This window comes from Manis pentadactyla, chromosome 2 (genome assembly GCF_030020395.1).
Source record: "Manis pentadactyla isolate mManPen7 chromosome 2, mManPen7.hap1, whole genome shotgun sequence".
Classification (NCBI taxonomy): Eukaryota; Metazoa; Chordata; class Mammalia; order Pholidota; family Manidae; genus Manis; species Manis pentadactyla.
In genome coordinates this window covers 151,523,653-151,595,471 of record NC_080020.1, presented here as the reverse complement: position 1 = coordinate 151,595,471, position 71,819 = coordinate 151,523,653, and the positions used below count along the sequence as shown (strand labels likewise).

The 71,819-nt window shown below is 42.6% G+C and overlaps 2 protein-coding genes across 8 annotated transcripts; one reads left to right on the top strand and one right to left on the bottom strand.

Annotated features, from left to right (window-relative positions):
- Positions 1–25,066: 25,066 nt before the first annotated feature.
- Positions 25,067–63,589, bottom strand: CHST10 (carbohydrate sulfotransferase 10). Of its 7 annotated transcripts, none has more exons than XM_057496939.1 (9): positions 63,364–63,589; positions 63,010–63,064; positions 61,448–61,530; positions 50,810–51,005; positions 50,146–50,273; positions 35,656–35,747; positions 31,172–31,406; positions 28,981–29,086; positions 25,067–26,884 (listed from the first exon to the last, which is right to left on the bottom strand). In XM_057496939.1, the coding sequence occupies exons 4-9, from the start codon at positions 50,854–50,856 to the stop codon at positions 26,347–26,349; spliced, it is 1,146 nt and encodes a 381-aa protein (XP_057352922.1). In that variant the 5' UTR covers positions 50,857–51,005; positions 61,448–61,530; positions 63,010–63,064; positions 63,364–63,589; the 3' UTR covers positions 25,067–26,346. The 7 variants fall into 7 exon arrangements, with proteins under 7 accessions (XP_057352922.1, XP_057352925.1, XP_057352920.1 ...); XM_057496942.1 differs by lacking the exon at positions 63,010–63,064 and having other exon boundaries at positions 25,067–25,456; positions 26,624–26,884; positions 63,364–63,583; XM_057496937.1 differs by lacking the exon at positions 63,010–63,064 and having other exon boundaries at positions 50,810–50,927; positions 61,444–61,530.
- On the top strand, positions 63,206–67,395 carry LOC130682665 (uncharacterized). The gene is made up of 4 exons (XM_057497523.1): positions 63,206–63,322; positions 63,433–63,931; positions 65,673–65,814; positions 67,124–67,395. The coding sequence occupies exons 1-4, from the start codon at positions 63,206–63,208 to the stop codon at positions 67,146–67,148; spliced, it is 783 nt and encodes a 260-aa protein (XP_057353506.1). The 3' UTR covers positions 67,149–67,395.
- The last annotated feature ends 4,424 nt before the right edge of the window (positions 67,396–71,819 follow it).

Genomic DNA, 71,819 nt, shown 5'->3' with positions numbered 1-71,819 from the left:
GGCAACTCCCCACTCTCTGTTAGGGGTATGGGTTAATCTAGAGCAAAACTCTTCAAACGCAAGTCACTTGCAGCTCTGTTTAAAATGCATGTTTTGATTCAATAGTTTGGAGGTGGGCCTGAGGTATTCCATTTCCATCCAGTTCCAGGTAATGGTTATGCTGTTGGTTGACAGACCACTCTCTGAGCAGCAAGGTCTGGGGAGCTGTGCCCTGCCCCACCGAGCAGCCCTTCTAATTAACTGCAACAAAATTATCAATCTAATTAAGAGCATGTGCTAGGGGAGATCAGACCCCCTGATCCAGGTTCCTGCTGTACCTGTCTTGCCAATGGGTTTCAGCCCCACGCAAGTTCACTATGGATTCAGTCAGACCAAAGAATGACAGTGGAATGTTCTTGGGGTGAAAGAGTTATTCCCAACTTTATTCCCACAATAACAGGTCTATCATTAGAATCCTGTCCACTCAGAGCAAGTCTGCATGCAGCAAGCCAGTCTCTGCCTCTGGGCCTCTCTACCTACCCCAGCAGCCATCTCAGTCTCTGTCATCGGCACTGCCATCACTCCAGTCAGTCTCATCTCTGCTCTCCCGCAGCCTTGCAGCCATGCCACCATGTCGCTCCGACCACTGGGCAGGGCTCTTTATGTAGAGTCAATAACAATGCATTGCCCACACATGTGTAGCGAGCTAGCTGACCAGGACCAGGTGAGAATCCTGGCCATAGGAACTTTCACTTTCTCCACAGTGTCACAGTTAATTTGTTCTTGGATAATCTTGGGCTGACTATAGGTCTTGTTTTCACCATGTTATTTGATTATCTATAAACTGGCTTCCACTTGGTAACCTGGATAATTGTTAAACCTGTGTTGGCTTAAAGGAGACTACATGAGCTATGATCGCATTAAAGGAATGAAGTGGATGATAGTTGCCACCTGCGTGGAGTGGAGGGGGAACTCTGACTTCCCGCTGGGCAAGTCCCTCTTATCACAGTGGGGTGGTGGCAGTTTTAAGGGCAGCCCACCTAACCCAAGTAAACTCTGAAGACATATTCAATAGGCATAACCTTGGCCTCTGAAAAATTCTAACTTCAAAACAACATTTCATCTGAACACACCTAAACAAAATCCAAGTGTACAAGAATGTACACTGGAATAATTTTGAATTAATCTCACTGAGTGAATATCCTGAGGGAAACTTAAATACCAGTTTCTTTTCTTTCCTTTTCTTGTGGAATACCTGGGGAAGGAAGTTTGTTGCCTTAGTAGCATTTTTCCAAGTGTTTCCTTCTCTTATTAACCATATTAAGCTTCAACTGATCTTAAGATAGAGGGATTTTTCATTTCTGTAGTAAACATTGTATATAGGGATAGTTTATTCTGTATTATTCCCTGCATGTAAAAATTGTATCTCTTTAAATATCCCATGATATTTGTCTTACCTGAGGGTTTCAGCCCCAGGCAGGTTCACTATAGATTCTGTAAGACTGAGAAATGACAACTGAATGTTCTTTGGGTAAAAGGGCTTTTTTCTCATGGCAGTAGGTTGAGCATGACTCACATCTTCATCCAGTAGTCTGCAGGTCCATAATCCATTTCAGTCCCCGCCTCTGCCCAGAGTACTGGGTGGAACTGTTTATATAGTGACTCAGTTAATAACAGCTCATTGCCTACAGGTGTGGAAGCACTAGCCTATCAGTAGACCAATTACATCATCAAGTAGTTTAGAGTCAGGTGAGGATCCCGGCCATAGGAACTTCCACTTTCCCCATAATAGTCCAACCATTCACTTCTACTCTCTGTCTGGAAGCATTTTGGACTATGGAGCAAGGAGGGGATCCCAGAGAACAGAATTCTCACTAAGTTTAGAAGACAGAGATTGGAGTACCAGCAACTGGAAGTTATGGGACAGAGTACAAAAGGAGAAAGATACAGAATGAAAGAGAGAGAGAGCTACAGAAATTTGCATGGGTATCTCTCTTGAGTGTTTCCCAAATATAAGATGGGCATGTATGGAGTGAAACTCCATGAGCAGGTGTCTTGCCAATGAGTTTCAGCCCCAGGCAAGTTTGCTATGGATTCAATGTGACCGAAGAAATTGACAGCAAAGCGTTCTTTGGGGTGAAAGGGTTTATTACCTGGCTTGTTCTCCCGGTGGTAGGTCGAGCAGTAGTGTCTCTGCCTCCACCCAGAGCACTGGGCCGAGCTCTTTATACAGTGCAATAATAGCTTATTGCCTAAAGGTGTGGAAGCAGTAGTCTAGCAACAGGCCAGTTACATCATCAGGTTGTTTAAGTTCAGTGAGGATCCTGGCCATAGGAACCACAACTTCCCCACAGCAGGAAAGAGAGATTAGAGGGCAATGAACTGAATAGTTCCCAAAGCTCATACAGACCTAGAAATTATGCAAGTTATGCAAGCTCATCCTTAGCCAGAGTAAAGAATCCTCCTTAACTATTCAGAACATTCAGTAGAAACCCCCAAGAAGTGCCACACCTTAGCACCAAGTCTACCCTATCTCTAAAATAAAGGCAACTCTAGTGTCTTGCCAATGGGTTTCAGCCCCAGGCAAGTTCACTATGGATTCAGTGAGGCCAAGGAATGATAATAGAAAGTTCTTAGGGTAAAAGTGTTTATTACCTGGCTTGTTCTCCTGATGATAGGTCATGCATTAGAATTACATCTTCATCTAACAGTCTGCAGGTCTGTAATTCTCCTTCATCTCTGCCTTAGTCCAGAGCACTAGGAAGAGGTCTTTATACAGTGACTCAGTCAACAATAGCTTATTGCCTATGAGTGTGGAAGCAGTAGCCTAGCAGTAGGCCAATTACATCTTCAGGTAGTTTAGGTTCAGGTGAGGATCCTGGCCATAGGAACTTCAATTTTCCCCACATCTAGATCCACCATAAAAAATCTTAAAAGAAACATAAAAAGGAACTGAAAATAACTTAATTTGCTGCCATAAAAAAGCCCTGCACTTTTAAAAAAATGAACAAAATCCAGATACTCATCAAAATAAAATCAACAATTTCTAGCATCCATTTAAACATTACTAGACATGCCAAGAAATAGAAACATGTGATCCATAACAAAGAGAAAAATGAAGTAATAGAAACATATCCAGAGATGCTATAAATTATGGAATTAATGGAAAATGACTTCATAGCAGTTATTATAATTATGTTTAAGTTGTTTAAGGGAAATATCAATATGGTGAGGAGAGAATCAGAAGATATTATGAAAGAACCAAATGGAATTTCTAGAGATTAAAACCAATCTCTGAAAATAAAAATTCATTGGATAGGAAAAATTATACAGATTAGATCCTACAGAAGAAAGGATTATGGAACTCAAAGACACAGCAATAGATAGTAAAAAAAACTGATCCAAAATGAAGTATATAAAGACAAAAGACTGACAATAAATGAAGAAGGCCTCAGTGACGTGGGACAATATCAAGTACTCCAGTGTGTATATAACTGAAGTACCAAAGGGAGAATGTACAGGATGAAGCAAGGATTTATACAAAAAAAAAAAAAAAACAGCCAAAATCTGGGGACAAGAACAAATGGAAATAAATGACACTTCATACTGTACAGTTAAGTGTTTTCCCTCTTGGTAGCATGGAGAACAGATAAGAAGATGTCATCATGGAGGAATCATGGTGTGGATAAAGTGAAGGTTCCTATGGCCAGGATTCTCACCTGGCCCTAGTTGGCTAGCTCACTATACACATGTGGGCAATATGTCATTATTGACTCTATATAAAGAGCTCCGCCCAGTGCTCTGGGTAACGTGGTGGCAGGGCTGCAAGGCAGCAGGAGAGCAGAGCTGAAACTGGAGTGGTGGCAGCACTGAAGACAGAGACTGAGATGGTTGCAGGGGCAGAGAGGCCCAGAGGCAGAGACCAGCTTGCTGCATGCTGCAAGCTCACTCTGAGTGGACAGGATTCTAGTGATTGACCTGCCATGGTGGGAATTAAGTTGGATAATAAACCCTTTCACCCCAAGAACATTCCATTGTTATTCCTCAGTCTCACTGAATCCATAGTGAACCTGTGGGGCTGAAACCCATTGGCAAGACAATTGGCAATAGTTGGCAGGATTCATTGTTGACTAAGGAAAAGAATAGGCTGCCCTCAAGGGAGGAGTGTTTCAGTGGGCTGTGCCTATGGATGGGGAAACATTCGAGTGTCCCCCAGTGGAAATATGGTACTGGGAAGTGGTGGAGGGCTGGGCTCCACCCCAAAAGAAAGAAAATTTGTTGGTGACTGAAATGGTGTCACTACGAGGTGCTGTGGAAATGGTAAAGGATGCCATGGTAGCCCAAGAGAAAGCAGCATGGGAGTGCAGGTTGCCAGGTGCCATGGGGCAGGTGAAGAATGTCATGGACCCGTCAGTCCCAGAAATGGAGGAGCAGAGGATTGACGAACAGATGAGGGTGTGGTCCCTGCTGGTGCCAGAGGCATCAGCCCCTCCTCAGTTGAAACCCCACCTGGTTCAAAGCCGGTGGAAGGATTCGGCAACTGCGGGTTCTTCCAGGAGAAGTGCAGCTCCCTCCTCAGGTTGTGGAGTGCTCCATGCTCTGCTTCTGCCCTCAGGCTAGAGCACAAAAGGAAATATGGTCTGCTTTTCAAAGGAAAACTTTAAAGGTCCCCGTGAAGGTTACAAGGACCCAGATGTAGGTTGGTTTGAAAAGGCAGGAGCAGACAGAAAGAAACTGAGTGCCTGGAGCTGTGGCAACAACTGAGACCAGAGCAGTGGTTCCAGCCACTGAGGACAAAGCAGAAGCCAGAGATAAAGCAACAAGATCGACTTGTGTATCTGCAAGACTTTCTGCTGGAGAGGCTAAAGAAGGTAGGTATTGTAAGGCCCACCCATGGTTCTTTTGGGTAACTCATTTGAGTAGAACTGATTTGATTATAGCCAGGATGACCACTTGGTGGCAATGGATTTCCTCAGGCTTGAGGGTTATTATAATTTGTTGTAATTTGTTATTTTTATATTGTATTGTGTTATTATGGAATTTTGTTACAGTGCACAGGGACCACAGCAGAGAATAGAGGGCACATAGATTGAGAGGTGAGAATCCTGGAGGGGTGGAATGCAGATAAAGTGAAAGTTCCTGTGGCCAGGATTCTCACCTGTCCATGGTTGGCTAGCTCCCTATACATGTGTGAGCAATACATCAATACTGGCTCTATATAAAGAGCTCTGCCCAGTGCTCTGGGAGACATGGTGGCAGGCCTGCAAGGCTGCAGGAGAGCAGAGATGAGACTGGAGTGGTGGCAGCACCAAGGACAGAGACTGAGATGGCTGCCAGGGCAGAGAGGCCCAGAGGCAAAGACCAGCTTGCACATGCAGACTTGTTCTGAGTGGATGGGATTCTAGTGATTGACCTGCCACCGTGGGAATAAAGTTCAGTAATAAACCCTTTCACCCCAAGAACGTTCCATCGTCATTCCTCAGTCTTACTGAATCCATAGTGAACTTGCCTGGCGCTGAAACCCATTGGCAAGACACATGGAAATAGGTTGAAATAAGGAATTGAAGACCTGCATTTGAATCCTAGTTACACCTTAAAATTTAAGTTTCAAACCTTTACCTTTGTTGACAGTCTCTGATAAAATGAAGCCAATTGTATGTGTCGTGGAATCAGCTGGGATGACTGGATATCACCTACCTTGCCTGGCGCTTGAGTCAGTGCACAGTGTATTCATCCCTTCATTCCTCAACCAAAGATGGCGATGGTCTTAGCAGGGCCTGGGGTTGGCTATACCTGGGAATAAGGGCCTGAACTCCGGGCATGAGAAGGCAGCATGACAAACTCCCACTAGTGGCATTAAACATTCTCTTTCAGAGAGGAGTCATTTCAGGTGTTTGGATGGAGTTCTGGTTCATGGGCCCAAGAGTCGGAACCCATCCTAACTCTTGTTCTAGCCATAAAGATTCAAGACAAAAATGAGAAACACCTCCTAGCCCATTTTGAAAAACATGAAACTTCCTCATTCTTCTCTAGGTGTTTATATATTTTCTGCAGTTTTGCTTAATATGCAGCCCTGGCCTTGTTTTAGCCCAAAGAAGCTTCGATTCCCTCCTCTCAATCATATTTTACAGCTAACCTGATCATGTAAAAGGAACTCAGAGTATCCTGGTATGTATATAGCAAGTCCCAGCAGAAAAGCAGAAAAGAAAAATTTTAAATCAAGAGTATGAAGTAGATAGGGAATTTATATTTATTATTTTTAATCTTGAGTGGAAAGGAAATGGGTAAACTGTAAAAAGGTGAAGAAAACAACTGAGATACAAATTTTGATTACAAGATGACACTTTCAGGTAGATTTTATAAGTCTACAGGCTGAGCCAAATGAACATTCAGTCCTGAGACATGTAATGAACAGCAGAGAAGTAAATGAGATTCAGGCACTATCACAGTGACACCGGGCAGCCGCCGGGAAAGGCATAATGGGGTTGGAACTCCTTCAAAGCCTTATTACTGAAAAATTATCTTTATTTGACAGGGCTGGTGGTTCTCTTAAGATCCCAGTTGAAAGGCTGTGTGTAATTCATTGCATGTAATTACATTGCATGTAATTCATTGCATGCCCAGGGCTGTGCAAATACTAGGTGTCTCAGTCTGTTCAGGCTGCTATAACAAAATGCCACTGACTGGGTAGGTTAAATAACAGAAATGTATTGGTCAACCAAGATCAAGGTACCAACATGGTTGCCTTCTGGTTAGGGCCCTCTTCCTGGCTTGTGATTGGCACCTTCTAGCTCTATTCCCATCTGGTGGAAGGGCAAGGGATCTCTCTGGAGCCTCTTTTATAAGGCACTGGTCACATCCATGGTAATTCCATTTTTATGACTTAAGCATCTCCCAAAGACCCTGCCTACTAATATAATCATATTGGACATTAGGATTTCAACATATGAATTTTTGGGAGACAAAAACATTCAGACCTACTCCAGAAATACCTGAGAAAGTCCTAAGCTCTCACTGCTGGCTGACCTTGAGAGTCTGTGAAAACAAGAAGGGAATGTTAAGGCAGAGTTGTCAATTGCCTATCTGAGGGTTGAAGGCACGTCCCAACACACACACACAGCACCATGGAAAAGACTGGAAGACTCACTGGTTCCAGGCATTTAAGGAAATCTCTGTCTAATTGATCACTAAGCAAACCAAGCAGAGACTTCAGTCAGCACATGACAAAGTCTTCATAAAATTAGTTCAGAAAAGTCACTAAATGAACAACAATTACAAGAAAAACCATGGGAAAGGAGGAAAATCTGATCTCCATAATTGCGATGTTATATCGCAATTTATATTATGTTGACAATGTCCAGTTGTCAACAAAAAGTTATAAGACATTTAAAGAAAGAAATAAGAAAGTAAGGCCCATACACAGGGAAAAAAGAAGTCAATAGAAAATGTTCTTGAAGAATCCCAGACATTGGATTTACTAGACAAATATTAACTAAAATATGCTCAAAGATCTAAAAGAAACTATGTCTAAAGAACTAAAGGAAAGTATAATGTTTCGCTAACTAGAGAATATCCATCAAAAGACAGAAAGTGTTAAAAAAAGAACCAAATAGAAACTCTAATAAAAATCAAAAGCAGATTATTTGAGATCAATGTAATAAATATTTAAAAGTATAATCAAGAGAAACAGAAAGAAAAAAGTAATAAAAAACTGAAGGAAATTAAGGAAGCTTAATTACTACAAGATGTATAAAATATTTTTAATTAGAAACTCATATTTTACTTAATTAAAAAGTTTACAACTTTGATGAAATAGGCAACTCATAGGATTATAAAAATTATTCAAATTGGCCCAAAGTGAAGTGGAAAATTTGGACAGACCAATAATCATAGAAAAAAATTGAAAAAAATTCAAAGTACTATTTTCTCTGCCAGAAGTTTAAGGCCCATTTAGTGGGTTTAGACATATTTTCTGAAATCTCTGGGGAACAAGTAATTCATATCTTACATAAACTGTTCTAGGGCATGGAAAAAAACGGGAGCTAACCAACTCATTTTATGAGCCCAGCACTCGTCCCAACCATGAGGACAAAGTCAGACAAAAGAAAATTACCTTACTTGCTTTCAAACATTGGTGAAAAAATATCAGCAGTCATACTTCTTGTTATTGTCATATTCTGTTTGCTGTCTTCACTCTTTCCTCTTTTATAGGTTCTTCCCTTTTGGGGGCTTGGTGCTTCTGCTTCATTGTGCTGTTTTTCTCCCCAAGTGTCTGAGGCTTCTTGCTTTTGTGCTCACTCATGGCTAAATTTGAGCTTCCATGATCCTGTGTCATTAGCTGCTGCCCTTGTTTATGGTACCCTGCCTCCAGTGTTTGAGGGAAGGGGAAGGGCTTTCTTCCTTGAGGGGAGGTGGACAGTAGCTTATCTCCTGGGTGTGAGGCTCTCTGTTTCTCTTGGGTGTCTCCCAAGAGTTGTGTAGAATCTCCAACCCAAGGGCATACCAACTCAAGGCTCCAAGCTGAGTGCCAACACCTGTGCTGTGTCTACCATGTGCAAGCTGGGCAAAAGGCCAGCCTTCCCAGGCTGCTGTGAACCAACCAGTCACTTTTCAGGCTGTCTGGGTCTCCTGATGTCCCTCAATTCTGATGGCCCTAAACCTCAAGCTTCTCCAGGATAGTCACCGCCCTTCTGCCACAGCCCTCTCTTGGTGTGCGTTGGAGCTATCATTTTCTTCATGAACCTTATTGTATCTCTTTTCTGTTTTTCAGAGATTACCCAAAGTTTATGTTCACTCTTTCTTTTTCTGGTATTGCTATTGATTTGTTCTGTAAATATATTTTTTTCTGCTACTGTTAGGGAATTTTGTTTCTGCTGCACTGCACTGCTTTCCGCCAAGTGTCTAATGCATCTTGATTGTGTGCTCATTCGTCATTAGGTTTCCCTGCTCATGTGTCAGTAGCTTCTGTTCTTTTTTACTGTACCCTACCTCCAGTATTTTACAAGAAGGAGGAAAAATTTCTCCCTGGAGAGGTGAGTAAGAAGCAAGTTGGAAAGAAATCATGAATGAAGTGGGAAGAGGAGGCAAGGGTGTATGCTCAGGCAGCCCTCTGGATCCAATCTTTGTATCTTCTAATTTCACCAGCCTTAACTTCATCCTACCACAGACCTATGGTATTTTTAGTTAAGAACTATATGTCTTAGCATTCAAATAGTCACCCTGAATTACCTCCTATAAAAGGTTCGACTCCTTCAAACATATATTTGCTTAAATTTACATTTTTCTCATCTACTCAATGGACTGACTAAATTATTAGTTGATTTTAGAGTGTACCATCCCTGGAGATAGAGTCCTTATCACTAGATGTGACCTTCCTTGTGGATCACATACTGAGCACTCCAAAGGGGTTGTTATTTAATGGTAATGATGGTGAGGATGATGATAATGTTCTAATCAATGAACCTTCCCTTTCTGACAGGGTCACTGAGTGGTGATATTTTGAAGGCTTGGTGGTACCCATTTATCAACCTCAAATTGAAGAATAAAATCAAAGGATTCTACTCTCATCATTAAATTTAAGTCTGTGTTATTTACTAAAGCATGTGCAGTCTCCTTGACCTTAAGTACATTTTTAGCCTATATTTCATCCTAAACACTAAACTTTGAGGAAATATCATTAGGCTGTGTAGTATAACATCCCAGCATGATAGCTGGTATTATTTTTTTTATTAAGGTATTATTGATATAAAGTCTTACAAAGGTTTCACATGAAAAAATTGTGGTTACTACATTTACCCATATTATCAAGTCCCCACCCATACCCCATTGCAGTCACTGCCCATCAGTGTAGTAAGATACCAATCCACTATGTCCCTTCTCTGTGCTACACTGTCTTCCCCGTGACCTCCCACACCATGTGTACTAAACATAATACCCCTCAGTCCCCTTCTCCCTCCCTCCCCACCCACCCTCCCACCCCTCCCCTTTGGTAACCGCTAGTCCCTTCTTGGAGTCTGTGAGTCTGCTGCTGTCTTGTCCCTTTGGTTTTGCTTTGTTGTTATACTCCACAGATGAGTGAAATCATTTGATACTTGTCTTTCTCTGCCTGGCTTATTTCACTGAGCATAATATCCTCCAGTTCCATCCATGTTGTTGCAAATGGTAGGATTTGTTTTCTTTTAGTGGCTGAATAGTATTCCATTGTGTATATGTACCACATCTTCTTCATCCATTCATCTACTGATGGACCCTTAGGTTGCTTCCATATCTTACTTATTGTAAATAGTGCTGCAGTAAACATAGGGGTGCATATGTCTTTTTGAATCTGAGAACTTCTATTCTTTGGGCAAATTCCAAGGAGTGGAATTTTTAGCTTTTTGAGGAACCTCCATATTGCTTTCCACAATGGTTGAAGTAGCTTACATTCCCACCAGCAGTGTAGGAGGGTTCCCCTTTCTCCGCATCCTCACCAACAGTTGTTGTTCTTAGTCTTTTCAATGTTGGTCATCCTAACTGGTGTGAGGTGATACCTCATTGTAGTTTTAATTTGCATTTCCCTGATGATTAGTGATGTGGAGCATCTTTTCATGTGTTTATTGGCCATCTGAATTTCTTCTTTGGAGAATTGTCTCTTCATATCCTCCACCCATTTTTTAATTGGGTTATTTGGTTTTTGGGTGTTGAGGCATGTGAGTTCTTTATATATTTTGGATGTTAACCCCTTGTCGGATATGTCATTTACAAATATATTCTCCCATATTGTAGGATGCCTTTTTGTTCTGTTGTGGTGTCCTTTGCCATACAGAAGCTTTTTAGTTTGATGTAGTCCCATGTGTTCATTTTTGCTTTTGTTTCCCTTACTCGAAGAGATGCGTTCAGGAAGAAGTTGCTCATGTTTATATTCAGGAGATTTTTGCCTATGTTGTCTTCTAAGAGTTTTATGGTTTCATGACTTACATTTAGGTCTTTGATCCACTTCAAGTTTAGTTTTGTGTATGGGGTTAAACAATAAGCTGGTTTCATTCTCTTGCATGTAGCTGTATAGTTTTGCCAACACCAGTTGTTGGAGAGGCTGTCATTTCCCCATTGTACGTCTATTTGTCATATATTAATTGACTACATATGGTTGGGTTTATATCTGGGCTCTCTAGTCTGTTCCATTGGTCTATTGTTCTATTCTTGTGCCAGTACCAAATTGTCTTGACTACTGTGGCTTTGTAGTAGAGCTTGGAGTTGGGGAGCATAATCCCCCCAGCTTTATTCTTCCTTCTCAGGATTTCTTTGGCTATTAGGGGTCTTTTGTGGTTCCATATGAATTTTAGAACTATTTGCTTGAGTTCATTGAAGAATGCTGTTGGTATTTTGATAGGAATTGCATTGAATCTGTATATTTCTTTAGGCAGGATGGCCATTTTGACAATATTAATTCTTTCTATCCATGAGCATGAGATGTGTTTCCATTTATTGGTATCTTCTTTAATTTCTCTCATGAGTGTCTTATAGTTTTCAGAGTATAGGTCTTTCACTTCCTTGGTTAGGTTTATTCCTAGGTATTTTATTCTTTTTGATGCAATTATGCATGGAATTGTTTTTCTGATTTCTCTTTCTGCTAGTTCATCATTAGTGTATAGACATGCAACAGATTTCTGTGTATTAATTTTGTATTCTGCAACTTTGTTGTATTCAGATATTAGATAGTAGTTTTAGAGTGGATTCTTTAGGGTTTTTTATGTACAATATCATGTCATCTGCAAACAGTGACAGTTTAACTTCTTCCTTACCAATCTGGATGTCCTCTATTTCTTTGTGTTGTCTAATTGCTGTGGGATAGCTGGTATTATTATTCCTGCTGAAAAAGCTAAGGAATGCACATGGGTAAGGTAATTCATCATATACCAAGACAGGAAAAAAAACAAAATGAGATACTTTGTGTAGAATCCCCTGTATTAACCAGTAGAGTCTGATTCCAGCCCTTGATGGGCACTGTTGTACTTGCTCCTTATTTTCACAATTATGCTTACACTGCAGTTATATTGAGAAAACATGTTGATGTCCAAATGACTAGGATGCTCTAAGTATTAAAGCTGAATGACAGATGGGGAATTCCTATAGGATGGTGATGGGGAAGTTGGTCAACACAGATAATATCACCAATCTCTGCATTTGTATGCTGGCCCTTGGCAGATGTTTTTTTTTTAAACCAGGCGTAGACTTTACAGGAATCATACAGCATAAAAATAAACTATTGGAAAACATGCCAACCACCTGTGACATGGATGCACAGTGAGCAAGAGATGGCATACATTTCTGCAGAAAGCGACCACCAATTATTCCTCAAGCTTGGAACTTGCCAGAGGTGGAAAGAAACCATCATTAGTGTTAATGGAGTTAGTGGATGAGTGGTAATGAGGCTATTGATTGGACAAAAGCTCTGTGGCCTTTTCCCCCTAGAACTGCCTGAACCTAAGCATGTACAGCACTGCAATGGAAATTTCTCTCAACAGATCTTTTCCACAATATCCTGATATATGTTCTTCATAAAGTAATCCTTAAATATATCTTAGTATCATATACTGCTTAGCTACTGGTTTCCATTCTCCAGAATCACCCGGAAAAAGCAAGCAAATTGGCTAAGAAGAAATTAAAGGCATAAAACAATCCTATCTATTCTGCCCTGTCTTCATTCACAGATCTTTCAGAGACTTGTACCCATTTCTCAGCTTCCCTCACTATATACCTTCCTGCTCTTTATTCATGGCATTAAAGGACTGTGTCTACCAAGGCCTCTCCAGGTGACTACATTTACACACAGGTTCCCATTTACATTTTTAAAGTTATCTTCTATTAATACTGTGAAGGCAGAATCCATTGTGAAGGGATGCAATGGTTTCCCTGCACAGAAGACAATTATCTCAGGTGACAGAGGTTGAACATTGTTAGTGAAGTGTGTACATGATAACAGGGGAGCAAGACACCAGTCAATACACGGAGCACAGTTTTTAAAGAAGGAAAGAACCAGTGAGTCACATAAAAATATACATTTGATATCTGTTTGCCAAGAATAGAAGCAGTAGGGTTATTGAAATCAACCTAAATTTACACAGATATAGATATATGGATATGTGCACATGTGTACAGATACACGCACATATATATGTATACATTGAGACATACACACTTTATGCATATCTTGATTTTACTATGTATGCTGGGTTCTTATTAAGCAGGAAAACCTTTCTGTAGAATAATTAATTTATCTGCAAGTTCGAGCAGTTTTTGAATAGAAAAAGTACTTATGAATGCTGCATGCCTATCCACTGTTTGGTTTCAGTCAGCTGGGTTTTGCTGATGCTGATAAGTGTGCAATTCTTACCTTTTCTCTACCACCATAATAAAAGTATTTAAATTTTATTGTAGTCTTTGACCTTGTACATCCTTATTTTTATACAATTGCCATCACAGTGTACATCCAATTTTTCATTGTTTTTAGGCAACATTTTGATAGATGGACTTTTCCTCAATTTTCTACATACTGCAATAATATTTTTTATTTGCTCTGTAATATGCTGTACACTTAACCAAAGTAGATCCTTTTTGGTTTTTAAAATATATTTTTTTTTTACAAAAAAGTAGTATGTTTACATTATAGAAATATTTGAAAATTTACATAAGTATGAGAAAAATACAAAGATTCTAATCACATGCAGAGATATTACTGTTATATTTTGGGGTATTTTTCTCCCAGACTTCAAAAATGTGCTATAAAACATATTTTGTTATTGCAGATGCACTTATCACTTCACTGTCTACAAGAGAGGAGTCATGTTATCAAAACAACAACTTCCACTAATATTTGGATGCATCCACAGAAGAAATTTTTCCTGATGCTTCGCTTTCCCATAAGGGCTGGGTGGTTTCAATGTTTCCAGAAGACAGGAATTTTAGACATTCTGAAATGAAAACTTACTTCCTCCTATGCATCAGTACTGAACAGCATGCACATGCATCCCTCTGCAGCGTGTGTTACGCATTCATTGCATCATGAAACACGGAGCAAGGCTGATAATGATGTGGGAAGGTGACCTGCAGCTAAAGGCTGAAGCTGAAAGAAACAGTGCTATTCTGTGTGACTGTGGTTACATCTGAGTAAAGTCCCAGCCTCTCACTTAGGAATGCTTCATACCTAGTAGAGGAGAGTGGATAGGGTCCATTTATTTTCCTCCATGTGAGATGGAAAAGTGAATCTTATCTGTCACTGTGTTCATGTTTCAGAGGCACATGCTGAATTGGATATGGAAGCTAAATTTCCAACAGGAGTAAGTACTATATAACGTAGCAGAATGCATTTTTTAGGATCAACATTCTCCACTTTAATTAACTCTGAAACAGTAGAATTGGCGGGTTGTCATCTTTGTGTGTCATACAGTGAAACATATTTTAAATGTGAAATTCTTTTAAATTCACAGGGAAGTACAGAAAATACTATCTCAGATACCATGCTTCTGCTGTACAGATTTAATGGATGTTAACATTGGCCATATTTACTTCAGATTTCTCATATATATATCTTTATAATTCAACATCTGTATATACTACAAAGTAATCACCACCACAAGTCTAGCTAATATCCATCATTATACCCATTTCACATCCTTCAGCCATTTCACCTACCCCACAAAACCCCTTTTCCTCTGGAAACCACTAGTCTGATCTCTGTATTTATGAGTTATTTTGTTCTATTTTGTTTTGTGTTTATATTCCACATATGAATGAAATCACATGGTATTTGTCTTTCTCTAACTTATTTCACTTAGTGTAATGCCCTGAAGGTCCATCCATGTTATGGCAAATGGCAAGAATTCATTTTTTATGGCTGAGTAATACGCCATCATATATATAACATGTCTTTTTCATCCATTCATCTATTGATAGATGCTTAGGCTGTTTTCACATCTTGGTTATGGTAAATAATGCTGCAGTGAACATAGGGGTATATATATCTTTTTGAATTAATGTTCTTGTATTTTTTGGATAAATACATAGAAATGGAATAGCTGGATCATATGGTATTTTTATTTTTAATTTTTTGAAGAACCTTAGTACTATTTTCCAGAGTGGTTGCACCAATTTACATTCTCACCAACAGTGTACGAAGGTTCCCTTTTCTCCACATTCTTACCAACACTTGTTATTTCTTGTCTTTTTGATAGACAATAAATAGTTTTTGGGTGGTATCTTATTGGGGTTTTGCTTTGTATTTCCCTAATAGTGATGTTGAGCATCTTTTCATGTGTCTGTTGGCCATCTGCTTGCCTTCTTTGGAGAAATGTTTATTCAGATCCTCTGCCCATTTTTTAATTGGATTGTTGTTATTGTTGTTGAGCTGTTTATATTTTGAATATGAGTTTCTTATGTATTTTGGATATTAACCCCTTATTGGATATAGGATTTGCAAATATTTTCTCCCATTCAGTAAGTTGCCTTTTCATTTTGGTGCTGGTGTCCTTTGCTAGGCACAAGCTTTTTAGTTTGATATCGTCCCACTTGTTTATTTTTGCATTTTTTCCCCTTGCCTGTTGAGTCAGACCCACAAAGATGTTGCTAAGATTGATGTCCAGAAGCTTACTGCTTATGTTTTCTCCCCAAATTTTATGATTTCAGGTCTTATAGTCAAGCCTTTAATCCACTTTGAGTTAATTTTTGTGTATAGTGTAAGCTAGTGGTCCAGTTTCATTCTTTTGTGTATATTGAAGAGATTGTCCTTTCTCCACTGAGTGTTCTTGGATCTTCTGTTGTAGATTGTGTATATATTTGTGGGTTTATTTTTGGACTCTCAATTCTGTTCCATTGATCTGCATGTCTGTTTTTATAACAATACCATACTGTTTTGATCATTATGGCTTTGTAGTCTTTTTTGAAATCAGGAAGCATGATACCTCCAGCTTTGTTTTTCTTTCTCAAGATTGCTTTGGCTGTTCAGAGTCTTTTATGGATCCATACAGATTTTAGAATTATTCATCGTAGTTCTATAAAGTATGCCACTGGAATTTTGATAGGGATTGCGTTGAATCTGTAGATTGTTTTGGGTAGTGTGGGCATTTTAACAACATTAATTCTTCCAGTGCATGAACATGGGATAGCTTTCCACTTATTTGTGTTTTCTTCAATTTTTTTTTCAATCAATGTCTTATGTTTTCATTGTATAAGTCTTTCACCTCCCTGGTTAAATTTAGTGTGTAATTCTTGAAAGGCATAGGGAAAGATTTCTTCTTCTAAAACTCCCACTAAAATCCTGAGGAGTGTCTGTTCAGGCTGAGGCAGGCTGTGCCCCCCTGGGCAGATAGTTGCCTTCTTTATCACAGGTGAAGACAGTCCTTCACAAACACTAGGTCCCCATTCCATTCAAAATAAGACACACAAAGTTAGGTTAATTTGCTCCAGCTCTCACTGGGACAAGTTCCAGCATGAGTAGAATCATGGTGAAAACATGAAGACCAGAGCAAGCAGTTCTAGATTTAAAACTAACCCCAACCACCACTACCACCACCACCAAAACACCCCTGCAGGCCTCAGCAGTCTTCACTAAGAATTACCTCCTGGGAAGGAAGCTTTCCACTATTTGTTTTTACAGTTTATGATTTAATAAAATAGACAAGATAAGATTTCTATTTCCATGGCTCAGATATTTTTGGCAATCCCTCTGTAGACTTAATTTGATTACCTATTCTGATCTGCTCTTCAGCAGAGAAAATCTGACTGTGTACAACCTGGGCCTAATTTCAGTACTGTTTTGTAGGGTCGTCATTGTAGCTTCTAAGAATATCCTGTGAGCTTCCCTGCTTACATGAAGGGAACCTGGGCTTGACAGGCACTTGAATGGCAAACAGTGCCCCCTGGAGGAAGTTGATGAAACAAAAGTGGCAGAGAAACTGCTGCTGCAGGACCACTTGGAGTATGGGGTGGCCAAGACCTCCCTAACCTGCACAGCTCCTGTTCTTTCACGTCCCTGTGAAACGGGTTGTCTCATCTCTGCTTTCCTGTTTATCTTCTTATACCTGGAAGTGTATATAATTCTGTGCAGGTCAGAGGCCTTTGACATTTGCTTCCTAAGGAACAACTTTTGATTTACCCCCAATTTTTTGTTTCCCTCTTTTTGTCTATTTTTAAAATCAGTGAGAGAACCATCAACTGGAATGCTAAAACTGTGAAACTTCAAGAAATTAATTAAAATTAATCATGAGGTTCCTATAGGTATTCTCGGGGAGAAGGAAATATCATCCCTTCTTCCTGCTTCTGAGGTCTGCTGTCCTGGGGCTTCCCAGCTCTCCTGGCCTGGGCAGGGGTGACACCTTCCTGGAGGTAGTCACTGGTCTAGAAGTCTACAGCTTTGGGTCATAATTACCTAATATCTACTGACAAACTGAAGACTAGAGACTATATCACTGATATTTTTATTGCTATCCTTCTAGTTTCCAGGTAATTTCTTGATACAATTTGCTTATGACTAATTCTTCAGTTATATTCTCTCTGTAACTCAGATGTTGGTTATAGGGTTTTAGGTTTTGGGGTTTTGTTTTTTGTTTTTTTGCCATTTAGAGCCTTCCCTAAAGTCATAACTTTGGTTTTTCTTTACAAGTATGACCCAGCTTAGATACCTCTGCTGAGGTATCTCCCCAAGAGGAATGAAGCACATATCTACACAAATATTTGTATGCAAATGTTCATATCAGCATAATTTGTGAGAGTTGAACAATCCCAATATCCATGAAATGGCGAATAGTTAAAATGTGGTACTTCCATAGATTGGAATACCCCTCAGCACTTAAAAGGAACTAAATATTGATACATTTGGCAACATGGATGAACCTAAAAGACTTTGCTAAGGGAAAGAAGCCGTACTCACATCTTTATGTACTGTAGGATTCTGCGTGTGATAAATTTCTGATAAAGGCAAAGCTAAAGAGACAAAAAGATCAGTTGTTGCTTAGGGCTGAAGGTGGGCACAAAGACTGACCTCCAATGGCCATGCAGGAACATTTTTGCGTGATGGATGTGTTCTAAAACTAGATTGTAGTAATAGTTGCATAATTATATACCTTTGCTGAAAATCATTGCAGACTGTAGTTAAGATTAAAATAGGTAAAATGTATGGCTCGTAAATTATGTCTCAATTAAGTTGAAAAACAAACTAAAAATCCCCAATTTAAAGAAATGTGTCATTGCAAAAGAATACCATTCATTGTTCAGGGTATAGCAGACAGGATTCTGCCTGAAAGGGAGGGATTACCAGGGTGTGGCAGGTGCTACAGAGCTGTAGTGAGAGCAGCGAGGTCTCGAGTGGAAGAAGGCCAGGACCCAGGAAAGGTGGAAGTTCAGCATTCCCATCTGTTACCCAGTATGGAGATTGAGAATACATCTTCAGGTCTGGGGTTCTGATAAATGCAGGGTCCAGAGCTCAGGTCAGTGTCTGAGCAACAGGAAGTTAGGGGCTCAGCCACAGAGCTGCATGAAGCCTGGCTGGACCAGCTAGAAAAGAGGGGAAGTCTAGGCTTATGTTCACTTTGTATCCCAATGTGAACATTATGACCTGTTTAGGAAATTTGAGTATGCTTATTCATGTAGGGACATGGGTCATGAGTACAAACTTCAAAAATGTAGCTGCTATATTGATACAGAACAAAAGGCTCTGTGAGCTAGATGCTCCAAATCTATTTCTTGTATAGGGGATATAGAAACAAAGCAAAAGGAATACTTTTTTCTTCATCCCTGTATTTTCAGCAAGTTTTCTGTGAAGACCTCAAAGCAATGGTTATTAATGGGTATTCTCGCCCAGCCACAAAGCACTACTCCCGCCTCTCTGATGCAGCCCATTTCATCACCAGGGAAAATGTTGAAACAGGCAGCTCTATTTCCTTCCTTCTGCCCTGCTTGTGCCCATCTTCCTCAGGTTCAGCTTACAGGGGGTATCTGCCTCTCTTCCTTAAGGCCTCCGGCCCTGAGACTCTCAATCTTAAAATGGAGCAGAGCCAAATTTCCTGGCTTGAGATTCTCCTGTTCTTATTTTCAAAGCAGTGTGACCTGACATAAGTTCAACGGCCCTATGTACACAGATCAATTTTGCTGTCATGTATAGAAGCTCTGAAGTATATCTGACACTTAAGGTACTTTAAGAGAAGAAAGAAAGTGCAAATTATGATTGTTCTTTTACACATGGCACTTCCTAAGGAAAAAGGACAAAAGTAGCCAAGAAGAAGATCACACGTTTAGAAACTGGCAACTTTTGTGTGGATGTTACTTTACCTGCATCCCTGTCCTCAAGCAATGGGATGGAGCAGGCAGAAGTAGAAAAGTTGCTCTAAGGCTTTGGGATCAGGTAGCGTAGAAGCAACTTACTATCCGGTTGGACACTGGCATCTGGGGTGGTGGAAGATCCAGTGGTTGCTGTAGCTGTGCCTGGGTGTGCGCAGACGGGTAATCGTGGAGGTCAGTGAACATGCCATATACAGGACTATACAATTCACTGACTGAATCAATCCAACATTTATGGAGCACCTATTGTGTTCGGGCTCTGTAGCTATGATGATAAATGGAAGCAGTCCCTGCCCTTAAGGATCACATAGTCATTGGTAGGAGAAGTAGGAGTGGGTAGTCTGGCATGAAGGCAAGCAGGAAATGTGAGGACATACATTCACTTTACAAATTCTTTCCAATAATAGATAACTGACCTGAGGCTTCCTTGCAGGAGAGCAGGAGTTAGGTTTATTTGCTCCAATATTTAGGTGGCAACCACAGAAAGCCTTCAAAGACATGCAGGAGAATGACAGCCTAGTTTATCCACCTTTTATATTTCATAAAAGTTTGATGCATGGTAAGGCTCTGTTTTCCTAGGAACTATACTTGGCTCTGTAATTCACTGACGGTGTGTGCTCTGGGAAGAAGGTAAGTGGGTTGAAATTTAAGAAAGAGGGTTTTCTTCGCTCTGCTACTCACTAATTGTTTGATGTTTAAGGTGCGTTTGTTGTACACAATATGTAGTTGGGTCTTGTTTTTTATCCACTCTGGCAATCTGTCTTTTAATTTGTGTACTTTGACCATTCACGTTTAAAGTTATCATCGATGTAACTGGATTCATATCATTTTTATAACTTTTCTATTCACGGTGCTTGTTCTTTTTCTTCTATTTGCTCTCTGTGGTTTTGAACATTTGATATGATTCCATTTTCTCTCTTCTCATAGAATTCCAATTCCATTTTCTCTTTATCTTGTCTAGCAGTTGCCCTCAAGTTTTCATGTACATGTATAGCTAATCTAAGTCCACCTCCAAATAACACCATCCTGCTTCATATGCAGTGCCATCTACTGATATGCCCATCAAAGGCATTCTGAATTTCTGTTACATTGTGGATTTCTAGCATTTCTTTTCGATTTTTCTTAGTTTCCATTTCTGCTTATATTACCCATCCATTCATTCATGATGTTCTCTTTTTCTATTAGAGCTCTCAATGTATTAATTGGTTATTTTAAATTCCTTGTGAGTCTGGTTGATGCTCTTAAGATTGTGGGGTTTTGTTGTTGTTGTTGTTGTTGTCTTGGCAGGCCTTTCAATTTTTTGTTAAAATTCAAACACAATGTATCATGTAATAACACTCAGGTAAAAGGCCTTTAGTGTGAGGATTTATGTTAATCTGACTAGGATTTGGACTGTTTAAAATTTGCTGTAACTGTAGGTGCCAGTGGCTTCAGCTTCCTGCGGTGTCCTTGCTGCCGTCTCCCTGGTCGTCTTTGGGCTTCCCTAAGAACTCCTCCTTAAAGAGAGTCTGTACTTTGCAGCTTTCAGCTGTAATTCAGTTTTTATGTTTGAATCCTGTTGATGTGGTGACAAGCAGTGGGGGAGAGGAGCCATCCTGTAATTTTAGTAATTCAATCTCAGCCTTTTACTGGGCCTCTCTCTCTGGCTGGGCCCTTCACAGGGATTCTTAGCATTTTTTCACCCCTGAGGTGAGACAGGAAGGCTTGAGGAGGCTAGAATTGCATAAATGCCCTTCTCCTATGTAGGATAAGACTATGTAAAGTCTGTCCTCATAAAAAGGCCTTTGTTGTTCACCATGTAAGAACTTGTTCGTTACGCTTCAGAAGATTGGAGATTAATGAGAATTAGGCTTGGGGTGGATTAATGATTGTGCACAGAATTTTATTGTTGTTAACAACCATTTGATCAATAAATATGAGAGATGCCCTCTCAAAAAAAAAAAAAAGGCCTTTGTTATGGAGAATGATCTGGCCGCCTTTCTCCTCCACCTGCCAGGGGACCCAGCAAGGGATTTTTCTTGACTTTTCATCATAAGAAACTGTTGGGGTTCCTGAAGGTAAAACCCATCAAAATCTGGAGTATCTCCTAAGACTGTGGCTTCCAGGAGTTTCTCACTCTCAAGCTAGCCCACACTCAACTTCCAGAAATTTATCAGTTACTATACAAGTGATCCTACCAGTTTATGGCTCCAGTAGCTTCTGCTCCAGGTATGCTGATCTCAGCTATGAATCTCACCCATCTCTGTGGAGCTGTCACCAGGAAATGTGTATTAAGGCAGGAATTACATTTCCAAGCTTCCTTGAAATTGCTCGGTGCCAAAGGAACAAAACAGAAGGCATATGTCCCAATTCCACAACTGGTCCATAGTAATGTCTGCAGTGTTTCCCCATGCTCTTACCCATCTCCTGGAGGCCAAGGACCATGGACATGATGGAACCATAAGATGGAAAAATCCCTGCGTACAAGGAACAGACCACTAGATTGCTATATGCACAAAAAATAATCATTTTGTTGTTCTAAGTCACTGAAATCTTGATGTTTATTTGCTACAACAGCTAATGCTACCCCATCTAATAAAGAAAGTGGTGTCTGGATATCTGGGGCCATAGTTACAGAAACCTAAAATAGTTTAGTGAATAGGGTCCAGGAGGCAAAGACATAGACATGGTAGGCTGGGAAGATTGGGACTCATGTCAGCTGTGATGCAGTGATGAGTGAAACGGTCATGCAGGACAATATGGATGATGAGATGACAGACTGTCAGAGAAAATGATGGGAAAGAAGCAAAGTGCTGATGTATATGGACTGTTTCTCCATATGTTTATCAAGTTGAGAGAGAGAAGGAAGTCAAGAGAGGGAGAGAGAATTGGCTAAACTGACAAGCATACAAAAAGAGTCCAGAAGTGTGGGTCCTTACAGTGTTGCAAAAACTGAGTGTTTAGAGATACCAGATAGTAGGAAATAAAACTGAAGAAGGCTTTGAGCAAAGGCCCATCAAGACTTACCAAGTAAACACAGTGACTCTGCCTTGAGGAAATTACAGATAATGGATATATTTCCATCCAAGCCTTGTTTTAGATGGCTTCAAGGTAACTACTATTAAACTGACAGATTTGCCTGAGGTGGAGGAAGCAATGATGTAATTTCTGCTGCCCACCCCCTCCCTAGTCCCCACGTGCCTGCCACATCTGCTGGAACCATGCCCACTGACCGCAGCCTGTGCTGCCAGCTCCAGCACCTCCCTGGCCCTTCTCCCATGAGCTGCTGTGCTGCTTGGCTCTGGAAGCCCACAACCCTGGTGCAGGGCTTGGCATGTCCAAGGGGCTTAGAAAACATACCACAAACAACTTAGGCTTCATCAAACAGGTGGTGAGGCTCCCTTGGTCTCTCATTTAGCTGCCATCTTAATTATTTTTCCCCTTTGAATGGAGATTTCTGCTGTTTCCTGTTCCTGGATATTCTAGGTAAACAGGCCGTGCTGGTGATGCTGGAGTTCTTGTTTGAGGAGTTGAAGAATGAACTTAACAAACACTCAAGGTGGCAGAGCCAGTGAGAGGCTTTTATTTAGAAATAAAGTGAGAGGACAGAGTTCCTGGCTCACACCAGGAGGGGACAAGAGAGGCCGTAGTGGTGGTAGTGGTGCATTGTCTAGGGGTTTATAGGCAATTGAGAATTTTTGGGAACGTGAAAAAAGGCTTAGGTGTGTGGACTTAAGTGGTCCCTGAATATTTAGATTACTTAATGTTAACACAAGGGACTTCCTGCTGATTTCTCGCTGAGATATTGGATTGAGGTCTGGGAGCATATCAAACACTGCCTCCCAGCCCCCAACGTGGGCTGAGTTATTGTCTGTTTGCTAGGGTAAAGAGTAAGTTAAGAATCTTACTTCTTAACTTCCTGGGTGTTAAAATGCAATCTTATCTTTAAGATGGAATCCTTCCTGCCTTTTACTATATTGTTTACAGCTGGGCCTGCATGCTAAATTAGTTGTCCAGTTTGCAAATCACCTCATCAGGTCTGAAGGAGGAAAGACAGCACATAGGCCTGGGTCTTTAGCACACTAAAGTCAATCTTATACATGATTATAAACGATTAGCATAATAAAAACATGGGCTACTTTCCTTTATCTGGGGAATATTAACTGATCTCACTGAAGAATGACTTTAGAGCTTAATGTTTAACACGGAATTTTGGTAGGGGGTTTCCTTGCATGTAGTTACATGGCTCTGACTGTAATTATCTTGCCTTGCTTTTTCCAGAGGCCCTCACCCTACTCTGACTACACCCACAGTCCCTGTCTCACTGGGGTTTAGAGCAGGGAAGTGGGGTGGCAGTAGAGTGAGTAGTAGAGTATGGGGAGTGGGGGCCTGACATCCCCAAGTAACCCTCTGGCACCCCTCTCTGGTCAGATGCTCTTCCTCTCAGGGATCCCTGAGATGGAGGCTGTCCGGGTCCCTGCACACAGCGATCTTCTGGGTCCCTAGAAGGGCAATCTTTGGTATCCCTGTGTACAGGGGGCCACCATGAAAACTATCTGGGCTCTAGTGTTTACTCTAATGGCTTTCAACATAAGACCAATAAAACTAAAATGTATGAGGAGAGAAATCCAGGAAGAGAAAAGCCATTTAAGACACAAGCTTATTAAATCAACTCAGTGTTATTAAACTTAAAGAACTGCCTTTTCTGCCTTAAGAGCACTTGCAGGATGAGTTGCTTATGTTTCTTTCAAATCCAAGCTGTGTTCTAAGTTCTCACCCATTTTCCACGGGAATGAGCTGTTCTCCTTGCCACGTGACGACCCCCCTTCCCAGCCATGTCTCCACCACCCAGAGCTTTGCCCCAGGCCCTACCCCACAGTGGCTCCTCCTGGCCCCACTCCACAGTGTACCCCATCTGACCCCGCCCCCAGCCCAGCCCATGGTGGCCCCTCCTGGCCCCACCCCATGGTGGACCTCCAACCTACCCAGATCCTGGGCAGTGCCAGGGTCAGCAGAGAAGGCCCAGTGCTGAGGCAGGGTGCTGCCAGGAAGGACAGGGCCAGGTTTGCCCAGGTTGTGTCTGGAAGCTCTTAGGCAGCAGTGTGGGGAAAATGCCCTTGGTGACAGTAGTGGGCAGCTCTTCTTGGGCTAAGAAGGGATGCAGTGGGGCTTGCAGACAGAAGGTGGTTAGGATGACCTCAGTGGAGGGTGAGGGCTGCATGACTCCAAGGGGACTGGCTGTCCAGGGTCAGGAGCACATATTCTGTACATAGTGTGAAATGTCCAGACATTCTGGTGACAATCTATACTTGTTTGGCAAGAAATGTTAGGAAAATTGACCCAAATGACAGAAAAATGACCTAAATCTAAATGTGGGGTGGGGCTGGGGGTGGGGGTGCAGGGAGCTAGCATCCAGGTGTCCAACCTTTTGTTTCTGAGAAAAAAATTACTTAAAAAAAAAATCAGGACTAACTTTAAGGCCTTAAATTCACATACATTATTCACAGTTAGATTTCAAATGGGAAAGAGGTCATCAATCAGGCATGAAATAATTTAACAAGACTTCACTGAAACTTTATAGAAAAATAACCCGTACATCCCTTGCATGTCAGTTGAGAGGGAAAGGCTACCCCAGGGACTTGCCCCTTTGTCAACATCGCAGTCGGCCACCCTTGAGCCCTGCTTCCTCTCCCTGGTCCTGTTGCCAGTAGCCATCTGAGAAGGCGGAGCTGCCCAGCATGGTGCCAGGCTTAGGGGACCATGCGTGGCCACAGAACACCTCCCCTGGGACCACAGCACATCAGGTTTGGCACATATGTTTTATTTTACTTTCACGTTTACAAACTCACGAAGCCATTCTGATAAAGGGAAGGTTGAGGCTGTTGGGAAGAAAAGCTGGACTCTCGGGCACTAGGAGCGTCCCACCAGGAAATTGTCCCGTATCTCAAGGGCTCTTACTGTCTCACAGCACCTGAGACACTCGTCAGTTCCTGGAAGATGCATTACTGGAGGCTGCCTTGGCCCAGGGTTTATTGCTGGTGAACCTGATTATCCAACTTATAGTCCAGGCTGATGGCATTATCAGAAATAGGCCCCGTGGTGAGCATTTTGCTGAGATGAAAGGGAACTGAAATATGTAAACCTCATGGATTCTGCACTGCTAGCATGTTGCCTGGACTTGCCTTTGGTCCTGGAGGAGACAGGCAGAGAACCCTGTTGCCTATCCAGATGGGTCAGTTGAAGACAAGAGGACAATAATCAGGGTGGACATGCCCGCAACCACAGCAGCCTGAGCCCCACACACCAACCAGCCCTTCCTCTCCCCATGCCACATTCCCTTTAAGGCCCCCAAAATGTTCCCTTTCTCAGGTGGAAAGACTATACACTCCCCTCTTCCAAAATTGTGTCTCTTGGGCTGAATGAGATAAACACTTGGCAGGCAGAGGTTCAGAAATCCGGACCACCAGTTCACAGGCATGTGTTCTGGAAAGATGGACTGCTGAGATGTCATCCCTGAACTTCACAGAAACACAACAGTCAGGGAAAGAATGGTTTACCTCTGTGGTTATAGCAGCGCCAACATGGAAGCCAGAGGTGTAATTTTATTACTCAGATTTGATCCTGTTGTAGCCCCTGTGCCTTTTTCAGGCTGTTGAGCTTCTCCATCTCCCCCGAAAGCACTGGGTGCCATTCCTGTGATCCCTTGGGGACACGCAGGAGTGCCCAGCACCGGGCAGCCTTCAGTGCGCCTGCCTGCCTCTGACAACTGAGGAGAATGGCTTCTGATGCTGTGTTATGCTCCCTCCTGGTCTGTGAGACTGAAAGTGTCTCATCCTTGCCCCCTTCTGAGGAGAGCCCAGGCCTAAGAGCACTGGCAGGAGCCAGAGGCGAGGGCCTCAGCGTACCTATGTCCACACTAAGGCCTGATGGTCAGGGTCCAGCTTCACCTGCTGAGGGGCATAGGTCTGTAGAGACTGAGGGAGTCTAGGAGTGCAATGGCGCAAGTGCCATTTCTGTACTCAGATCTCCACCTAGCTAGCCCTGGTCTAACAAAGATACTTGAATTCACAGTCCTACATATTAGTTTAGCAAAAAATCTGGCTTCTGGTACCCAAAGAGCTTGAAGTCCCCTTCAAAACGTGCATACAGGCGCCGGATGTCTCGTTTGCTAATGCCCAAAAAGTACTGCTCCACCTTGGTTTTATTATACACGGTAATGCCTGGGGGAATGGTCGGGTAAGACACCAGGTGGTCTATGCCAGCTTCCTTTAAGATGTAGGGGGCATCATCCTCCAGGGACTCATGGTGACCAATCACACTGTACTTTATCTCGCAGGGAGCACAGAGTTCTACATACGTCACCCAGTGAATGATGTGGTCCCCAAACTGCAGGTCCAGCCATCTGTGGTTTGGATCACCCAGGTAGCGCACAAAATCTTCAAACTGGATGCCCCTGGTCTCTGTCCGGTTCTTCCTATATTTCCTGATGATTCCAGGGGCAATCTCATGTCTGTACCAAGGCTCAAAGCGTGGATTGTGAACAAACTTATCCTTAAATGCAGAAATCAGTCTTTCGAAGGGATCTCTTACGATAAAAAACTTGAAGTATGTTTTCAAGCTAAGGGAAAAAAATGAAGATAAGCAAGAGGTTAGCTTGATACTGCTGGTGGTAAAGGTTTTGGGAGGAGGTAAGATTGCGAGCAGCAGCAGCCACTGTTTGTTGATCCCTTTCCAGGATGAACCCTGTGATGAGAGTGTTACCTGCATCTCTTACTGAATCCACTCGCCCAGTCCTGGAAGCAGATCCCATTATTAACCCATTTTACGGTGAGAAAATGGAGGCTCAGAGCCCTGAACCATCCAAGACCACAGTTATCATCTTAGGGGGCCACTGTGCAGATATCTATTTAACCTCTGTTTTGCTTTATCTGAATTATTTCAAAACTTAAAGGACATTTAAAAGTTTTGCTCTTGCACTAAACTATGTTTTCTACCTTTATCTTGTATCTACCCACCACTTCAGCATTTTATTAAAAATAATAATAATAAACAGAGAAATGTGGTATCCACATATAAATCAAGTATAAAAATCAAATGAGTATTCATATTTGAACTGACTGTTTATAGTTCATAATGCATGAGCAAAATCAAAAGTTTCTGTGATGACTGCCCTTGTACTGTTCACCATGTAACTTATTTACTATGTGAGAATTTGTTCTCCATGTAAGAACTTGTTCGTTATGCTTCAAAAGATTGGAGACTGACGAAAATTAGGCTTGGGGTGGATTAATGATTGTGCATTGAGCATTGACTCCCCTATACAGAATTTTATTGTTGTTAACAACCATTTGATCAATAAATATGAGAGATGCCCTCACAACAACAACAACAAAAAGTACACACTTCCAATTGTAAAATAAATAAGTAACCGGGATATAATGTATAGCATAAGGAATATAGTCAAAATATTGTAACAACTTGGTATGGTGATAGCTGGTACCTAGAATTATCATGTATATAAATGTTGAATCACTGTGTTGAACACCTGAAACTAATGTAATGTAATACTGTGTGTCAACTACCCTTCAATAAAAATTAATTATCTACAAAAAAAAAAGGTTTGCTCCTGGGCAGAAAATTGTAAGGGCAGGGACTCTGAATTAGTAACAGTTGAGGCCAAATAAATTTACTCAAAGTGTACATTTTTAGAAATTCAGTTCAGCATTGACAGGGGAAGGAAAACGAGGGGGAGGGGCTAGGGAAAGTGGAACACGAGGCTTTGGGCTCCAGCCAGCAGGAAAGGTGGCCTGCAGTGGCACAGGGGTCACCAGTGAATGGCCTACAGTGATGGTGACAGAACAATGGTGACCTTGGACATTGCTGTAATTAGTGTGCTTACTCCCTGCCAGAAACAGCAGGACTTCAACCATTTGCTCACAAAACCCTGTGAGATCAGTGTCTCGGGAGTAACAGGCCTGCCCTGACCAGGGGCCTGGATCTCTGATCTAGCACTTAACACCTGCATCCTAAAGGTTCTGTGCAAGCCAGAAGGCTAAACAACAAGCGCCAGAAGCGATGAAAATAAAGCAGCTGAAAAGCAAGGGAGGTCAAAGTTAATCTGGTGCCTAGGCATTTGCGGCTTCTGTGTTCTCACTCCTTTTCAACCTTGTTCTGTGGGGCCACGTCACAGCTAATAGAGGACCTTCACCATATTAGCTAAGTGATTTTTTAAATGCCAGTCTCCATCCTTGCTGTGATCACGAGGTCTCTCTCCCTCTGCCTGTCTTGGTCCACCCCCTGAGCCCACTCTGGGGGACAGCTACTCAGAAGCAGGCATAATGTCTTAGGAGAAAATGAAAAACCAAGTAGGGGCTCCCTGCAACCTAAAGCCCTTTCTTTTGAAATAAAGGTCATATTCAGTAAGGAATCCACAGAACTTAACAAAACCAAAGCAGAACAGAAATGACTACTCATTTCTATTAAGAAAATTACGTACACATCATTTTAATGGACTACACAAAGGTAAAAGTGGAGAAAACGTTCTGAAATTCTTAGGAAGACTTGTGGATTTGTGCCCAATGAATGCCGGACACAGGCTCGGCTACCTCTCGCCAGGGCAAACCGAGAGCCCGGGCAGTCTGAGATGCACGCGAGTACAGACCTGAGCCCAGGTGTTACTACCTAACTCCTCTCCCTTTAGGAACCTGCTCCTACCGCTTCTGAATCTCTGCATCGCTGAAGGAGGAGAGACGAGGAAGGCCGTTCTTCTCGTGGTCATGAACCACATTTTCGGGGATCTCCTCGATGGAAGGAAAGGCTCCTGAGAACAAACAAGGGAGAAGGTTGGGCTGGCTGCTCTGTACCCCTTTCAAGAAAGATGCCCAGTTTCTTAACTGGGGCCCCATGTCCCCCACAAGCCCATCCCCCAAATCCAAGTTTAGGTCTTTGAATTCCAACTGCTTCTGCTGGCAAGATGAGGGCATGAAGAGAAGCCTTTGGTAATCCATAAGCCAACTGGAGGAAACAGATGAGCTGGGAGGAGGAAGGAGAGGGAGGGAGCAAGGGGTAGAAAATACGGGCAGTACCTACCCCCTGGTATCACCTAGACTGGGTTAAATCTGACATTTAAAAAGTATCACTGCATGCAAACAGACCTCCTAAAACCACAATACCTGCTCCACTCTAAACTAGGGGAAGATGCCAGAGGAGCAGGACATGAAGTGTACTGCTGATTTATGCCCACAGCCTGCACGGGCCCATCCCTCCTGACAGGCCAGGCTCTCCTACACCACATCCAACGTGCTCCTAGGCAACCTCACAGCATCCCAGACTGGCAAGTGGCAAAGATGTTCCGTGCTGGAGAAACCTGGTAATGCAGGGGCGATGAGCTCTATCTGACGTGGGGTCAAGGAGGACCAAGGGTGTCTGATAAGGCAAAGCAGGATCAAGCCACAGTGCCCACGGCTGGCTGCTGACTGGAACCTGGGTGTTGGCCCATCCCCGGATTAGAGAGCTGGGCAAATTTTTCACTCTTTTCTCAACTTAGACAAATGGCAATAAAGCACCATCATCCATGAAGTTCTCAGCCAAGCCTCAGTAAGCCCTCACACCCATCTCAGTGTTATCTGAGCTCCAGTCCAGAGCCTGCACTGCAGGCCACGGCTGGCTGGAGAGCAGGATGAACATCTGCTCTTAGGGGAGTGAGACAAAGCAGGTCTGTGGGCTCACACCCAGACCTGTTCAGAGGGACCTGTCCCTGTGCAGGTGTCTTTGGGAAACTGAAGGTGGCCACAGGACCGTCTCTTTTCTATTATACAACCCAGCAAACCCACTCCCATTGTTATCCTGCCCTTGTAAATGGCTGTTTACTTCTTTAAAGTCTAACACCGGAGTGGCAGGTATGAGAGACTTGTACATTGTCTTAAATTTGATCTGCGGCCCCATTCTCTGAGGTCAAAACTCCATCATACCGTCAGATTACTCACGGAGCACATCATCACACGCCAGATGGCACCAGTGTCTTTCCTCCCCTAACCAACTGTGCAAAGGTCAAATGACAGCAAACTGACAGCCAGCTCTAAGAACAGCAGGAGTGGTGGGCAGGATGGGACCCCAGGGCCACATCCCTCATGCTGAGGTCTGATTCCTAATCCAGCAGTCACACTGCTACTGACTGGGGTTTTATTCCTTCTGAAGCTGAATTTAAGGGACAGAACCCATAATCATCTTGGATAAGTTCACAGTAACTGGAGTTTAAAAAAACAAACATGGTGTCTGAAGAGTGGTGATCAAAACCTGTATGAGGTCACTTTTCAATGATCTAATTGGTCCCCAAATAAACAGATTTCCTGAAGTAAGTCGATTTGGTCCTCTGAATATGGACGCTCAGTGTAAAATGAGGACAAGTTTCTTTTTCCCCAAAAGGCACATGCTATTTCATCTGCAGGTGAAGAGGCCCCAGACCCTGTGGCAGAGCTCCCCTCCCAGGCAGGGGATACGGGCCCTTCTCATGGCAGCTTCCTGGTGGCTCAGGGAGTGTGCGGCATGACTTACCAGGATAGAGCTAGTGACTAGCAAAAATCAAGGCAATGCATCTGAAGAGGAGAAGCAAAGGGACCAACCTGGGTGGGCAGGCTGCCTGAGATGGGAATGCCACTGTGAAAGTGACAAGATCCCGGCTTTAGGGGTGGCTCCTTGAAAAACCATCACTATTAAATTAACCCCCAAAACTTCTAAAGTACAGCACTAACAAGAAAAACACACAGAGAAGAGTCTATAAGGCTCCCAACCTTTTCAGGAGAACTGTCCCTTCCCTTGGCTCCTCTCTGCTGGCTCCCCCCAGCCTCCACTGGTCAGTGACCCTCCCCAGCAGCCGTGATGTCCACTGCCCAGACGCTGCACACACCATTTAACACGATCAGCACTTTCTTCCACTGGGTGTTGCCCACTTTGGGGGTCTGGCAGAAAAGAATCTTGTGTTTGTCACAGACAAATATTCGGTCCAGGACAAACTTGGAGACTGTGGTGTGTGAGAGATTCTTCAGGGCTTCGTCCCTGCACACATTTCTCATGAGTTCCAGGCGCTCCATGTAGACGAGGGTCTGAACAAGCTGGCTGTCTGAAAGCATTTTCCCAGTTGGCTGTAACAAAATGCAAAGGGGTACAAGGGGGTCCTTAGTACAACACAGGACAAAACATGGCAGGAGCCCTCAGGAGCCCTGGCCCCTAACCTTGAGCTGAGTGTTTGGTCACAGAGGGCGAGAGCCAGGGTGGCCTGCACAGAAACTGGAGGACTCCGCAGGGAGACCCCTCCAGGGGCTTGCGGTTCAGACTACGTAGGTATGTCAAACCACACCAGTTCAGACACAGCTGGCCCTCATGTTTCTTCCTCCTTGGTTTGGGCAAGCTGAGGAGGTAGGAGGGCCGTCTGCCTGGCACTTTGCTGATGGGCTATGGGCCAGGATTTCTGGGGACCAGCAGGGCCTTTAGTGAAGGCCAGTTCCTGCTCACTTCGTTCTCCCCAGCATTTCCCTCCGTGTAATTCTCAAGGCCCAGATGTGGACTGGACCTACAGACCACTGTCTACATACACGTGGCTGTCTGAAGGTACTCTGCTACACTGGTGTATCTGCTTTAGTAATTTAAGAAAATACCCTAGGTTGTTCAGATTAGGTTTTTAAAATGTAGAAACCATCACTCCACATCCTCAGGGATGAGGGTGATGATGTTTCTCTGTAACACAGTTTAAGGAGGGGAGGGATTTGCTTGGCGATCCTGTCAGTCATACCTATTTAGCTGCTGTGAGCAGCTGGAGCACATCGGCCCTGGTTTCTGCTCCAAGAGGTTAACAGACCAGGTGAGAAAATCTGCATGAACTGGGTGGGGGAAGGCTCTGATGCCAGAAACCCCTGCTTGTCAGAAAAATGGGCCTAGTACTGGGCTGAAGCAGGCACGCTGGAAGCCCATGTCAGCCCCTGGACCCTGGGAGCTGGCCCAAGGCACAGCCTCGGGCCAGGCTGCTGACATCGGGGTCCAAGCTGCATGAGACAACTGCCACTTTTCTTCTGTGACATTTCAGTCTTTGAAGTTTGATCACCCCTGAGTTATCTGGAACAGGTATCTGAATTGCTTTTTCTCAAAAAAATAAAGAACAGTATATAGGAAGTATAACTTCCAGCCCATGAGCAGCTGAGACAGCTCTTCTGTTACCTTCACACTTAGAACACACTGTGAGTGAAGAGACTGTCACTCTCCCTAGGCAGTCCTGTGGCTTCCCTGCAATCTGGCACTGAATGACACAGGGAAATCCGAAGCCCCCACTGCCACATCTTTGTAGGCAACTCATTCTCAGTAGCTGGGTGCTTGTAGATTTTTGCTGTCATGACTCTAGCACATTAAGTCTTGCCAGGGTATGTCAGCACAGGTGGCCTCACTGACTTCCCAGAGGGCAGCAGGCCCCTCCACCTATGTCCTCAGCTAAGGATGTGGGTGGGGGCAAGCCTGTGTGGGACAGGCAGTCACCTTAAGTTGGGAGGCCTGCTTCACCCCACAGCCTACACAGATTTTCTCAGCTGCTCTGAGGACCCCTTGGAGCAGAAACCAGTGCCGCTGTGCTCTCCAGCTGCTCACAGCAGTGAGATCCTGGTACAGCTGACACGACGCCAAGCAAACCCCCTTAAACTATGTCAGAGAAACAACTGCGCTCATCACTGAGGACCTGGAGTCCCAGCCCGAAGAGCTTTGCCTCCATGGAGGCTTTTATATACGAAATATGCAAAGTTCTTTCATTGGTTGAAGAGGGCTATAGACTATGGATTGTAGTTGGTGCTTTTTCCTTTTAAATTTGGGTATTTCTTTAAAATACACAATGAGTATGTATTACTTCTTAATAAAAAAATGATTTAAAAATATTGGCTGGTAGAGGGAGCACCTACAAAGGCTCCTAGAAAGTTCTAGGAAACTGTTCCAAGTCCTCTGAGGATGATTTCTACTACATTTGGGTATTTTCTGTATCCAGAACAGCTTTGCAAAGACAATACCTCATTTTCCTCTCTTCCTTCAGCACAATCTTCCACTAAAAGCCACAAATCTCCCAGGGCCCCCTCAGAATGTCCTTCCAGGGCTGGCCTGATGCCTTCTTACCCCCCACAGGCCTCTTCTCTCCTTTCTGGCCACCCCTTTCCTACAGCTTGACAGACACTTCCTGAAGTGGCCTTTGGGCCTTTCCGCTGCTCAATCATCAGAGATGAATCAGTACTGTTGGCAAGGCAAACGAACACAAAGTGGGTTCATCTGGCTTTCCTTCTTGAAAGAAGGGTGACTTGAAAAAATAAAAAAGATGAAAAAGTTCAAGTTCCAAAGTATGACCAAATATTCTTTGGGACTGCTTTGGAACTTAACAGAATAGAACACAAGAGGTTTCTGTTAACACATGACTCAAAATCTACTGCTGTGTTACATGGCAGACTCCATCATTTGACAAATACTGAGTGTTTACTCTGTGCTTGGAGGCAGTTCAGTGTTTTGTGGAAAGGCTGGGAAAGCCTCAGAAGAGTAAGAACAGTGTGGCACTGTGTGTGTACATGCATGTGCATGTGTACTCTGGCATGTGTCAGGGGGCAGGGGTGGAGGGGCAGAGGGGGAGTCGCTAGCACAGAGGCTGTTCAATGAATGACACCCCATCCTCAGTCACCTTCAGTGACTTCCTATCTTCCTACTGTTCACAGCACATAGGCTGCCTGCCCACAAGTGCCTCGGGGTTTTCCAAGCAGCAGCCCAAATGGCAGTCTTGAGCAGGGAGACCCATCTCCTTTGGCCACCTCTAGTTGTGGCCCTATTTCTCAGCATTTTGGAACATTTCTACTACTACATCTATTTTGTCACTCAAAGTCTCATAGAATGTATTCCCAAGATTTCAAAGCAGAGGATCCCTCTGAACTAACTTCACTGCATGGACCAAAATGCCTGTTGTGTCTGTTAAAAAACACTAGGCCTGCCAGGCAATGCATTCATGGGGCAATTGTAACAACCTGTGCTCCCCATGGGACTGAGTCAGCTACAAAATGAGAAGGATGTACACCTTCCAGAACATTTTAAAACAAGGACATGGGAAATACTGGGACAACAGAGGTGTCCACCCCACAGCCCCAGCTCCCTGCTCTTCCTTCATGGATCCACCATAAACATGCTCCCTGATATGCATAATCTTCTTCCAGGACTCTCGTGAGTGGGACTGAATTTCCTGGGTTTCCCTGGTGGAGGAAGGATGGCACACTTTCTTCTTCAGAGCACTGCAGAATCCTAATGGTGCCCTATCTCAAAGCACTTTATTCCTTTTGCACAAGTCTCACCCTACCTTTGTGTCATTATTGATCCAAGTAACTCAATATTTATTTCCTTACCTTTTTCTATTAACGCCACCCTCCTGTTTCCTATTCAGTTTTTTGGTTTCCTGTCTCTGCAGTCAATCCACACTCCTTCCTTGCTCCAGAACACCTCAACCTACAAACAACATTCCAGGCTCATTTCAGAGTACTGCAGACTTGGTCTCTGCTGCACTGATGTCCTGTGAACAGCAAACTCCAGCAGCACTCTGCTGACCAGCTGCAGGCTTTCTAGACTTTGTTGGGCTCTAACCTGTTGCCCTTACACTGCAAGTCATGGGCAGGAACTGTCCCTCTCGGGGGTTTACCTCCAGGCTGAGGACACCTTTAGAGCTTGCTTCCCATTCCATTCCTTCTGGCGTAACTGTAGCCTAAACCTTCCAGGCTCAGAACGGGGGTCAGCAAGTGTACCTGTCATCTTGGCGGGAATGGCTCAGAATGTGTGTGCTTAAGGAGCCTGTGGAGAAAGACCTGGAGCCAGATGTCAAGGAAGGGGAGCTCCAGGTGAAGGCCAGCCGCCTGGGCTCTGCTGCTAAGTCCCATGTGAACCTGGGTAACGAGCCTTTCCCCTAAACTTAGCTCTCTCATGCACAGCATTCAGGGACTGGATCAGCTGCTCTTTTGCCCAAGACCCCTCCCTTCTCACTCTAAAACCCCAATTCTGGGTCAGAGATCTTCCCCATTCCCCTGGTTTTCTCTTGAGCCGGTCCAACACCCCCACCCCCTGGCAGGGCTCAACACGATCGACAATCACAGGGCACCAGGTGTTCAGAGCACTGTGAACCCACGAGTTGATGTGGCTGCTGCCCTGAAGCAGAAGTGTGCAGAAGCAACAAAGGCAGCCATGAGCAGACCATGATGGAAAGGGGCAGTCAGCTGAGGAGAGCCTGGGCAGGGAGGCTAGTTCCCTGCGATGGGCCCTCCCACAGGAGGTGAGAGGCAGACAGCTGGGGAGAGGGGGGTGACTGAGCTGGAGGGGACGGTGCCCTCTGCCTGCTGTGCTCACCTTCAAGTCCTCAGGGAAGAGCCTCTCTCCCGGCAGCTTCTCCGCGGCTGGCACGGCTGTCAGGAACAGAAGCTCCTGCTTGGCACTGTAGGCTAGGAGACAGGTTAAAACGTCTTCTCATGGAGGAGCGACCACAGGTCAGCAGGACAGACAGAAGCCCCAGGAACAGAGCATCACAAATAAATCTGACTGAGACTTGACAAAGGGGCAAAGTGACTTGGGGAATGAGGAGCTTTTCAGCAAATGGGGCCTGAGCAGCTGGACATCTATCAAAGACAAAAAAGTGAGCCTTTACCTAAACCTCATACTTTACTCAAGAATGAACTCAAAATGGATCAGCACTTAAATTTAAAACATAAAACTACAAAACTTAAAAAAAAAACTACAGAGGAGAAAATCTTTGGGAAAACTGATAAACTGAATCTCATCAGAACTTAAAACGTTTGCTCTGCCAAAGACTCTGTGAAGAGGCTGAAAAGACAGGCTAGATACTGGGAGAAAACATTTGCAAACCATGTATCTGACAAAGGACTAGTATCTAGGATATGTAAAGAACTCTCAAAACTCAACAGTTAAAAAACCCAAACCCAAACAATCCAATTAGAAAATGGGCATGACATCAACAGGCACTTCATCAAAAAGGATCTCGATGGCACATAAGCATACGGAAGGAAGGTGATTCCAGTAATTGGCCACGAGGCAAATGCAAATTAAAATGAGATGGCACCACACACCTATCAATGTGGTTAAAGTAAAATATAGTGAAAACCCCAAATGCTGGTGAGGATGCAGAGAAACTGGTCACTCAAACACACTGCTGGCGGGGATGCAAAACGGGACAGCAACTCTATTAAACAGTTTGGCAGTCTTTTCACAAAGCACGCAGCTACCACAGGACACAGCAGTTGCTTCCCTGGCCATTTATCTCAGAGAAATGAAAGTTTATGTTCCCACAAAAACCTGTGCACAAATGTTTGTAGCAGCTTCATTTGTAATAGCCCCAAAGTGGAAACAATCCAGCTGTTCTTCAACAGGTGAATGGATAGACAAAATGTGGTACATCACTTATTTACAGTATTACAACTAAGCAATACAAAGGAACAAACTGCTGATACATTGGATGAATCTCCAGAGAGCTACATTCATTAAAGAGAGCCAATCCCTATAAGTCACATATCATATATAACATTCTTGAAATGACAAAACTACAGAGCGGAGAATGGATTAGCGGTTACCAATGAGGGAGGCAGCAGGAGTGTGGGGCAGGGAGAGGGAGGTGGGTATGGCTATAACTGGGCAACGGGATGGATCCTGGTGACAGAGATGCTCTGGACCTTGAGTGGATCCATGCCAATATCCTAATGGTGACTCTGCACTGTAGTTTTCAACATTACCAGTGGGGTAAACTAAGTGAAGGGACCCTAGAACTCTTTGTGTTATTTCTTACAAACTGCATGTCACTGTGTTGTGATCTTAAACAAAAAGTTTTTTTTTGTTTTTTTTTTTTTTAAATAATTATTTTTTATTGAAGGGTAGTTGACGCACAGTATTACATTACATGGGTTTCAAGTGTACAACACAGTGGTAGAACATTTATATACATAATTCTAGGTTCCAGCTATCACCCTACCAGGCTGTTACAATATCTTGACTATATTCCTTATGCTATACATTACATCCCGGTTACTAATTTATTTTACCATTGGAAGTCTGTCCTTCTTTTTTTTTTGTTTTTTTGTTTTTTTTTTTGTTTGTTTGTTTTTTTGTGAGGGCATCTCTCATATTTATTGATCAAATGGTTGTTAACGACAATAAAATTCTGTATAGGGGAGTCAATGCTCAATGCACAACCATTAGTCCACCCCAAGCCTAATTTTCGTCAGTCTCCAATCTTCTGAGGCATAACAAACAAGTTTTTACATGTAGAACAAATTCTTACATAATGAATAAGTTACATAGTGAACAGTACAAGGGCAGTCATCACAGAAACTTTCGGTTTTGCTCATGCATTATGAACTATAAACAGTCAGTTCAAATATGAATACTCATTTGGTTTTTATACTTGATTTATATGTGGATACCACATTTCTCTCTTTATTATTATTATTTTTAATAAAATGCTGAAGTGGTAGGTAGATACAAGATAAAGGTAGAAAACATAGTTTAGTGTTGTAAGAGAGCACATGTAGATGATCAGGTGTGTGCCTGTAGACTATGTGTTAATCCAAGCTAGACCAGGGCAATAAAACATCCACGTATGCAGAAGATTTCTCTCAGAACGGGGGAGTGAGGTTCTAAGCCTCACTTCTGTTGATCCCCAATTTCTCACCTGATGGCCCCCCTGTGACTGTGCCTGTCTTAGGTTGTTCCTCCCTTGAGGAATCTTACCCGTCTCTGGCTAACCAGTCATCTTCCGGGGCCATACAGGGAAATGTGAAGTTGGTAAGTGAGAGAGAAGCCTTATTGTTTGAAAAAGTTAGCTTTTTACTTCTTTGCATATTTATGCCCTGTGGCTTCTATGCCCAGCATTTGTCTTGAGGTATCTTTACCACTTGGAAGAATTATGATACTCGGTAAATTTGATATGAGGCACGAATTCTATTTAAGGGTTGTAATTAGGAAGGAAGAAGAAAAGCTATAGAAGTAGCAGGCGGAAGAAAACATGGGAAGATTGATTATTTCTTTGATATATCTTCTTGTAGAGTAACTTCAGCATGTATAGGTTTTAAGCTACTACTTAAATTGCACACACACATTAACATAATAGGAGTATAGTTACATAACCAAAGCATATCTGTAATTACCAGCCATCTGCAGTGAAACCAAGAAAACCAGTTAGGCACCTTAGGCATTTGTGAAAACTTATCTATGATATGGTGGATATTGTCCAACTGAACTTGAACAGTCTGAGAGAAATCAGACAAATTAAAACAACCCATTCCTGGGGACTGTTCACATGCCATATGTTCTTTTAACAGTAAATAGTTTGTAGTTGTAAGACTTTGGAGCGCTACAATTTGCACTTCTCCAAATTCTTGGTTGAGTTCCAACAGTATAGATCCAGTCCAATTTTGTTGTTTTACTGTATGCACAGGCCAGCTTAGATATCTCCTTCCTCATTCCCATGGCAAGTCCAGGAACTGGTGGGATGAGTGCATCTACAGCTGTAGCAGTGCGTGGATCTTTGTTGGGGTTTTTTGATGATCATCTTCTGGCATGAGTCTTCCAGAGAGTGCAGATGTTGGAAGTTCTTTTTCATATCGTATCTTAGTTCATTTTCGGGGTAGCCCAATTAGGCTTTGATCCTCTGTATAAACACAAACAGACCCTTTGCCTACACTTTTATATGCCCTTTATACCCTTGTGTAGAACTCATTGGAGGTTACCACACAGGAACTGCCCTTTTTTTTTTTTTTGCTATCACTAATCTACACTTACATGACGAATATTATGTTTACTAGGCTCTCCCCTATACCAGGTCTCCCCTATAAACCCCTTTATAGTCACTGTCCATCAGCATAGCAAAATGTTGTAGAATCACTACTTGCCTTCTCTGTGTTGTACAGCCCTCCCTTTTCTCCTACCCCCCCATGCATGCTGATCTTAATACCCCCCTACTTCTCCCCCCCTTATCCCTCCCTACCCACCCATCCTCCCCAGTCCCTTTCCCTTTGGTACCTGTTAGTCCATTCTTGAGTTCTGTGATTCTGCTGCTGTTTTGTTCCTTCAGTTTTTCCTTTGTTCTTATATTCCACAGATAAGTGATATCATTTGGTATTTCTCTTTCTCTGCTTGGCTTGTTTCACTGAGCATAATACCCTCCAGCTCCATCCATGTTGCTGAAAATGATTGGATTTGCCCTTTTCTTATGGCTGAGTAGTATTCCATTGTGTATATGTACCACATCTTCTTTATCCATTCATCTATTGATGGACATTTAGGTTGCTTCCAATTCTTGGCTATTGTAAATAGTGCTGCAATAAACATAGGGGTGCATCTGTCTTTCTCAAACTTGATTGCTGCGTTCTTAGGGTAAATTCCTAGGAGTGCAATTCCTGGGTCAAATGGTAAGTCTGTTTTGAGCATTTTGATGTACCTCCATACTGCTTTCCACAATGGTTGAACTAACTTACATTCCCACCAGCAGTGTAGGAGGGTTCCCCTTTCTCCACAGCCTCGCCAACATTTGTTGTTGTTTGTCTTTTGGATGGCAGCCATCCTTACTGGTGTGAGGTGATACCTCATTGTAGTTTTAATTTGCATTTCTCTGATAATTAGCGATGTGGAGCATCTTTTCATGTGTCTGTTGGCCATCTGTATTTCTTTTTTGGAGAACTGTCTCTTCAGTTCCTCTGCCCATTTTTTAATTGGGTTATTTGTTTTTTGTTTGTTGAGGCGTGAGAGCTCCTTATATATTCTGGACGTCAAGCCTTTATCGGATGTGTCATTTTCAAATATATTCTCCCATACTGTAGGGATCCTTCTTGTTCTATTGATGGTGTCTTTTGCTGTACAGAAGCTTTTCAGCTTAATATAGTCCCACTTACTCATTTTTGCTGTTGTTTTCCTTGCCCGGGGAGATATGTTCAAGAAGAGGTCACTCATGTTTATGTCTAAGAGGTTTTTGCCTATGTTTTCTTCCAAGAGTTTAATGGTTTCATGGCTTACATTCAGGTCTTTGATCCATTTTGAGTTTACTTTTGTATATGGGGTTAGACAATGGTCCAGTTTCATTCTCCTACATGTAGCTGTCCAGTTTTGCCAGCACCACCTGTTGAAGAGACTGTCATTTTGCCATTGTATGTCCATGGCTCCTTTATCAAATATTAATTGACCATATATGTCTGGGTTAATGTCTGGATTCTCTAGTCTGTTCCATTGGTCTGTGGCTCTGCTCTTGTGCCAGTACCAAATTGTCTTGATTACTATGGCTTTATAGTAGAGCTTGAAGTTGGGGAGTGAGATCCCCCCTACTTTATTCTTCTTTCTCAGGATTGCTTTGGCTATTCGGGGTCTTTGGTGTTTCCATATGAATTTTTGAATTATTTGTTCCAGTTCATTGAAGAATGTTGCTGGTAGTTTCATAGGGATTGCATCAAATCTGTATATTGCTTTGGGCAGGATGGCCATTTTGACGATATTAATTCTTCCTAGCCACGAGCATGGGATGAGTTTCCATCTGTTAGTGTCCCCTTTAATTTCTCTTAAGAGTGACTTGTAGTTTTCAGAGTATAAGTCTTTCACTTCTTTGGTTAGGTTTATTCCTAGGTATTTTATTTTTTTTGATGCAATAGTGAATGGAGTTGTTTTCCTGATTTCTCTTTCTGTTGGTTCATTGTTAGTATATAGGAAAGCCACAGATTTCTGTGTGTTGATTTTGTATCCTGCAACTTTGCTGTATTCCGATATCAGTTCTAGTAGTTTTGGGGTGGAGTCTTTAGGGTTTTTTATGTACAGTATCATGTCATCTGCAAATAGTGACAGTTTAACTTCTTCTTTACCAATCTGGATTCCTTGTATTTCTTTATTTTGTCTGATTGCCGTGGCTAGGACCTCCAGTACTATGTTAAATAACAGTGGAGAGAGTGGGCATCCCTGTCTAGTTCCCGATCTCAGAGGAAATGCTTTCAGCTTCTCGCTGTTCAATATAATGTTGGCTGTGGGTTTATCATAGATGGCCTTTATTATGTTGAGGTACTTGCCCTCTATTCCCATTTTGCTGAGAGTTTTTAACATGAATGGATGTTGAACTTTGTCAAATGCTTTTTCAGCATCTATGGAGATGATCATGTGGTTTTTGTCTTTCTTTTTGTTGATGTGGTGGATGATGTTGATGGACTTTCGAATGTTGTACCATCCTTGCATCCCTGGAATGAATCCCACTTGGTCATGGTGTATGATCCTTTTGATGTATTTTTGAATTCGGTTTGCTAATATTTTGTTGAGTATTTTTGCATCTACGTTCATCAGGGATATTGGTCTGTAGTTTTCTTTTTTGGTGGGGTCTTTGCCTGGTTTTGGTATTAGGGTGATGTTAGCTTCATAGAATGAGTTTGGGAGTATCCCCTCCTCCTCTATTTTTTGGAAAACTTTAAAGAGAATGGGTATTATGTCTTCCCTGTATGTCTGATAAAATTCCGAGGTAAATTCATCTGGCCCGGGGGTTTTGTTCTTTGGAAGTTTTTTGATTACCTCTTCAATTTCGTTGCTGGTAATTGGTCTGTTTAGATTTTCTGTTTCTTCCTGGGTCAATCTTGGAAGGTTATATTTTTCTAGGAAGTTGTCCATTTCTCCTAGGTTTCCCAGCTTGTTAGCATATAGGTTTTCATAGTATTCTCCAATAATTCTTTGCATTTCCGTGGGGTCCGTTGTGATTTTTCCTTTCTCGTTTCTGATACTGTTGATTTGTGTTGACTCTCTTTTCTTCTTAATAAGTCTGGCTAGAGGCTTATCTATTTTGTTTATTTTCTCGAAGAACCAGCTCTTGGTTTCATTGATTTTTGCTATTGTTTTATTCTTCTCAATTTTATTTATTTCTTCTCTGATCTTTATTATGTCCCTCCTTCTGCTGACCTTAGGCCTCATCTGTTCTTCTTTTTCCAATTTCGATAATTGTGACATTAGACCATTCATTTGGGATTGCTCTTCCTTTTTTAAATATGCTTGGATTGCTATATACTTTCCTCTTAAGACTGCTTTTGCTGTGTCCCACAGAAGTTGGGGCTTAGTGTTGTTGTTGTCATTTGTTTCCATATATTGCTGGATCTCCATTTTGATTTGGTCATTGATCCATTGATTATTTAGGAGCGTGTTGTTAAGCCTCCATGTGTTTGTGAGCCTCTTTGCTTTCTTTGTACAGTTTATTTCTAGTTTTATACCTTTGTGGTCTGAAAAGTTGGTTGGTAGGATTTCAATCTTTTGGAATTTTCTGAGGCTCTTTTTGTGGCCTAGTATGTGGTCTATTCTGGAGAATGTTCCATGTGCACTTGAGAAGAATGTATATCCCGCTGCTTTTGGATGTAGAGTTCTATAGATGTCTATTAGGTCCATCTGCTCTACTGTGTTGTTCAGTGCTTCCGTGTCCTTACTTATTTTCTGCCCAGTGGATCTATCCTTTGGGGTGAGTGGTGTGTTGAAGTCTCCTAGAATGAATGCATTGCAGTCTATATCCCCCTTTAGTTCTGTTAGTATTTGTTTCACATATGCTGGTCCTCCTGTGTTGGGTGCATATATATTTAGAATGGTTATATCCTCTTGTTTGACTGAGCCCTTTATCATTATGTAGTGTCCTTCTTTATCTCTTGTTACTTTCTTTGTTTTGAAGTCTATTTTGTCTGATATTAGTACTGCAACCCCTGCTTTCTTCTCACTGTTGTTTGCTTGAAATATGTTTTTCCATCCCTTGACTTTTAGTCTGTACATGTCTTTGGGTTTGAGGTGAGTTTCTTGTAAGCAGCATATAGATGGGTCTTGCTTTTTTATCCATTCTGTTACTCTGTGTCTTTTGATTGGTGCATTCAACCCATTAACATTTAGGGTGACTATTGAAAGATATGTACTTATTGCCATTGCAGGCTTTAAATTCGTGGTTACCAAAGGTTCAAGGTTAGCCTCTTTAGTGTCTTACTGCCTAACTTAGCTCGCTTATTAAGCTGTTATATACACTGTCTGGAGATTCTTTTCTTCTCTCCCTTCTTGTTCCTCCTCCTCGATTCTTCATATGTTGGGTGTTTTGTGCTGTGCTCCTTCTAGGAGTGCTCCCATCTAGAGCAGTCCTTGTAAGATGTTCTGTAGAGGTGGTTTGTGGAAAGCAAATTCCCTCAGCTTTTGTTTGTCTGGGAATTGTTTAATCCCACCGTCATATTTGAATGATAGTCGTGCTGGATACAGTATCCTTGGTTCAAGGCCCTTCTGTTTCATTGTATTAAATATATCATGCCATTCTCTTCTGGCCTGTAGGGTTTCTGTTGAGAAATCTGACGTTAGCCTGATGGGTTTCCCTTTATAGGTGACCTTTTTCTCTCTAGCTGCCTTTAACACTCTTTCCTTGTCCTTGATCTTTGCCATTTTAATTATTATGTGTCTTGGTGTTGCCCTTCTTGGATCCTTTCTGTTGGGGGTTCTGTGTATTTCCGTGGTCTGTTTGATTACTTCCTCCCCCAGTGTGGGGAAGTTTTCAGCAATTATTTCTTCTAAGATACTTTCCATCTCTTTTCCTCTCTCTTCTTCTTCTGGGACCCCTATAATACGGATATTGTTCCTTTTAGATTGGTCACACAGTTCTCTTAATATTGTTTCATTCCTGGAGATCCTTTTGTCTCTCTCTATGTCAGCTTCTATGCGTTCCTGTTCTCTGATTTCAATTCCATCAATGGCCTCTTGCATTCTATCCATTCTGCTTATAAACCCTTCCAGAGTTTGTTTCATTTCTGCGATCTCCTTTCTGGCATCTGTGATCTCTTTCCGGACTTCATCCCATTTTTCTTGCGTATTTCTCTGCATCTCTGTCAGCATGTTTATGATTCTTATTTTGGATTCTTTGTCAGGAAGACTGGTTAGGTCTGTCTCCTTCTCTGGTGTTGTCTCTGTGATCTTTGTCTGCCTGTAGCTTTGCCTTTTCATGGTGATAGGAATAGTCTGCAGAACTGGGACGAGTGACGGCTGGAAGGACTTCCTTTCTTGTTGGTTTGTGGCCCTCCTCTCCTGGGAGAACAGCGGCCTCTAGTGGCTTGTGCTGCGCAGCTGCGCGCAGACAGGGTTTCTGCTTCCTGCCCGGCTGCTATGGAGTTAATCTCCGCTGTTGCTGTGGGCGTGGCCTGGCTCGGGCAGCTACTCCAAAATGGTGGAGTCGCGTTGGAGCAGGAGCTGCTGGGAGGCTATTTATCTCCGTAAGGGGCCTCCCTGCTCCCTGCAGCCCAGGGGTTAGGGTGCCCAGAGATCCCGGATTCCCTACCTCTGGATTAAGTGACCCGCCCTGCCCCTTTAAGACTTCCAAAAAGCACCCGCCAAAACAAAACAACGACCACAAAAAAAAAAAAAAGAAGAAAAAAAATTTTTTTAATTAAAAAAAAAAGGTGGTCGTTCGTTTTTCTTTATTCTCCGGTGCCAGCCTCAGGCCTCTGCTCACCGATCTTTCTGCCCTGTTTCCCTAGTATTGGGGTCCCTGTCCCTTTAAGACTTCCAAAAAGCGCTCGCCAAAACAAAGCAGCAAAAAAGCAAAAAAAAAAAAATGGTCGCGCGCTTTTCTTATGTCCTCTGTCGCCCAGCCTCCAGTGCCTGCTCACTGTTCTTGCTGCCCTGTTTTCCCAGTATCGAGGGCCCTGCACTCTGGCCCGGATGGCTGGGGCTGGGTGTTCGGCAGCCCTGGGCTCCGTCTCCCTCCTGCTCTGCCTGCTCTTCTCCCGCCGGGAGCTGGGGGGAGGGGCGCTCGGCTCCCGCGGGGCCGGGGCTTGTATCTTACCCCCTTCGCGAGGCGCTGGGTTCTCTCAGGTGTGGATGTGGTCTGGATATTGTCCTGTGTCCTCTGGTCTTTATTCTAGGAAGGGTTGTCTTTGTTATATTTTCATAGATATGTTGTTTTGGGAGGAGATTTCCGCTGCTCTACTCACGCCGCCATCTTCCGCCCCCACAAAAAGTTTTTTAAAAAGCTAAGTTGGCAATCAAGTTAGTGCTTATACATCAGTTTAGAAATTCATGGGATTGAGATTAAACTAGAGGAATCTTACAAAATGCTTGTCCATAGTAATAATTTACAATAAATTGATTTTGGGGAAGCCTTTCAGTACAATTTGAAGACAATTTTCAGATCTCTATGATCAAAGAAACATTTACTTCCAAATTTTGCAAAGCCTAAGTACATCATTAGAATTTATCAAATAAGAACATAAAATCAGTGTAACAAAGCATAAACAAAGCACATATCACCTAAAAACAGAAAAACTTACTCCTCTTCAGTCATAATACCACCACTTTACACTCTACTGCAGCCCCCAATGCTCCTATCTGGCTTTTAACCCCCCCCCCCCCATTCCCCACCTCCCGCTTCCCCAGCCAGCACACTGTTAGCAAGCACTGGGGCCTGGTGTCCTCCTGCACAGGGAGGATAAAAACATCTTACATGTGCCCTGCCAATCATAATGGTCTCATCTCCCCATATCTTACACCTTCGAGTTCATCTGACTCCAACATAAATCTCTCTGCCACACACCTTTATGAATCCCACTAAAGTCTGTATTCCTGTTTTCTCTGTTGAGTTAAAATGCAATTCTAACCACAGCTGTGCACAGCAGCTGTCCTGTCCCTGCAACCAGAATAAAGAGCACTGTGACTGGTGTAAAAACAGGCCAAAGCTGGTGCCCTGAGCTGGCACAGCTCCTTAGTGTACGTCAAGGGCATGGACAAATCGCCATCTCTCCATCCCCTTCTTCTGGGCCTCGCCATCCTGGAGCACTGACATGCTAAACGACAAAAACACGCACTCTCCACCACCTGGTGACTTTGGGCTCCAAGGACTACTTCTAACTAGCACTGCAGTGCGGAGCTCTGCCCTGGCTGCATGGGTTTCAGAGACCTAAGCTTCCGTGATAATGTCCTAGATAGGACAACATAGAACTCTGAACTACTACCTTATCAATGAGTTTTTGAAAAGCAACCTATTTCATACACTTAGAAACATGCAGAACAGGCTTGGTAGCTGTGGGACATCTCACCTTCCAATACCATGCATACCAGCCAGGCATCTACCAATTTCTAACATTTTCGCTATGTTAAAACTTCCTGGTATTTGTTCCCCAATTCCCACTGACCCTGATTCACCTGGATTTACATAAAACTGATAGCACAATTTATGTTTTCTTTTCCCAATGCTTTGCTGACAACCGTTTATTTTCAGCAGATGCAACCACCCCCATGGTGATCAAAGCACAGTCTCTTCTCCCAACCCTCACCCTCAGGAGCAAGACTCCAGCTTCAGGACCAAGGATTCTGATCCTGTAGGGATGGCCAGGTGTCTTCACAGTGTATTAGCTCACTTTTGTTACAGGCATCACCAGATTTACAATGTTTTACAAAGTGCCTTTAAATTTGTCATGTTATGCACTGCTTGCTTTCCTAGAAGGGACCACATTCACTCCCGACCACACTGCTTGTTCCGTGGCTGGTGTCACTACTCATTACATGCTGGGCAGAGGGCTGCAAGGACATTTGAGTATGGGCTCTGCCTGCAAGCGGCTTATCACCAAGCTGAGGGGCTGAGTCAAAGCAAAATATTGGAAGACAGAGTCCAACGAAGGAACAAGAAAAATCCTGTCCACAAACACACACCAGATTCTCCAGGATGTCATTCTTTTATCAGGGCGCAACTTCCATGCCATCAAATCCCTTCGCTGAATGGAATTTATTTTCCTATGATAAAGTCCAGTTATAACCTTCAATCCTACTTCTTCAGTACAACACTGAAATTGTTAACCAAGGATGAGTCACTCTCACAAATATTGCTGTGGCTTTACTGCTCGGCTGAAGACAGGACACAACACCATTTTTTTTTTTTCAAAAGGTAAGCATTGTTTTAAACAGCAGTTCAAGACAAATTTACTCTTCCTATCAGCATAAGTGGTTGGGAAATCTAAGGACACACAGGTAAGGAGAAAGCACAGCTGTCCACTGGCTGGGACTCCAGGACAGAGCCACGAGGAGCAGCCCCACAGACAAGAGAGCTGCACCGGCTCCCTGAGCACCAAGACCAGGAACCTGCCCTCCACTTTTCAGGACAGACCTCACCACGTAGGACAGCACTATGCCGTCAGGTATGTCCTTGTGAGGGCAGTTCGCAAAGGGGCCTTCAGTTCAAAAGAGACAATACCATGAGTACAAGTGAAATTAAAAATTAAGTTAAATTAAATTCCAACACAGGAGAAGATCTCTTATAGCCAAAGCTACATGAACCTCTTTTGGCTTCCAGGACAGCTGCAAAATCCACTGGGGGTTTAACTGCCTCTCCCCAGACAGCAGTGGGGGAGGCAGGGGCCTGAGGCTAAGCAGCTGCACCACAAGACCACAGCCCTGGGAGCAGGAGATACCCTGTGATGGCCTCCAGGCGGGATGAGTGTCAACCTGCCCATCCCTGCTTAGTGGCCCAGGCTGGCAAGCTGCCCTGCATACAGTATGGGCCCGACGAGAGAGGGTTCTCACGCAAGGTTCTCTGCACCCTGCGGGGCTGACACCACCCCACTGAGGACCGCCCTAGGCAGCTCTCTGTATGCTTCCCAGAGGTGGCACCAAGTGTGCAAAGGGCCCACAGATGTAGTCTACACCACCACCCTCCTATTTATGACCAGGCAACCTCATCCAACATCAAAGGGTGTAAGGAATTGCCATACGCCTTCAAGTGCTGAGGACAACCACAGATGCTTTCTCCAGTTTACAACCCTAAAGCCTTTCAACCTTCTCCATGGGTTTTACCTTCTATCCCTTTAATTTTTTGCTCCCTCTTCACAAAATTCTCTAGAGCTTCTACACTGCTCTGAGAACATCCAGCATAGAACTTGCCACAACACAGCAGAATGACACTCACTCATCAGATGCCACTGAGGAAGGAGGCGTTCTGCAGAAGCTATGCTGCCAGAGAATGACATGACTTATTTATTTTTGGTGAAAGTCTCATAAATATATTACCTATACTCCCACCTTTTTAAACAAAATAAACCATAAGCAATTTAACCTCATGACCTGTCTCTCAAGCGCTGTCCTCGCCAGGAGTTGACAGTAAGGGAACTGTCAGTAAAACATATGGACTCTGTAGCATTAGCTTCATATTCTCTGCAGCTCAGTTTCTCTTTCAACTTCCCAGTCATGTTCTACATTTGGAGTTCTCCCTTGGGACCCATTCCTAGAGATGCTCATTCTTTCAATCTCTGGTTGGGCCCAAGAGATGGAAGGTTGACAAAGACCCTAGATGATTCTAAAGAGTCACAGAACCTGAGAACCACTGCTCCAACTCTTAACAAGGGATCCCCGTTACAGAAGCAGGCAACTTGCCGGAGCAGCTGGAGAAATGTCCAAACTGCTAAGTTGAGATCATCGCCTCAGATTCTAACAACTCTCCAAGGCCTGGCCCTTGCTGTTGTGACCAAGGCCCTGGTTCCCCACGTGAGCCATGAATGTCTGTGATTATCTGTGATGCTCTGCAATGCTCCTGGCCACTGCAGATGCCTGCAAGTGTAACACTCACCATCTCAGGGCTGTGAAAACCTTTCAGGTTCTCACAAGGGACCCTGGAAGATGAGGCTGGGACTTGCAATGAGAGCCAGTCTGGGTTCTAAGCACTAAAGGCCCGATAATTATTACTGATGGTGAGGTAGAGCTGAGACCCACCTCTTGGGGCTAATTTCAAGGCCTCCCTCTTTCGCCTAGATATCTGCCTTCCAACCTTATTACTTCTCTTTAGACAGGGCAGGAGATAGGATGGAAGCAGGAGGTATGGGCATCGGCCAGCCCCTTGCACAGCAGGGACACATCTGGGGGCTCTTGGGGTGGAGCAAAGCCTGGAGCCTGCTGGTCACACAGACAGCACATCATGCAGCTGCCCGGAGTAAATTGAGAAAACTGCTGGGTAGAAACGTTACTAACCTCTCTTTCCTTAGGGTCACCATCTGCTGGAGAACGAGCAAAACACTGTGCAGAATACAGATGCTATGTGCATGTTCCTATGACGAAGACACCATTAGGCCAGTCTAAACCTGTACACAGCCTTTTCAACATCTCCGGTCTGCCTTGCCTCACTCTGATGCTGAAAGGAGTCCCTCAGGGTTCACAATGACCAGGGATCATGATACATAACACTTCACAGATCACAGACAACTTCACTGTCTGCAGGTCAAATAGCATGCCCATTTTTTAGAAAAACAGTAAGGCCTCAGTAAGCAAAGGTCAAAAGCATAAACTAGAATCAGCTCTTTTGAGACTGCGTTTGCTGCTCTTTATACGTGTGCATCTGAACACCTACGCTAAGTCAAGGGGAGTTTAAAAATCCTCAAACAAAACTTGACATACATATATTTAAATCACCTTCCTTCTGGTGCACTGGAGGGGACGTCAAATACATGGCCACCAACACTCAGCACCAGCTGACACACAGGCATGCTGATCCATCACGTCAGTGTCTTATGATGGCACCGAGCAGTAATTCTCAAAGCTGGAGTCCCAGAGAAGCCACGAGGCATGGTGCTGCGGGGAGCAGCCTGCTGAAGAAGTCCACACAGAAAGCATGTCCCACCCCCCACTAGGGCAGGGGCTTGGGAAGACCCTTCCATCCTCTTCACCTCGCCTTTCAAGCCTCCATAACAGCAAGGATGTGGACACTATGACCCTGAGGTCACGTCTGCAATAACGTTCTTTGATTCTGTGACAAAGGTCATCTGTGCATCACCAGGGAATAAGATCACAGCAAGGTCCAGATTAGCCAAAATTCATCCTGTGAGGAAGCATACCTACCTTCAGGGTCTTTAAAGGTCAACGTGATGAATTTGCTAGCCACCATGAACATGAAAATCACCCAAAAGCAAGCAGCCAACAGAAGCCACTGGTGGTGCATGTTGTCAAATGTCAGCCATTCAGTAACTCTTCCTAGAAAACACAAGCAAAGGGCCCTTGCTGCTTACAAACAAACCAATTAAACAGAAGTTAATAAAAAGAACAGGTGAGTTCAGTTAATGGCATCAAAACAAATATTTAAAAATTTTTTCTGTTGATACAGTTGGTATTTTGACTTGGTATTTAACTTAGCATTTTAGTTTTAATTAATCATATTAATTTACTGATTTGGTCATTCAATCAAATCTATTTCCCTAAAGGAAAGGAGCCATTTCTATTTGTTTTTGGAATATGTGTTAAGAGTTTGCTTTTGCAGAGTTGCCTCTTGACCCCTTTTTGGTGCAAGCAACCACAAAACATGTTCCTAGTACCAAGCAATAGCCAGGGCCTGTGGACAGGAGGTGGCCTGCTGGGGCTAGAGCTCTGTGTGGTCATTCATGGAGGGCAGAGGCCATGCTGAGGTGATTACAGGCAGGCCGTGTTTAAAATTCCACTTGCTGACAAGATGTAACCACACCCAGTGAATCTCTAAAGCAGTATATGAACCCAGCAGCTTGACATGCACTTGCCTGCAAGGGCCTGCGCGAAGCCTTGGGGGTGGGCGTTTTTCATGCTCTTGCCCCTGGAGCGATGCACGGCACGCGGTCCTCAGCGGGTCACACAAGCCACATTCTGCAGCTGGGCTGGCTTGCTTTCCGCCAGCGGACTGAAGCCATCCATCACTTGGGGGCTGCAGGGAGAACTGGTCCTCTCAACAGGTGCTGATGGCAAATGATTTGAGAGAGCTTCTGACCACTGGGCAGGGCAGAGCCCAGTAGGTAATCCACTCTCCTCCTTGTCTCAACTACATTTACTTCCTAGAATCTCACTGGAACCAGGCATCTGAAATTCTAAATCCCTCTGCTAAATGGTTATCCAGACTATACCTGAATACACCCTGCAAGTGGGAGCTGCCGTGCAGCCTGCACTCGTGAGCCACCCTCTGCCATCCTCAGGTGCCCACACATCAGGCCCGGTGTGTTTCCTGGGCTCCTCAAACAGAGTGGCCAGATTAAATAAATAAGAATACAGGATGACCAGTTGGGTGTGGATTTCAGATAAACAGTAAAATAATATTTCAGTATAAGTATGTCCCAAATATTGCATGGGACATACTTAAACCTTAAGAAGCCATTATCTTTCTGAATTTCAAGTTTAACTGGGAGTCCTGTATTTTATCTGGCAGCAGTGCCCAAGGAAGGCAACGCCAACCCCTCCTAAATGCCTGAAGCCAGCGGCCTATCTCAGTGGAGTCCCTCTCTCTTCTGCCCTTCCTTGTCTGCGGCAGCATGGCATAAAGCTGAGCCCTAGGTGGTTCCACTGCTCACCATCATCATGACTTGGCCATTCACTTAAACTCTCTACACCTTGAATTCCCATCTCTGAGACAAGGCCTTCCTCCTCCCAGGGAGGGTCAAACCGGCACCCACCTGCCTACAGCAGACCCTCAGCATATTTGTGACCTTCCACTATAACCTACATCTACCCTTCTAAGTGTGGTGGCCAGAAATCAGAGCAGCAGTGTGGTCTGCCCCAAGAAGAGAGGAAAAGACAAGCCAGACTCTCATCTCAGGGGACAAGCTCCTAACCCTTCTCTTCTAGAGATGGTGAGACACAGGCCATGCCAGCAGCCCAGGGTATGGCAGTCCTGAGTAAATTACACTTGTACCTCCAAGACAATGACACTCAGAGGGACCCACCCCACTGGTTGCAGTGGGGGTGCCCACAGAGAAACCCCAGCTGCAGCCCTTTCCTAACAGAGGGGCAAAGGGGTCAGGGGTGCGAGGGAGGAAAAAGAAAGGAGACAAGTACCAGGCTGGCGGTATGTAATCTGAACAAAGAGGCATCTCCTCCTGTGCATTAGTTCTCAGGAAGACTTAGAGGACAAGGTGAAGGTGCTGAGTGGCCTGGGGTAGGCATCCCATGCTTTGCCAGGAAAAGTGCTGTGAAGTGAATACAGATGGGGAAGCCATCTGGGTCTGAAACAGACAGACACAGACATACGCTCACACAGACATGCACACCCACTCTGCAGGAACAGGAAGCCCCCAGCACGCCCACTCCCAGTGATCTTCTTGGCTCCTCCCTGCTGGGCTTCTGGCCTTGAGCACCCTCCCTGACCAGCCCTCTGTGAGTTAAGAACCCACTCTTTCCAATGGCAACTGGTCTGCTGATGGGATCTAATCTGAGTCCAGTCACTGCACTCACCTCTAGATAAAAGTAGGGGGATAATGAATAATGGTCTTATGTGAGAATGAAGATCACATCACCTGCTCTCCAGGAAGCCAACTGGCTCAGGAGGATTTCCACATCTGGTTAGCTGAAAATTGAGAGCCTCGCTATCTTGGTGGGGCGGGGAGGGTGTGTCTCGTCTCTTTCTGCAGCTGGGTGGCCAGGGGTCAGTCACTGACTAGCCCCCTGGGCCCCAGGTTTTCTCATTTATGCACAGACTAAAAGTCAAGGGATGGAAAAAGATATTTCATGCAAACAATAGGGAGAAAAGAGCAGGTTTGCACTAAAAGTATCAGACAAAATAGACTTCAAAACAAAGAAAGTAACAAGAGATAAAGAAGGACATTACATAATAATAAAGGGCTCAGTCCAACAAGAGGATATAACCATTATAAATATATATGCACCCAACACAGGAGCACCAATATATGTGAAACAAATACTAACAGAATTAAAGGAGGAAATAGAAGGCAATGCATTCATTTGGGGAGACTTTAACACACCACTAAGTCCAAAGGACAGATCCACCAGACAGAAAATAAGTAAGGACACAGAGGCACTGAACAACACACTAAAACAGAAGGACCTAATAGACATCTACAGAACTCTACATCCAAAAGCAACAGGATACACATTCTTCTCAAGTGCACATGGAACATTCTCCAGAACAGACCACATACAAGGCCACAAAAGAGCCTCAGTAAATTCCAAAAGACTGAAATCCTACCAACCAACTTTTCAGACCACAAAGGTATAAAACTAGAAATAAATTGTTCACAGAAAGCAAAAAGGCTCACAAACACATGGAGGCTTAACAACATGCTCCTAAATAATCAATGGATCAACAACCAAATTAAAATGGAGATCCAGCAATATATGGCAACAAATGACAACAACAACACAAAGCCCCAACTTCTGTGGGATGCCGCAAAAGCAGTCTTAAGAGGAAAGTATATAGCAATCCAGGCATATTTAAAGAAGGAAGAACAATCCCAAATGAATAGTCTAATGTCACAATGATCGAAATTGGAAAAAGAACAAATGAGGCCTAAGGTCAGCAGATGGAGGGACATAATAAAGATCAGAGAAGAAATAAATAAAATTGAGAAGAATAAAACAATAGCAAAAATCAATGAAACCAAGAGCTGGTTCTTCCAGAAAATAAACAAAATAGATAAGCCTCTAGCCAGACTTATTAAAAGAAAAAGAGAGTCAACACACATCAACAGAATCAGAAACAAGAAAAGAAAAATCATGACGGACCCCACAGAAATACAAAGAATTATTAGAGGATACTATGAAAACCTATATGCTAACAAGCTGGAAAACCTAGGAGAAATGGACAACTTCCTAGAAAAATACAACCTTCCGAGACTGACCCAGAAAGAAACAGAACATCTAAACAGACCAATTACCAGCAACGAAATTAAATCAGTAATCAAAAAACTACCCAAGAACAAAACCCCCGGGCTAGATGGATTTACCTCGGAATTTTATCAGACATACAGAGAAGACATAATACCCATTCTCCTTAAAGTTTTCCAAAAAATAGAAGCGGAGGGAATACTCCCAAACTCATTCTATGAAGCCAACATCATCCTGATATGAAAACCAGGCAAAGACCCCACCAAAAAAGAAAACTACAGACCAATATCCCTGATGAACGTAGATGCAAAAATACTCAACAAAGTATTAGCAAACTGAATTCAAAAATACATCAAGAGGATCATACACCATGACCAAATGGGATTCATCCCAGGGATGCAAGGATGGTACAACATTCGAAAATCCATCAACATCATCCACCACATCAACAAAAAGGACAAAAACCACATGACATCTCCATAGATGCTGAAAAAGCATTTGACAAAATTCAACATCTATTCACGATAAAAACTCTCAACAAAATGGGCATAGAGGGCAAGTACCTCAACATAATAAAGGCCATATATGATAAACCCACAGCCAACATCATACTGAACAGCGAGAGGCTGAAAGCTTTTCCTCTGAGATTGGGAACAAGACAGGGGTGCCCACTCTCCCCACTGTTATTCAACATAGTACTGGAGGTCCTAGCCATGGCAATCAGACAAAACAAAGAAATACAAGGAATCCAGATTGGTAAAGAAGGAGTCAAACTGTCACTATTTGCAGATGACATGATATTGTACATAAAAAACCCTAAAGACTCCACTCCAAAACTACTAGAACTGATATCAGAATACAGCAAAGTTGCAGGATACAAAATTAACACACAGAAATCTGTGGCTTTCCTATACACTAACAATGAATTAATAGAAAGAGAAATCAGGAAAACAATTCCATTCACTATAGCATCAAAAAGAATAAAATACCTAGGAATAAACCTAACCAAGGAAGTGAAAGACCTATACCCTGAAAACTACAAGACACTCTTAAGAGAAATTAAAGAGGTCACTAACAAATGGAAACTCATCCCATGCTCCTGGCTAGGAAGAATTAATATTGTCAAAATGGCCATCCTGCCCAAAGTAATATACCGATTCGACGCAATCCCTATCAAATTACCAACAGCATTCTTCAATGAACTGGAACAAATAGTTCAAAAATTTATATGTAACTGCCAAAGACCCCGAATAGCCAACGCAATCCTGAGAAGGAAGAATAAAGTGGGGGGGATCTCGCTCCCCAACTTCAAGCTCTACTACAAAGCCACAGTAATCAAGACTATTTGGTATTGGCACAGGAACAGAGCCACAGACCAGTGGAACAGAACAGAGACTCCAGACATTAACCCAAACATATATGGCCAATTAATATACGATAAAGGAGCCATGGACATACAACAGAGAAATGACAGTCTCTTCAATAGATGGTGCTGGCAAAACGGGACAGCTACATGTAAGAGAATGAAACTGGATCACTGTCTAACCCCATACACAAAAGTAAATTCAAAATGGATCAAAGACCTGAATTTAAGTCATGAAACCATAAAACTCTTAAAAAAAAACATAGGCAAAAATGTCATGGACATAAACATGAGTGACTTTTTCATAAACATATCTCCCCGGGCAAGGGAAACAAAGGCAAAAATGAACAAGTGAGACTATATCAAGCTAAAAAGCTTCTTTACTGTAAAGGACACCATCAATAGAACAAAAAGGTATCCTACAGTATGGGAGAATATATTCATAAATGACAGATCTGATAAGGATTGACATCCAAAATATATAAAGAGCTCACACACCTCAACAAACAAAAAGCAAATAATCCAATTAAAAAATGGGCAGAGGAGCTGAATAGACAGTTCTCTAAAGAAGAAATCCAGATGGCCAACAAGCACATGAAAAGATGCTCCACATTGCTAATCATTAGAGAAATGCAAATTAAAACCACAATGAGATATCACCTCACACCACTAAGGATCACCATCATCAAAAAGACAAACAACAACAAATGTTGGTGAGGTTGTGGAGAAAGGGGAACCCTCCTACACTGCTGGTGGGAATGTAAATTAGTTCAACCATTGTGGAAAGCAGTATGGAGGTTCCTCAGAGTGCTCAAAATAGAAATACCATTTGACCCAGGAATTCTACTTCTAGGAATTTACCCTAAGAATGCAGCACTCCAGTTTGAAAAAGACAGATGCACCCCTATGTTTATCGCAGCACTATTTACAATAGCCAAGATATGGAAGCAACCTAAATGTCCATCAGTAGATGAATGGATAAAGAAGATGTGGTACACATACAAAATGGAATATTACTCAGCCATAAGAAAATAACAGATCCTACTATTCGCAACAACATGGATGGAGCTAGAGGGTATTATGCTCAGTGAAATAAGCCAGGTGGAGAAAGACAAGTACCAAATGATTTCACTCATATGTGGAGTATAAGAACAAAGGAAAACTGAAGGAACAAAATAGCAGCAGAATCACAGAACCCAAGAATGGACTAACAGTTACCAAAGGGAAAGGGACTGGGGAGGATGGGTGGGAAGGGAGGGGTAAGGGCAGGGAAGAAGAAAGAGGGCATTACGATTAGCATGTACAGTGTGGGGGGCATGGGGAGGGCTGTGCAACACAGAGAAGACAAGTAGTGATTTTACAGCATCTTACTATGCAGATGGACAGTGACTGTGAAGGGGTATGTGGGGGGGACTTGGTGAAAGGGGAAGCTAGTAAACATGTTCTTCATGTAATGGTAGATTAATGATACCAAAAATAAATAAATAAATAATGGCTGGGGGTGGGGAGGGGTCATGAAAAGAAATCATGCATGCTGGATTCCAAAAAAATGTTTTTTTCACTTTAAGTAAAACCCTGTGTCTCAGGACAAGTCAATTACATAAATACAAAGTGTCAAGATGTATCAGTAAACAAAAAAAGGGCAAGTTGCAGAATTGAATGTATGGTCCTACTCGTTAAAAAAAATTACATATGTGAAATGCATATGCTCACATATTTATATATGTGAATGTATATATGTAAAGGTATATATATGTGAATATACATGAATTCTTATATGGGAAAATATGAAGTTCTATATACGTGAATATTTTTGTAAATTTTAAAAATAATGTATTTATTTTATATATTTTGTCTTATAAAACTTTATATTTTATTGTATTTTGTAATTTTATAATAAAACTAATAAAATAACGAAAATGCCACCCACATTCATGAACCCTGGTGTTTTTATTTCTGTTTAGTTTTTTTCTACCTGACCACTACCAACTGAACTTTCCTTACCACTTTGTAAAGTGTGGAAAGGATGGTAAATAATTTTTTAGCTAGGGAGGAATATGGTGAAGAGGCAAAGTCAATAAGCATCTAAATATTTAGTAAATACACCTCTGTCTTTGTTAGTTTTTTTAAATGATTTAACATTTAAAACATAAAGTATGGAGAATAACAGCACAAACACCCGCGTACAGCTCTAGCAGCTTTGCTGTACCTCCCTGGGACTTTTTAAAGGAAATAAACTGTCACAAATAAGGCTGGAGCTCATCGCCTCATCCCCTACCCCTCCACCTGGGTGATGACACTGTTTTACTAAGCCACACACAACTTCTTTATCAAGGCAGCAGCAGGGGTTAGGAAGGTAGCCTTCCCGGACCAGATAAAGGCAGGGCAGCCTGGAGAAAGGTGGGGAGGAGAGGGCACCCAAGGTCTGTGAGGAGGATCAGGCCAGCGGTAAAGCCCCAGGGTGGAGAGATGCACAATTTTTAAGCACTTAACTTTTTTTCCTATAGTTAGAAAATTCACAAATTATACACAGACTTTAGAGAAAAGGCTGTTGAGGTAAATCAGTTAAACTTTTAGATAACCTGGGACTTGTTCTCCAAGTCATTTGCTACATGAGACAAGCAGAACCAATGAGACTAAAGCCACGTCTCTCTCAAAACACACCCTCCCCTCGGGTCCGGTATCTCTACGGTTTACAGCTATGACATGCAAACACAGGTAGCTGTATATCTACATATACCACTAAGGACACAATAACCTAAAAATAATTACTTACCAGCACATCATGAAAAGGCCCATTCCTCTATTCAACAAAGTATGTGCCTGGGATACGACATCGAATCCCAAACCAAACGCGCACACACACCACAGTTCAGATCCTTAGGGAGCCTGCTGTCTAACAGGGGACATGCATCAAAGAGGCGGAGGGATACAGTGCTGGGAGAGGAAAATACAAGGCACGTGACCGGGCACAGCGGTCAGGGGCAGCGCGGTTACCTAAAGAGATGCAGGGCAGGGCTCCAGGCCAGGGCAGCATGGAGCAGAGTCCCAGGGGCAGGCGGGGGCAGGCTTGGGGCTGCTGACTCACAAAGGAAGGGCCCAGTACTTGGAGTTTACAGAGCGCGGCTAGCCATATGCCAAAGCGGCCGTGGTCAGGTCAGCCTTAGAGTGCTGTTTGGAATTTAGTTTTTACTTTGACAGCAATGGAAAGCCACTGGAGAGAGTTTTACAAGACAAGAGGGTTGGTGGAGTCATTGTTTGATTTAAAACCTGAAACTGCTCCTCTGTATCAGAGTCAAAGACGGAAAACACAACTGCCCGCTTGGTCCTTCCCCAGGCTCACAGTCACTTCCAGAGGTTGGAGCCATGTTCCATGTCACCACACATCACTGCCTGCATCTCTAAAAATCAGCAGATGAACTAGTAGGATCCACAGTATCTGATAGGCTGGGGTTTCATGAATCCTAAAGAGCACTGTGTCCAGTTAGCCGTGTGACATGTTTTGTTTTATGATTACATTTTTTCTGAATCCAGATATCTACCTAATGGTGTCTGCCTTTACATTTAGGGCAGTGGTTCCCAGGCCTGACCGTATATTAGAATCTCCTGAGGAGCTTTTAAAACACGGAACGATGCCCTGGGCCCCAAGAACACTGGGGCCAAGGCAACACAAATCTCTGGAGATGGATCCAAGGCATGTTTTAAAAGCTCTGCATGGGATTCTAATGAACAGCCAGGACTGAGAACTGCTGGCCAGCCCTTCTCAACTTTTAATGCCCACACAAATCCCTGGGCATCTTGTTACATGCAGATTCTAGGCATTCTCACATAATAGCCATTCTCCCACCCTTTCCTTCATCATAAAATAAGTAACAAAAGAGTATCTGTTCACTAGAGCCTATTGATGCTCTGAATTACATATGCCCTGAAAAACCAACTTAAAGAAGTTTAATCAGAATTGAAGACCTCCATCACTGTTCTTATTTACTCTCTTTGCCAGCCCTCCCACCTACAGGTAACTAGACTCTGTAGAATTAGTATTTGACCGGACATTGACAAATCATAATAACTTACCCCAATATTTTTTAATTAAAAAAAAAAGGCATTTCAAATTCCCTTAAGTCCAGCTCTGGTAAGACTGCTCCACTGTCTGCACTGTTTCCTTGAATATAAAAATTCCCCATGGGGTTTGCCGCCTGTACAAGGATGACACCCTCAAGACTCACTATTTCTGTCTGCAGAGAGATGGGGCCTGACACCAACAGTCCTTTCTCCATGGCCCTGCCAAGAGTCACTGCTGTCCCTGCAGCCTGGTAACAAATGGCCTTTAAAAAGCCTGACATTTTCTGTAATTAATGCTCCTTTGTTAAAGGAGCCAAGACAACTCCCCAGTTGCCTCTTGCAGCTAAGAGCAAACCCGAGGGAACCCTAGGCTTGCTGTGTCAGGTGTGCTGCCTGGGCAGAGCCCTCTAGCCCCCAGGAGTCAGCATCCACCTTCAGAGCCTTCTTGGGTCCGGTGAGGAAATGGGATTTCCACTTCAAGATGGCAGAATCTGAAGCCAAGCCAGAGAGTTGAACTCTGAAAACCCACAAGTCAGAACTGGTGGATAAGGTGGTTTCCCTTCTTATGGGGAAAGAGGATCAGGGAAGTGAGACCATACAGGAAATCTGAATCTGCTTCTCTCTCTCTCAACTAAAAGCAAGCACACATTTTACATGTCTGTAATTACTCACAATGGGTTTGGTACTATCAATACCTTTGGGTGTAAATTCTCCCTCTCCTGATTATCAAGAAGTTGCTTGTAAATCCATTTAGTTCGGCTGCCAATAACATTCCTGCTAGTGGCTTTTTCTGTTTGAGTTGTCATCAAAAAGCACAAAGCCTTTCTTGACTTTGTACCGAGGAGCTTAACTCCACCTGCCTTGTTCTACTTATGCTATGCAACTTGCTTATTCAAAGTTCTGAAAAGTTCTGTGGAAAATATGCCCATTTAACTCTATTTAAAACAGCTTTATTCCAAATACCATTCATTCATTCAGCAAGATTTACCAAGTGCCCACTTTGGGCCAGTTGTTGTTCTGGGATTTGGACCCTGGGGATAGGGGAACACACACTCCCTGCTCTCAGGGTGCTTGGTTCTAATAGAGGCAGACAGGCCATAAACAAACAGAGCCAGAAACATACACAATCATACGAGGTAGGCACCAAGTCCCAGGGCTACTAACAAAGAAGGGTCCTGGGCAGGGGGTGATTTATGTTGAGAAAAGGCTGAATGGAGTCAAAATCATGCAGCTTCCTGGGCCAAGAACTTGCATACCAGAATCCCAAAAGCAGCAAGGAGGCCAGTGTCCCTCATGCAAAGGGAGCAGGGGGGCAAGGACGTGGCCCAGATGAAGAATCTTGTCAATGGCCAGCCCTTTACTTAGATGGAATCGTCTGGATCCCCACCCCCATTGCACATGCACCCAGGGAAAAGGATCACATGTCCAGGGTTCTGTTTTTAAAACACTCATTCAAAACCTATCCAGACACCAAAAGAAACATCAAGAAAAAAAAATCTGATAATGCACCACAACTGGTCAACCTGGGAAGATTAACAGGGAAGAGGAAGGTGGACAGCTGAGCAGGGGGCATTCCATAATCAGCCCTTTTATACCTTTTGATTTTGAACTAAAATGCATTCCCTAATCAGTACAATTATTAAATTACAACTTAATAAAATAAAATATTGCATATGAATTCCTAATACATATAAAGTCCCATTACAGTCACTGTGATTTTTAAATTCATAGTAAGGGTTTTTCCTGATCCAAGTTCAGAAATATTCTTTGCCTACTTGACTTTCATGTTTACAATTTACTATCTTAGAATGACTGATCATCCTTAATCACCAGAATGAAAACACACTCCTAACTCTGTCCAGCTGAAGAACGTATCTGCAGTTAAGTAGGGTTCTCATGAGTAAAAATAATGAACAGTAAATACCTGTGTGGGACTTGCTGCATGTCAGGCACTGCTTTTAGTAGGTATTAAATTCACCTAAGGCCCAGCCTGAGAGGGTGCTCCTGTTGTTATACTTAAGAAAACATTTCTAATACTTCGAAGTTTCCTAAAATCTTCATACGGGTAAGAAAGGAGGCAGTAAGCCTACTAAATGACATGGAACTCGAATAACCAGTGAGCTCACACCCTCCTTCACGTACCTTCTGAGGCCTGGGGTCCACATTTCCTTGCAGTAGCTGCTGTGCCTAAAGTTCTTGGTTCCTCCTGTCACTGTGCAGGATAACTGAAAAGACAATAAATACCACTAAAAGTTATAGGATAGACTTACTTAACACACCTTGGTTTATAATTGGGAAATAGCTAACCACTTTGATTATTCAAGTATATTTTGTACAACAGGTCTCTTAGGTGGGTTATATTAGGATTTCTTGGTAAATGAATAAATATTCTAAAGGTACCAAAGAGATATTTGTTTAAATGACTCTTCCTTGTAACTTAGTGTGAAAAATGAAATGTTTTGTAGGAAAATTAGTCAAATCCTATTATGCCTGTTTCATAGGTTTCAATTTGGTAAAAGATTTCCCATTATGAAATGATCACATCTTCCAATGCAAAATGTTCTCTGGGTTTTGCATTTCTTCAAGTTTTAACACTCTGACAAATTCTAGCCAAGTGTCCTATCATGAAGGAATAACTGGAAACAAGCCAAACTCATGGAATTAGAGATAACAGATTATTAATAGAGTTAGCTGGCAAAATAAACATATAACTCACTGAACAGACAATACTGTCCAAACTGACTGAGATGCATGTAGCCCAGCCTAGCTATGCTTCCCTCTACTCTGAAGAATTCAGAGTTAAAATTAATAGCAATTTCGTGTTACGGAGATCAAAAGATTACGCCTTCTGTACTCACATCTAGATTCTTCCATACCTGTATCAGGAGAAAACAGACTCTCTTGGTTTCTGCAATCTCTGTATCTTGCATTTACTTCTCTCCCCTGCTTCTATTTCCGGCTCTCTCTCACCTTTTTATTGTATAAGCTCAAACATTTGAACAAGGAACTGAATAAACTGCAAATTGCCTAAGACATTTGTTAATTCTTTCCTTTCTTTGTCAGTTTGGCAAGCATTCCAGGGAAGGAAAGAATTTTCCTCTCAGGGGTATCTTTGAGATTCTGTTTTTCAGGGTCTAAGGCAAAGATGGAAAGATGCTGCCCCAATTATAATGGGGAAAAGGGAGAAGATGATTTCTCTCATTCTGTCTTTTCAACCCAGTTACTGAAAAAAAGTGAATAAATAGGTGTTGGAGTTTAGCAAGCCAGAGCTAAACTGGGCTGCCTCATTTTAAGAATGTCTAATACTCTTCTCATTCTGCCAGTTAAAACTGACCAATACCCATCTCTTTAAGGCTCAAATCCAGACTCTGGATGTTCCAGACAGAAACCCCTTAACGACAGCCCGCCCGCCCAGTTACCAGAACCTGGCTGCGCTGCTTTCTCCTCACTGCCCGGCCGTTTCCTGCCATAGCGGACTTGGAACCTAACAACGCAGCTTTTGGAAAACCTGGTTCATCTTCCCAGTCGTAAGTGAAGAAATTAGGCCTCAACCTCCAACTTCTGACAGGCTTCTAGATGGTCAAAACCAGGGCTGAGTGCACTCAGGAGCCTGACTGGCAGGAAACACGCATCCCAACCATCCCTCCCCCGCTCTGCCACCGAAGGCGTCCTTAATTGTGCGCTTAGGAAAGGCTGTGACGTACCTTCTCTGCCCTCTCTCGGCGTGCGCCTCGCACCGGAGCGGAACGTTTTCTTCCTCTTTCCGCCCCCCCCCCCAATTACAAATGCAAATTATCAGCCAAGGATGAAATAAGTAAATTGTAGATCACCGACTATCAGTAATTTCACCCATCCCAGCACCCCGCAGCAAGGACACCGTCTCACTGCACGATTAACGGGATGAAGGTTCTTCCCATTAATCCGAGGTCCTCAAATCGCCAAAACCCTGGGCTGCTGTGCGCAGGGAAAGCAGTTCACCCCGGTTTTCCCGGCATGGGGTGGGGGTCGGGCCCGGAGGTTTGTGAGCCCCCCACCCCGCCGCCGGTCCCTGAGCTCACCCTCCGTGGAGTCGGGGCTGGTCGGGGTCTTCGGGCCCTGCCGCGGCTCCGAGGGCGAAGCTCGGCTAGGGCCTCGCGGGCGGGTGGGCAAAGCGCACGGGATCCCGGCGTCCGAGACCGCCGGAGGCCCGCCCGCCCGGAGGCCTGCGCGCCGCCACTGGCGGCCGTGGCGGCCTACGCGCCAAGGCCCGGCGGGCCTGGGATGGGGCAGCCGCGCGCCGGAAGGAGGAAGCCACGCGCACGAAGTCCCCTCCCGAGAGAGGCCGCCACGGCCCCGCGCGTCCCCGGCCGGCCGGCCGTGAGCCCCGCCCCCACTCGCGCGCACCGCCCGACTGGCCGTGCGCGCCCCGTCACCCCCGTGCGCGCTGCCGGGGCCGCGGGGTGGGGCGAAGAGGCGCGCCGGGAGACCCCAGGACTCTCGTCCCGGTTCGACGCTGCCGCCGCGCCCGGCGCCGAGGCCCGACCTTGAGCCTCTCCTCCTCCGCCGAGAACAAATTACATCCCAGGAAATTGCGGAGAGGAGCGGCCAAATCAAAGCCCGCCAGATCTGTCTCCATCCCGAAAACAGGTTGAGTGTTCGAAAGCGAAAAAATTCTAAGTTAGAAATAGGAAAATTCTCCAGTTTGGGGTACCTCCTCGTATTTTCTGCTCATCCTACTTAGGAACAGCAGGGCCTTCTATTGTTTACACGGCTCCTCAGCTGACAGTCTGCAGGATGTGACTTTTGGTCAATAAATAACTGATAAAGGCGGGAACGGTTAACAGCCTTTTAGAGTTGTAACCACTTAACCTGCCCAAGTAGGTAAAGCATTAGGATTTTAGAGCCTGGGAGAGAAGTCAACCCCAAAGGTGAGAGGGATTTATTGCCCTGGAAAATAAACTAGTTTTGTTTTGATCAGACCTACGTGTTTGTTAACCACCTACCTATATCTATATCTATTTAGCAAACGGGGTATTATAAATATGTGAGAACACACACATACACATGCACACGTACAATTTTTGTCAAGTTTTCAAGGAGCCAGCTTTATTCCCTCTACCCTTATGGTTTGCTCTTAATGAGTTCAATGTAATATTGATGGGGTTCACCATTTCAGAATTTCACTTTTAACCTGATTACTGACCGTCATGGCTTAAAAATAGCAAGGTGTTTACTTGGTCTGTTGGTCACCCAGATATTTATTAAGCCCCTTCTTTGGGCGATATGGTTGACATGGGACATTTGCTTTCTGCTTGAGGATTTGAATGTACACTCATACCTTGGAGAAGCACAATGAGTATATTTGGAGTTTAGATGAGATCTAAAATATCATGCAGGGCTACAGATCTAAGCCCTGGTGGGTTCAAATCATTCTTCCACCACATACAGCTTGTGACCCTGTTAAATTCCTTTATCTCTCTGCACCCCAGTTTTCTTATCTATGAAATGGGGTGGGGTGGGGATATTATATGGTGTTTATCTCAGAGTTTGATGCTAAAGAATAAAGGAGATAACACTTTTATTTAAAGTACATAACACAATTCTCCCCCATGAGTGAACATTACAATGAACACAAACAGCTTTCATTGTTATTTTTTATTATTTATTACATTCCCAAGATGCTGTTCAAATATTAAAAGATATACATTTGACCCTTGAACAACATGGGGGTTAGGAGCCCTGCAGTCAAAAATCTGCCCATAATTTTTGATGGCTCCAAAACTTGACTAATAGCCTGCTGTTGACTGGAAGACTTATCAATAACATAAACAGTCGATAAATGCATATTTTGTATATGTATTATATACTGTATTCTTAACAATAAACTAGGGGAAATAAATTTTTTCCAAATTGTAGCAAATCTCCAAAATTTTTTTCAATGTATTTCTTGAAAAAAAAAATCCATGTTTAAGTGGTCTTGTTCACAGTTTAAACCTGTGGTGTTCAAGGGTCAATGCAGTTCTTTCACATTGGTCATTAAGGTAACTGAGCATTTTTGGGGGGTTTTTCCAAATTTTTCTAGTTCCTTTAGTTGTTTCTATAAATGAACTTCAGGAAAGCATTATTATTTAACCTTTTTTTGACAGGACTATAGTTTCTAAAGGCGTGGTTCTCAAACTGTGATCTGTGGACCCCTGGAGGTCTTCAAAGTCCTTTTAGGGGTCTGGAATGTCAAAACTATTTTCAAAATCATACCAGGGCATTAGTTGTCTTCATTATTTAGATATTTGCACTCATGGTGCAAAAGTAATGATGGGTAAAACTGATGACACTTAGCATGAATCCAGGCCATGTAACAAAATTGAATTGGTGCTCATTGTATTTCCAGGCACTTGCAGTAAAAACAAACATACAAACAAAACAAAACGTGTCAGAAGAATGTCCTCCTTCAAGCAGTCATACCCTTTGGAATGGATGGGAAGTACGCATAAGCTCTCTTGCTGCATACAGAAAGTAGTGGTTGTCTGGAGGTAAAGCTCTTGGACAATGGTTTGCAATGCAAAACAGCTAGGTGCTTTCTTTATGGAACACCTTTTTTACTTGGAAGAACTGGCAGACAAACTGTGGTTACACAGACTTGGGTATTTGGCAGACATTTTCTCCAAAATGAATGAAATGAGCCTGTCACTTCAAGGAAAATAACTAATGGTATGTGTTGCCGATGATAAAATTCAGGCTTCCAAGTGAAAATTCAGACTTTTGGAGAATCTCTATATGCCACTAGGAGTTTGACAGCATCCCAATATTTAAAGACTTTTCTGTTAAGTCAGTGATGATGCTAAAACCATTGTTGTTATTATTATTATTATTTGTATATTGTATGCTGAGAGCCTAATTGTGGTACAATAAGAAATAAAGATCTTGGCTTTTGCCCTGGTTCCTGACACAGAGCTCCTAAAACATTTTTAGTTTCCCAAATGAAAAGAGTGATAGGATTATCTTTTGTTTTAATAAAGCAACTCTAGGTGGGCTCCTAAATAGCTTCAGATAATTAGAAGCCTGGAACTGACTTTGGGGAGAATGAGGTTGAGTCAATAATCAATCGTGCCTATGTGGTGACACCTCCATCACAAAATTCATGAAGGACAGGGTTTGGAGCACTTCCAGGGTGGGAAGCACATTGAGGTGCCAGGAGGATGGCCATGCAGGGAGCAAGGGAAGCTCTGAGTGCACACTCCCCCACCCTTTGCCCTGTGCATCTCTTCCACTGGACTTTTCCTGAGTTGCATCCCTTATAATAAATCAGTAATAGTAAGTAAGCTGTTTTCCTGAGTTCTGTGAGCCATTCTAGCAAAATCAATACTGAGGGGGGGTGGGAGGGGTGGCGGGTCGTGGGAGCCCCTGATTTGTGGCCAAGTCAGACAGAAGTGTAAGTGAGCTGGAGACCCAATATTTGTGTCTGGTCTTTAATGTGGGAGCAGCCTTGTGGGACTGAACCCTTAAACCTGTGGAGTTGATGTTAACTCCAGGTAGTGTCAACAAAGAATTAAATCACGGGGACATTCATTCAGGTGGTGTCTGGAGAATCAGAGAATTGGTGGTTGGAGTTGGAAAACACCCCAGGCCAATGAATTTTAGTATCACTGACACCCCAGGCCAATGAATTTTAATGTCACCGAGTATATGAAAAGTTCTTTAGTGGGGTTTTGGATTCCACATAATAATAAGCTTTAAGGAACTACCACTTGCTGAGTTTGGGTATAATATTAGAGAAAAATACCCCAAATTATTTGAAAATATTATTAAAATGCTTCCCCTTTTTCTATTTATCTGCACAAGGAAGGATTTTCTTCACATGCTTTGACCAAAGTAACATTTCAACAATGAAATGCTGAAACAAGTATAGGAATCCAGCCATCTTCTATTAAGCAAGTCATTAAAAGAGATTTGCAAGTAGGTAAACCATGCTAAATTTCTGTTTTGGAAAACAGAGCTATTTTTCTCAAAGTGTTTTATGTTAACACTTAATGGGAATGCTATTATTTTCAAATGAATTAATAAATGTTTCACATTTCTTAGTTTTAATTAGCAATATTGTAAGGATAGATAGATATAATACAGATTAAGGAAGTTCTTTGGGTTCCTCAATAATTTTTAAGAATATAAACAGGTCCTCAGACCCAAACATTTGAGAATTGCTATTGTAAAAGAAATCCAAACTCTTAATGGTAAAATAAAAAGATACAAGATTATTTTACCCTCTGCAACTCCCAAGTGTGTGTTTTTAAAGTCAAGGCTGGAGGTGCTTAGGCTGGAAGTAATACTGGAGAATGACAGATGTTAACCACTAACTGAAAATTATTGCTGTTTGAACCAAACCAATGGAAAAATTGAATAGATGCATCTAGAGAAATCTAGATGCCTCTTATAGGTGTTATGGGTCATATAGAGAATCATCATCCTACAAGAGAAGGAATTTGTCAGTTTCTCTGAGTATTCGATGGTATTGAGATTTTATCAATTTCTCTCTAATTCTTCATGTTTGGTTAGCATGTATAACATGCAGTCCTATAGTATTGAGGGCTAGAAGTTGACATCATTTCCCTTCTTGCTTCTTCCCCACGTCCCAGCTAAGCCAGACAGAGCCTCCTGCACTGTCCTTGTGAGCCAGGGCAGGAGACAGTGCCTACAATACTGGCTATTCTATTCCTGAGCTCTCATCTCAGTATACAGTAGATACCAGCATCTCACAGGCTTCCTTGGGTTTCTTTAAAAGAAGTGGAGTGGATTTGGAAATTATTTCTCAGATACCCTGGACTGTAAATGTAATAGCAAACTGCATACAGAGAGTGCACATGTCAGTTCCTTTTCCTGAGCCCACTGAAAAATTGCACCTGATTGGTGTGGTGCATGAGTAGACACTCAACCAGAGTTAAATGGGATTTTGTCCAGGTTAAGGCTTTTGAACAGCTTCAGTAGCTACAACTTATAGCTCTAGAACTGTGAACTGTCCAGTCAGTTAGAGGGCTCTTCTCAGGAGACATGTTGTTGGAGGCTGTGATTATACAAATCCCTTCACAAGTTATTTTCCTTCCCAATTTATTGATGGCCCCCGTAATCCAAAATTAGCATTTGTTTTGTTTTTACTAAGAGGTGGCTGGGTAAAACAGGCTGGATTCATTGCTCTGCCCCCCAGAGACTTCTATTGAATTTAATGTGGTCTTTATGGGGGGCTTTTTTGTCTTGTTAATAACTTCTCCTAAATCAGCCATATTTTGATTAGGGCTTCACATTTGGAATAATTCACCAAAAGCATTTATTTCATATTTTACATTTGAAGCATTTTTAAAACCTGCCTTTTGAATTGTTGAAAATATATTTTAAATATTATTAAAATGGGAAAAAACTAAGTCCTAAACTCTTGAGATGGGAAGAGACCACAGACAAAGTCTGTGTCAGGTTACACTACATTCCCAGTATAACTGGCTAAAGATAGAAAACCGTTTTGGAAGTAAGGTGGCCACACAGAGCAGGTTTGGGCTATGTGACAAGTTTCTGACCAATGAGAAATACACAGAAGTGATCTAAGACACCTATAGGGCTCACTCTTAAAAACGTGCCATGTGATCCTGAAGTTTTCTCCTGCTGACATGGGTCATGAGTTCTAGAAGGCAGACTCAGAACAGAAGCAGCTGCGATCCCTGAGTCACCACTTGCAGGGAAGTTATAGTACCTGCATAGAATAAGATGAGCAAGAAATCACCACTCATTATATTAGCCAGGGATAGTTCAGGTATATGCCTCATACAGCACAGCCTATCCCAATCCAAAAAGTTTAGTGATGAGGACACTGGACTGAGAGACAGGAGTCTTAGTTTCTATGAGATGGAACTATAAAAAATTACAGATAATGAATAGCTTTTAATGTTCAAAATGAGAATTTCATAGAATTCATCCTAACAGTTCCACTTCTGTGACCAGCTAGATTTGTGACATTGAATGATCCACTAATACCATGTGGATCTCATTATTCTCAACTATAAAAATCAGACCTAATAGGTAACACCCCATCCAGTAACAGCAGAATACATATTCTTTTCAAGGATACATAGAACATTCTTCAGGACATGTATATTTAGGTATACGCTAAGCTGTAAAACAAGCCTCAATAAATTTAAAAGGACTGAAATTATGCAAAGTATGTTCTCTAACCACAACGGAATTAAATTATAAACATACTCCTAAATACCCAATGAGTTAAAGTAAAAAAATGACAAAAAGTTAGAAAATACTTTCAAATGAATGAAAATGAAAGCACAACGTACCAAACTTACAGAATACACTGAAAGCAGTGCTCAGAAATTTATAAATTTCTGTAATGGACACTTTAAAAAAGAAAAAAGATCTCAAATTTAACCTAAACTTTCACCTTAAGAAAGTGAAAAAAGAAAAGCAAGCTAAACTCAAAGCAGAAAAAAGAAGGAAATAATAAAGATCATAATAGAAATAAGTGAAAGAGAAAGAAAAGCAGCAGAGAAAATAGTGAAACAAAAATTGGATTATACACCTTGATGAAGTGAGTCATATCCCAGTTCAACAAAACTGATACACCTTTTTCTAGATTAACGTAGAAAAGAGGAATAAAATTACTAAAATCAGGAATGAAAGGAGGGACATTACTGCCTAACTTACATAGTATTATGAGTGAATACTATGAATAATCATGATCCCACAAATTAGGTAACCTAAAGGAATGGACAAATTCCTAGAGACACACAAAACTGAACTAATTCAAAGGATCTAAAGGATAAAAAAAATGACCTACCTAAAATTGACTCAAGAAGAAACAGAAAATTTGAATGTAGACCTATAACAAGTAAGAGATTGAATCAGTAATTTTTAAACTTCCTACAAAGAAAAGACCAGGCCCAGCTGACTTCATAGTTTAATTATACATTTAAATAAGATTAATACCAGTCCTTCTGAAATTCTTCCAAAAAATAGAAGAGGATGGAATACATCTCAACTCATTCTATGAGGCCAATATTACCCTGACCCCAAAACTAGACATAGACATCACAGGAAAACTATAGATCAATATCTCTTATGGCTAGACGCAAAAACCTTCAGTAAAATACAAGCAAACTGAATCCACCAACATATATGAAGGATTATACACCCTGATGAAGTGAGTCATATCCCAGGAAAGCATGGAAATCAGTTAATGTAATATACCATATTGATAGAATAAAGGACAAATAACCAGACTAAATAGAAGCAGAAAGAGCATTTGACGCAATTCAACTCTGCTTCATGATAAATAGATGCAACGAACTAGGAATAGAAGGTAACTTCCTCAGCCTGATAAATGGCATCTATAAAACCCCACAGATAACATCATACTTAATGGTGGAAGACTGAAGGTTTTCTTCCTGAGATCCCGAACAAGACAAAGACGTCCTTCTATTTAACATTTCACTGTAGGTTCTAGACAGAACAGGCAAGAAAAAGAAAAAAAAGTGTTCGTATTTGAGAGAAAGAAATAAAACTCTCTCTTTTTTCAGGTGACAGGGTCTTGTATATTAAAAAATCCTAAGGACTCCACTAAAAAAAACATTAGAACTAATAAATGAGTTGAACATAATTACAGGATATAAGATCAATATAGAAAAATCATTGTACTTTTATGGACTAGCAATGAACAATCCAAAAATGAAATTAAGAAAACAATTCTATTTATAATAGCAGCTAAAGAAAGAAAATTCTTAGGGATAAACTCAAAAAATGGCACAAAACTTAAACATTGCAAACAAACATTTTTGAAAAAGTTAACAAACACCTAAGTAAACATAGAAACATCCCATGTTCATGTATCACAAGACTTACTGTTGTTAAGATGATAGTACTCTCCAAATTGACTTACAAATGCATTGCAATATTCATTAAAATTCCAGCTGGCTTCTTTGCAGAAATTGCCAACATGACTCTAAAACTCCCATGGAAATTCAAGAAACTCACTGTAGCCAAAACAATCTTGAAAAATAAGATTAAAGCCAGAGGAATCAAACTTCCCAATCTTAAAATACTACAAAGTGACAAGAGTCAAGAAAGTGGGTAACAGCCTAAGAACAGATGTATACATCAATGAAATAGAATTGAGAGTCCAAAAGGAAACCCTCACATTTATGGTCAGTTGATTTCTGCCAAGATTACTAAGAAAATTAAATGAAAATGAAATAGTCTTTACAACAAATGACGTTGGGACAACTGGATATCCATAAGCAAAAGAATGAATTTAGACACCTCTCTCACGCCATGCTCAAAATTAACTCAAAATGTATCATAGACCTAGTGCAGAGTTAAAACTAAAAACTAGCAGAAAAATAGACATAAATCTTTATAACCTTGAATTAGACAATAATTTCTTAGATATGACACCAAAAAGCACAAGCAACAAAAGAAAAATAGATAAATTGGAATTCATCAGAATTTTAAAATGTACTTCAAAGGACACAATCAATAAAGTGAAAAGACA

What these genes read in the sequence shown, in the direction of transcription:
- CHST10 (XM_057496939.1), bottom strand. Translation starts at nt 50,856, where the DNA reads ATGAAAAACGCCCACCCCCAAGGCTTCGCGCAGGCCCTTGCAGGCAA. An exon ending in GCGCAGGCCCTTGCAGGCAA is followed by an intron (nt 50,274 to 50,809) that starts GTGCATGTCAAG and finishes TTTTCTAGGAAG; the next exon opens with AGTTACTGAATGGCTGACAT. An exon ending in TCTTCCCTGAGGACTTGAAG is followed by an intron (nt 31,407 to 35,655) that starts GTGAGCACAGCA and finishes ATTTTGTTACAG; the next exon opens with CCAACTGGGAAAATGCTTTC.
- LOC130682665 (XM_057497523.1), top strand. Translation starts at nt 63,206, where the DNA reads ATGAAGGTTCTTCCCATTAATCCGAGGTCCTCAAATCGCCAAAACCCT. An exon ending in GGTGGGGGTCGGGCCCGGAG is followed by an intron (nt 63,323 to 63,432) that starts GTTTGTGAGCCC and finishes AAGCTCGGCTAG; the next exon opens with GGCCTCGCGGGCGGGTGGGC. An exon ending in AAAGTAGTGGTTGTCTGGAG is followed by an intron (nt 65,815 to 67,123) that starts GTAAAGCTCTTG and finishes TATCTGCACAAG; the next exon opens with GAAGGATTTTCTTCACATGC.